Source organism: Cryptomeria japonica, chromosome 1 (genome assembly GCF_030272615.1).
Source record: "Cryptomeria japonica chromosome 1, Sugi_1.0, whole genome shotgun sequence".
NCBI classification, from domain to species: Eukaryota; Viridiplantae; Streptophyta; class Pinopsida; order Cupressales; family Cupressaceae; genus Cryptomeria; species Cryptomeria japonica.
In genome coordinates this window covers 279,217,521-279,289,609 of record NC_081405.1, presented here as the reverse complement: position 1 = coordinate 279,289,609, position 72,089 = coordinate 279,217,521, and positions in this window count along the sequence as shown.

Sequence of the window (72,089 nt, the reverse complement as noted above, 5' to 3'; positions counted from 1 at the left end):
TATATAATTAAATTATATATATTTTTCCTTAAACAAATATTGGTACAATTTACCCAATTCGCTCATATCATTTTAACTCACTCTATATCTATATTTATATTTTATATATGTATATATATGTATATATATATATATATATATATATGAATATATATACATATATATATATATATACATATGTATGTATGTATGTATGTATGTATGTATGTATATATATATATATATATATATATATATATATACATTTTAAGTATATTTTACATTATATAAAACAACCATGAAAACCCTAATTTTATTAATAGAAACATAGAGCCCCTTTTTATTTCATTCATTTTTCATTGTCCATAATACCCTAGCCATAACCGGCTAGGGTTTTATATTTTTTTTTGCAACTTGATTTGTGCAGGGGCTATGAGCGGCAACCTTGGCATTTAGGCGGGGTTTTATGGAGGGTGCGGGGAAGGCAAGCGGCAGTGACCTCAGGGCACTGCTCACTGTGGACTCCCACAGTGGCAGCGACCTTAGGGCACTACTCACTGTGGACTCCCACAGTGGCAGCGACCGCTGTGGACGCCCACAGTGGCGGCCCTTGGGCCATCCACTATGGGATGCCACTGTGGCACTGCCCACTGTGGTCGCCCATAGTGGCGGCTCCCGACCACGTCGTCCACTGTGCATAGCACAGTGGTTCGGCCCTCCCGCCAACCACTATGCTTAGCACAGTGGCTCAACCGAACCCTTACTTTTTTTTGTGTGTTTATTTAGTATAAAAGAAACTAAATATGTGTGTGTGTGTGTGTGTGTGTGTGTGTGTGTGTGTGTGTGTGTATTTACATATATATATGTGTTAGGGTTTATATATATATATATATATATATATATATATATATATATATATATATATTAACAAAATAGTTTTTTTTTTTGTTTATTTTATATATATATATTTTTTTTTTAAGAAATGATCTCCTTTACACATTAATGTAGGCATGCAAAATTTGTTTGTATATATTTATATATATAGATATATAAATATATACATAATTTTATATATATAGTTATATGTAAATATATGTTGTAACTAAGGTAAAAACTTTCTATGCAATATATATAAAGAAATTTTTATTCTGAAGCATATTTAATAGATTGGATGATTTCTTCAGATACAAGTCATTGTATTTATTTCCTCTTATCAAGGTCCTAGTTGCTAAAAGGAAATAGGTAGGTTATTTGGCTATTGATTTACTTTCAACAGAGCAAATAAAATTAAAGTAAAAAGTAGGTTTAAATCACTTAGAACAACAACTCTAGAATTTTATTCATTTCAGTAAATCTGTTTAACTATAGATTTTATTTTCTGTACATTAGACAAATGACCGTATATAATAATTCTAACAGCAACTATATAAATGACAAAATTTAATAAATTTAACAATAGCTAGATCAATCTAGATTTTATTAAAATAAATCTATAGAGATGTCTATAATATTTTCCACAAGTAATTAATAGAATAACATCAGACAACAACTATTTAAGTCTAAAAATTATTGAAATTAAACATTAGAAATAACTATAATAAATTTTGATTTTATTTTTTGCAATAAACAACATGACAGATTTAGATAAACTAATATTGCACTTTCATTTATAGATCTAATTCTTTTATTTTCAGCCTCCTAAATGCATGCTAACTATTTCATTATTTCTCTATTTAATTCCATAAGCATAAAGGGATAGAATAATTCTCTTGCCTTATAAAATGCTATATACTCAACAATAATTTATTTCAACTATAGGAACTAAATCCTGAAATAATCATTTCTTTTCAGCAGTATAACATAAATGAATATTACAATTCTTTAAATCATATCTCCGAGACACTCTTATCACTTTTACAAATAAAACTCTCATTTCTAATAATGTGGAAAATAAAAGCTACATTTCCAAAAGTTTTTTTTCTACAACAAATAACTCCAGCCACACCTACTTGTCCTATTCTTTTTCTACCAACAACCTGCAAATAAATCAAAGGGATGACCATGGAGTGCTCACCTCCCATCCTAGGATAAATGGTAGCCACCCCCGAGCTTGGAGAACCAAGCCGTAGACGAGTAACACACATGCAAACACAAAAGACAAGGAAACACAATCTCAACACAATCCCAACCTGGCTTCACTGCACCACACATTTGTGATGTCTTTTCAAGGGTGGTAGTGGACCAACTACCCTGAGGAGACTGCAAGTATGGTAAAACATATCGCCACCTCATAGAAAACCAAATACATCAAGTATAACAACCCCACATTCTTTATGCCCCCCCAAGGCATTCATGCCTTATTTCCCTCCTTATGACCCCAAAAGCATAAACAAGCCATGCAGCAAGGGTCACATGAAATCCATTGTGATCACTTTCATAATGAGAGCCTCTCACTTGAGGGTTGTTTCTTCTACCACCCATAAGAACATCCTCTCTCCCAAGAGTAGGAGGTCTTGATTACTCCCAAAACACATAATTTGCATAGTCACAAAACACCAAATAAATTTCCAAGGAATACATGCAAGGAAAACTAACCTTTAACACAAGCAATTCTTTTAATACAATATGCAATAAGAAAACATTACAAGATAGGTAGAACCAACCTTAAACTACCCAAAGGTATGCTAGTTTTGTTGAGAATGAGTAGCCCAATTCCACCAGTCCTTTCTTTCTACACTTAGCCCAATTCTTAATTTCCCAAGCTATCTTTTTTCTTTCAAAATTCTTTGTCTCCAAAAATGGAGAGTGGGTGATTACCCCCAAAATCTCTCTTTCTTACTTAAGAACACACTAGTGTGAGTTCTCTCAAGTTTTCAAAACTGAAAAGGAAAGTAAGGTAAAATGGGAAAGGGAACTCTCATTCCAAAAAGTAAGGTTAACAACTTAGTTCAAGCCTTCTAATTTCTATTTTTGCAAAACTTAGAAAAGTCATGTTTTAGGGTGTCTAAATGGTCACATGGGAGAAGAAACATGCCTAAAATTACTCCCAACTCTTAGGTATACCTTATGGGCTTTAGGAAACCCTAATAAACTACCCCTAGGAGTCCATTTAACCCTTTTTAAACCCCTCTGAAGTTTATTTTCGGGTCAAACCTAAGTTGACCATCCCAAAGATTCTTTACCTAAGGCAATTATGGAATCACATTAAATATAATTGAAAAAGCTATAGTTAAACAATTCCCTCCAAGAGACAAATTAAAAAAAACTCAAACATAAATCAACACATGTCAAGTGACACAAAGAAAATACTTTTACAAAATTGCACATGAAATATTGTCTCTTGTTGGATTTAAGTAAATCAAATAAATAACATTTAACACACATGCATCATTTACTATTACAAATAAAATATGACACAAACGGGGTGTTGTCTCTCCAACTAGACAAACCCTAGTTTTACGAACATACATAGGTCTAGGTTTGGTTCTCCGTAATATTTCCATGGTCACATTGGTATCTTTTCCTGCACCACTCAAATACACATTAGTAATTTCCAATAACCTCATATAATATTAAACACATGAATTAGAATACACATCAAACACTTCGCATACAATTTACATTTCAACAATTCAATATATCTCATATCCAAATGAATCCACATAAGCAATTATCATAATTCTCATAATTTTGGTCTACACATAAAACATACATCTTGATTCTGTCATCATAATAAAGTCCTGCAAATCCAATAATGACATACATCGTCTCCAATTTATCCTATTCTAGAATCATATAGAGTTCTATATTATAAAGCATATAAATGAAGTATCAACATTCATCAATGCTATCCCAAATCATGGAATCATAGAACTTGTAAATCTAGACATAGCTGACATATGTTAAATCAAGATTATCCAATCAATGGATCTTTTAGGATTTCAAATTCATAACACATCAAAATGTACACCACAAGGTGCAATAGCTCTATAACTTGGTTCAATTACTTTTCTCACCAATCTATCTGTCTAACACAGTCCATTCTATTGAATTATAAAGCATTTATTAGTAGGGTCAAACATGGTCAACTAAGTTAATCAAAGCTTGGTTTGGGGAAGGCCTTACATCCTCCTCCCCTAGAGTTCGACTTACTCCTAGAAGTTGCATGAGTAGAATTTCTAATTAGGGGCACAACATTTCCCACAATTTCAATAGGTTACTCAAAATTTTATCTTGCCTAATAGAAGTATGAAATACCAAAATCAACTTATTATTGTAATTAACTAACTATCTTCACAAGTTTAAATTCTTTGTATTTTTATTTCATTTCCCTTCGATCTTAGGGAGGTGTTTGCAAAGTTCTATCTTTCAATAATTTACTTTGATGCGCCATCCAAACACACATCAACTTCCACAATCAAGTTTACACATATTGAATTTCTAGGAGTTCTACCTTGTTAAGGATTTGCCTAAAAGCATGTTTATCCTACTATATTCCCGTCCATGCATGTTACTTAAGAAAATTGACATCACACTTAGCCACAATGAATCTACTTATTCTATATTTGAGGCACCTCATTAGGGTGTAATTACACTATTTGCTAACCATCCTGTGTGCATAATATTCTTCCAACTTTCTTAGGTGACAATGCAAAATCAAATTTGGGTTCTTCAAATCCGTCCTTATGTAGGGTAGTTTTCTACCACTAGGGATTAAAATGCTTTTTATATTTCTAGGCTCCAAGGTTTAAGTTTCATAGGGTACATTATTCACAATTTCCAAACATTAACGTACATAGCAATCCCATTCTAAAGGAGTGATGGATATTATTAATACTTATTTTAGATATCATCCATGCAATCATCTCCATACACCGGCTAAATTTACCAGTCGACAATCATTACTTTCGCAATACATTAGGTCTAGATCACACTATTGTTATAAATTTTTCCTCTTTCAGGTTCCTCTCAATTAATTTTATTTAGGAGGATCTTCCTTCCTTTATCTTGATTTGATAAAATATATCATTTGTTAATTCTTTGTGCCTAATTTCATTCCTTGCGGTATTCTCTCTTGACACACTATCAGTGGTTCAACGAACATGATAGATATTACACAATTCACATCACTAGGGCTAGTTATATTGAACAAAAAAATGACCACCTGACACTTTACCAAATCAAAATACAAGTTACTTCTACCAAGCCCAATAAAAAGAATAAAAATGCCAGCAATTGAAAGATATTAAAACTAGAAACGTGGCAAGTGCCATAGCTCAAATAAAAGAAACATAAATTTAGTGGTCCTTTCATCATAAGGAAATAAAATAAAAATAAATAGAAAGTACTAGACCCCAGATCATGAAATGCTATACAAAGAAAATAAAAAATAATGTCGAATCAAACTCGAATCAAGATGACCATTCTAGCCATGTTATAGGGAGTAACCGCAGCACACCACCCAAGATCTCATGCCCTGAGTGTGTTAGGAAGTGATTATTAGACTCTTACGGTTCTTAAATTCTTTATAATTCTTTATTGATTTATGAAATAAATTATTATACACAAGAGATCGCAATCACTTTTTATAGATCATGTTCCATTTTAACCTTCGCGTGCTTACTATTACAAGCAACACTTTCTGACATAAATCTACTTTCTATTTAGGGTTATTAACCTCCATAATTTATATCTAACAGGTGATTGCACTAACTCTACCATTCTCTATCCATTCTCCTTGGTAAACCTTGGTTCAACGTTACGTGGTAGCTCAAGTATCGACACTTTCATGTCTTACACACTTGGTTGATAGTTCGGTACAAAATTGGCACTTGTTTTCTTAGTACCACTTAAGGTTTGTATATATAATTTTCCTAGGGACATCATTTGTTTTCATAGCACCTAAAGCTAGCTCCTTATACTTTCACTTCTAACATTCACTTGCCTTCATTAGGTAGGAGCTTGTTGCTAAAATTACTAACACTTATGGTTAAGAGCCATTTGGGATGGAATTATTGTCAATCAAGGTCTATAATGGTTGACAACAATTTCTACCCCCGCATTTCATGACCTAATTGAAACAACTCAGAGAGTGGACTTATTCTCTCCTACTTCACTTATGCAACTTTTAAATCAAGGGGGTGTGCACTCGAAAAGTGGCCAACACCCATCCTTTTAATTAAAATTTAGTAAAAGGGAAGTTATCTCATTCCATATTACTTATTTATATTTACTTACTAGCCAAATTCTGGCATATCACAACCTTCGATCTCTCCAATCTAAATAAACCATCTTACCATCCTAATATCCAGTTACCCAATTACGATATAACATAAGGATGTCCATTAATTACCAATGTCTCAAGACTCCCATAATTTCCAAGTTCTCCCTTAGCTAACTACATAACTCAGCTCCTTATCAATGTTCTCAAAAATTATTTTATACTGCCAACTAATTCTCATTAAAACTTTAGAATTATATTATTGTTATACAATCCTTCCATAAGTATTTCCCATCCGCATGTTGCTTCATCCATACTTAATGTTTTTGCATACTTTCACACTTCAGTGCCAAAATTTATAAAGCTTCTTCGATAGTGCCTAGTAGTTAAATTATGTCACATATTGACTTGTACCTAGCGACTAGCCATGATTGGGTTGCCTCTTTCTCCTTAGGTTTTGAACGAAAACTAGTTACACATTCCTAGATTATGGGACCCTAATACTTTTACACTCCTTGCATTTCAATGGAGATTTTTGTACGATTCCCAATTCAACTCTACTCTTTCTTCCATTTTTTTTTTTTTTCAAGATTATCTTCCCATAAAGGAACTAGTTGAGGCTTTACTTGCTTGCTTCCCCCAATTATATAATCACGGATGAACTTAGGGATTATTGTAAATACGTGTTTTCACCCAAGAAGTTCATGCCTCCTTCCTCCTTATTTAACTCATCTATAGCATTACTAGGGTTTTCTGATCAAGGGAATTGCCATTCATCTTTTAATTTCCTATCTTCAGGGTTATCCAATTCTAGCTTCACTGCATTGCTACAAAAAAAATTGTCTAACAAATTATCCTAATAAAAAATCTAACATGACCACATTCTTAAGGTGCCTAGTCATTAGGATAGGTTAATGCATCTTTTCGGAGATTCACAAGAGTACCCTTTAACTCTTCTTCATTTATGTCTTCTATGTCGGCCTTGATCTTTTTAACCATTATAGTTTCACATAGCTTAAAGACTTAACTTGAACTGTCTCAATCTTATTTATCTTGTTTATGATGCTTACATCTAGGGTCTAACTATCTTGCTCGACTTGCCATGTCAAGAACATATCTCAATGGATGACATTCTTTTAGTTACCATCAGATGTATTTTATTGTAGTATTTAACTCCTTGTACTTTCGTTATTAAACACTGAAAATACTTCATATAAATAATAATTTAAAATTTCGCAGCCCTTGGGGTTTTTATTATGCCATAAACCTTATGACTGATAAGTTGAAATTTCAGGGCTTTTAGTGACCCTAGGAACCCCTTGAATTGATATATGTTGATTTATTGATTTACAAGATTTTTCACTTATGTTTCACTTTGTTATTTCACAAGTTTTCACCTAGATGTTATACTACGAGCCATAGTTCGGTTTCAACTAAGTTATGAATGTAGCCCATGTTAACCAGTGTATGAACCTAGGGCTCTGATACCAAAATATCATGCCCAAACTTTTGGGCAAAACACAACCAACAAATTTTTTTTTAAAAACACTAAATTACATGTAACCTTTGCTTAATGAGTTGATACATCTTTACAAGTTGTTCCAAACAAATTCTTAATTGATATTATATATTACAATAACTACTATTGTCAAGCGGGACGGATAAATCTATAAGGGTAATATTAAATTCGCTCAAGAGCCCCCTTTTTATTTTAGTTGCGCTTCTTAGTACTTAATTAGAACCATTTCTACTAAATAGACATTAATATAAATACTTGGTTCGATATCAATTATTTAATAATCATCCAGTCCCCATTGTCCTGTTAATACATCCTTTCTTAATAATTTAATTTAAATGTGGAATATTAAAATAATAATTATTATTATTAATATTTTATTTCCTCAATTTTAACGCATAACTTAATTCAAATAAACTCTCTAAACAAATTGATGAGGTACGATTTGTTTCCAATAATCATTGATTGCTTTAAGGAACTAATTAAATTTAGTCCTAGCTCTTAGATTATAAATGTCTATCATTATTTAAAATGTCATTAATTTTATCTGACTAAAGGGTTTGAATAAGTTCATAATGATATTCGACCGATAAGGTTTAATCTCATAAACCTATATTTAGTATAAATTTCCAAGTAGTAATAAGATCTAGAAACATCCTTTTGTTTCATACCCTTATGTTTAACAATAACCCCTAATAAAATATTAGATCTACCATTTGTTCTTAAACAAAATTATTATTAAATGTCTAAAGTAAAATAAACATTAATATATAATAAGTTGTAATAATTCTTTAATATATATAATTAAATTATATATATTTTTCCTTAAACAAATATTGGTACAATTTACCCAATTCGCTGATATCACTTTAACTCACTATATATATATATATATATATATATATATATATTTTAAATATATTTCACATTATATAAAACAACCATGGAAACCCTAATTTTATTAATAGAAACATAGAGCCCCTTTTTATTTCATTCATTTTTCATTGTTCATAATAACCTAGCCATAACCGGCTAGGGTTTTATTTTTTTTTTGCAACTTGATTTGTGCAAGGGCTACGAGCAGCAGCGTTGGCATTCAGGTGGGCTTTAATGGAGGGCGCAGGGAAGGCAAGCAGTGGCAACCCTGGGGCGCCGCTCACTGTGGACTCCCACAGTGGCAGCGACCACTGTGGACACCCACAGTGGCAGCCCTTGGGTCGTCCACTATGGGATGCCACAGTGGCAATGCCCACTATGGTAGCCCACAGTGTCAGCTCTCGGCTGCACCGTCCATTGTGCTATGCACAGTGGTTCGGCCCTCCCGCTGACCACTGTGCTTAGCACAGTGGCTCGACCGAACCCTTATTTATTTTTTTGTGTTTATTTAGTATAAAAGAAACTATATATATATGTATATATGTGTGTGTGTGTGTGTGTGTGTGCTAGGGTTTATCTTATATATATATATATATATATTAACAAAATAGTTTTTTTTTGTGTTTATTTAATATATTTTCTATTTTTTTTAAGAAATGACCTCCTTTACACATTAATGTAGGCATGCAAAATTTGTTTATATATATTTATATATATAAATATGTATATATATACATAATTTTATATATATAGTTATATGTAAATATATGTTGTAACTAAGGCAAAAACTCTCTATGCAATATATATACAGGAATTTTTATTCTAAAGCATATTTAACAGATTGGATGATTTCTTCAGATATAAATCATTGTATTTATTTCCCCTTATCAAGGTCCTAGTTGCTAAAAGGAAATAGGTAGTTTATTTGGCTATTGATTTACTTTCAGAACAACAAATAAAATTAAAATAAAAAGCAGGTTTAAATCACTTAGAACAACAACTCTAGAATTTTATTCATTTCAGTAAATCTGTTTAAATATAGATTTTATTTTCTATACATTAGACAAATGACCGTATATAATAATTCTAACAACAACTATATAAATGACGAAATTTAATAAATTTAACAGCCGCTAGATCAATCTAGATTTTATTAAAATAAATCTATAGAGATGTCTATAATATTTTCCGCAAGTAATTAACAGAATAAGATCGGACAACAACTATTTAAGTCTGGAAATTATTGAAATTAAACTTTAGAAATAACTATAATAAATTTTGATTTTATTTTCTACAATAAACAACATCATAGATTTAGATAAACTAATATTGCACTTTCATTTACAGATCTAATTGTTTTATTTTCAGCCTCCTAAGTGCATGCTATCTATTTCATTATTTCTCTATTTAATTTCATAAGCATAAATGGATAGAATAATTCTCTTGCCTTACAAAATACTATATACTCAACAATAATTTATTTCAACTATAGGAACTAAATCCTGAAATAATCATTTCTTTTCAGCAGTATAACATAAATGAATATTACAATTCTTTAAATCATATCTCTGAAACACTCTTATCACTTTTACAAATAAAACTCTCATTTCTAATAATGCAGAAAATAATAGCTACATTTCCAAAAGTTCTTTTTCTGTAACAAATAACTCCAGCCACACCTACTTGTCCTGTTCTTTTTCTTCCAACAACCTACAAATAAATCAAAGGGATGACCATGGAGTGCTCACCTCCCAGCCTAGGCTAACTGGTAGCCACCCCCGAGCTCAAAGAACCAAGCCCTAGATGGGTAACACATATGCAAACACAAAAGACAAGGAAACAAAATCTCAACACAATCCCAACTCGGCTTCACTGCACCACACATTTGTGATGTCCTTACAAGGGTGGTAGTGGACCAAGTACCCTGAGGAGACTACAAGTATGGTAAAACATATAGCCACCTCATGGCAAACCAAAACATATTGCCACCTCATAGAAAACCAAATACATCAAGTATAACAACCCCACATTCTTTATGCCCCCCCAAGGCATTCATGCCTTATTTCCCTCCTTATGACCCCAAAAGCATAAACAAGTCATGCAGCAAGGGTCACATGAAATCCATTGTGATCACTTTCATAATGAGAGCCTCTCACTTGAGGGTTGTTTCTTCTACCACCATAAGAACATCCTCTCTCCCAAGAGTAGGAGGTCTTGATTACTCCCAAAACACATAATTTGCATAGTCACAAAACACCAAATAAATTTCCAAGGAATACATGCAAGGAAAACTAACCTTTAACACAAGCAATTCTTTTAATACAATATGCAATAAGAAAACATTACAAGATAGGTAGAACCAACCTTAAACTACCCAAAGGTATGCTAGTTTTGTTGAGAATGAGTAGCCCAATTCCACCAGTCCTTTCTTTCTACACTTAGCCCAATTCTTAATTTCCCAAGATATCTTTTTTCTTTCAAAATTCTTTGTCTCCAAAAATGGAGAGTGGGTGATTACCCCCAAAATCTCTCTTTCTTGCTTAAGAAGGCACTAGTGTGAGTTCTCTCAAGTTTTCAAAACTGAAAAGGAAAGTAAGGTAAAATGGGAAAGGGAACTCTCATTCCAAAAAGGAAGGTTAACAACTTAGTTCAGGCCTTCTAATTTCTATTTTCGCACAACTTAGAAAAGTCACTTTTTAGGGTGTCTAAATGGTCACATGGGAGTAGAAACATGCCTAAAATTACTCCCAACCCTTAGGTATACCTTATGGGCTTTAGGAAACCCTTATAAACTACCACTAGGAGTCCATTTAACCCTTTTTAAACCCCTCTGAAGTTTATTTTCGGGTCAAACCTAAGTTGACCATCCCAAATATTCTTTACCTATGGCAATCATGGAATCACATTAAATTTAATTGAAAAAGCTATAGTTAAACAATTCCCTCCAAGAGACAAATTAAAAAAAACTCAAACATAAATCAACACATGTGTCAAGTGACACAAAGAAAATACTTTTGCAAAATTGCACATGAAATATTGTCTCTTGTTGGATTTAAGTAAATCAAATAAATAACATTTAACACACATGCATCATTTACTATTATGAATAAAATACGACACAAATGGGGTGTTGTCTCTCCAAATAAACAAACCCTGGTTTTACGAACATACATAGGTCTAGGTTTGGTTCTCCATAATATTTCCATGGTCGCATGGGTATCTTTTCCTGCTCCACTCAAATACACATTAGTAATTTCCAATAACCTCGTATAATATTAACACATGAATTAGAATACACATCAAACACTTCGCATACAATTTACACTTCAACAATTCAATATATCTCATATCCAAATAAATCCACATAAGCAATTATCATAATTCTCATAATTTTGGTCCACACATAAAACATACATCTTGATTCTATTATCATAATAAAGTCTTGCAAATCCAATAATGACATACATCATCTCCAATTTATCCTATTCTAGAATCATATAGAGTTCTATATCATAAAGCATATAAATGAAGTATCAACATTCATCAATGTTATCCCAAATCATGGAATCATATAAGTTCTAAATCCAAACATAGCCAACATACGTTAAATCAAGATTATCCAATCAATGGATCTTTTAGGCTTTCAAATTCATAACACATCAAAATGTACACCATAAGGTGCAATAACTCTATAACTTGGTTCAATTACTTTTCTCACCAATCTATCTGTCTAACACAGTCCATTCTATTGAATTACAAAGCATTTATTAGTAGGGTCAAACATGGTCAACTAAGTTAATCAAAGCTTGGTTTGGGGAAGGCCTTACAAGGTGTTTCGATATGTGACCAACTATCAAGGTAGGTATGATAGAGTTATATGACATGAAAAGATAATTCAAGTATTTGTAGATTTGTATGCATTTCAATCTTACTTTGGAGTGCAATGATGATGATTTTGATAAAACCAAGTCCAATAGGAATGATATATCTTATGATGTGGGACAAGGTTATCCTTATCAAATGTTGCAGTTTCATGATAGAGGATGATAGATCCTAATGAGAAACTATGCTTTGAGTGATCAGTTTATTGAAGAAGGTGTGATGTTGCACTTTGAGATGTTAGATCTTAAACTTGTTGAAGGCGAATACTTGAAAATCTTGAGGTGTCTATTTCTAGAATCTGATTTGACAGATGATAACTTGACCAAGAAAACCAAGGAGACAATCTAGGAATAGAATGACATATAATAGGTGTTTCTACTCACTGTAAACTGACGAAGAAAATATGATAGATCTTAAAAAGACATGCAGGAAGATAGTTCTGGACAGACAGAGAAATAAATTCATATGACACCTTGTACAAACCCAAACGATAATTTAGACAGGCTCATACAACAAACCTAAAATTTCACACGCCAAAAGACATAAAATCGTATGAGCTTTCTCACAAAACCAGATGACAAAAGATGACACAAAACTCTCTACTGAAATGACTCATATGACAATTCCTACTAGGCCAGACGATAAAAGATAACACAAAGTTTTCTGCTAAGATGACTCATACGATAATTCTCACTAGACCGGACAATAAACTACATGCTTCGTATGACAAACTGAAAAACTCATACAACAGAGGATAGAACAGAGACAAAAACTTTGTTTGGACAAATTTTTGATTAATGAAGTTTGATGTTTTGCTTCTGTTTTCTAGTTTTTTAGATCTCTATTTTTTTTGTTTTAGGGACGAAGACACAACAAACATGTGATATGATAAGTGACCTCAAGACAACATTCTAAAACCTAAGGAATTTGGATGAGAGAGAAAACCTTTTCTTGCAAAATTAGGTACACACCCAATAGCTAATCAGAATACGACCATTGAGTCTCACGCAATGGATTCTCAATATCGTATTATCTGACTCCAAATGCTAATGGCGGCATGATATGGCAAGTGTCTTGGGAGAGTTTCTATCTCTCTTGCACAAAGATTATCCCCCTTTTGGAGGTGAATCAGGTAGCTTCTAATTTTAATCGAAACTAGTAAGGGATCCATTCAGCGTGTCGGGGTATAAACTCAATTAAGAGGTCTCCCAGCCTTGAAAACTAAGGTTTGATGTACCTGAAGGTATGGAGGAGAGATATTCTCGAGCACTATCATTGACTTGATTTTCATAAAATCACATTTATTTTATAGTGGGTTGGAGTACTTGGCATTAGCCGTTCCCACTTCGGTCGTTCCCCTCTCACCGACCTTAATGGCTTTGGCCTTATAGGCTCCTTGGGAGGGTAAACCTGCTAAAGATATGCACTATTAAAAGAAATGGATGAGTCTAGGTTTATGATCACCTAAGAAAGGTGAGAGCATACTCACCTATCATAAAACACATAAGACATGTTTGTTCATTTCCATTAGCCAAAACAAGTGTGCCTAGAAAATGTAAAGAAGACATAAAGTTTGGTTGAGTCCTCTTAGGCAACTTGCAAAATAGATATGTTAGTAGTCATTATGATTGGAAGAAATGAAGCTTTGACAAGCATAATCTTTGATAATCATATGACAAAAACTAGTTAGGCTACCAAAAAACTCACAAACAAACTAGGGTTAGCATTAGTAATAATCAAATTGAAGCATAAAAACCCTAAAATGCAATCTGTTTTGAAAACATAGAAACAAAATTTTGTATGATAAATCTCACCTGATCGTACGACAATTCTCACCTACTCATACAGGGGCATAAAGGATCTCGTATGAGACAAAAAGGGAACTCGTATGAAATTTTGAATCAGATCCTACCAGAAACCTACTAGATTGAAAATTTGATGATGCTAAGAGGCCAAAAATGAGATATTCGGCCCTACGATGGGCGCCAAAATGTCATGCCTATAAAGTGTGATACATGCAGCTGCAACACAAACACTCAATAGATCATTACAATCATGGTTAGCAAATAAGAAGCAAATGAAATATGAACCATGATAAAGGGACCTATCACCTCCTAAGAGATGCGAGTATGGATTTACTCTCAGATCTAGATAAGCAATCCCAGTGAATTGACTACACCTAGATGGAGGATTTGAAATGACAATGATATGCAAAGATAAGATTGATTAAGCTAGATTGATCCAAGAGACTAATTAAGCTAAAGATATGCATGATTAAGATATCATGATGATGCAATTAAGCTAGAAAATAGATTGATTAAGCTACATGATTCAACAATAATGCTAGAAAATGATCAAATTAAGCTAAATATAAGATAAAATTGACCATAACAATAATGCTCAAATGATATGCCTATAGTAATAATGCCTAAATTGATAATGAGATGGGATCCTTTGTGATCCAAAATGGGGGATATTTATAGGATTTCCAAGGCCAAGGATGAGGTGGCATAAATCAACGGTCAAGATTGAGTCTGAAGATATCAAGTGTGAAATTGGAGGAGGTTGGAGAAGATTTTGAAGGAAGGGACACTTTTCATCTCTATGGTGACAAGTGTCAAGGAGCCTTTCTCATGAGAGGGCAAGTTTCCAAGGGAGGAGACATGTGGCCAAAGTGCCATGTGTCTCAAGGAAAGAATATCCACACCGTAAGAGGTGAGGATAAGGAGGTTAGAATATGCAAGATAGGATAGGGCTAGGTAAACCCAAGGTTAGGTGGAATGGGTTAGGTTAGAGGGATGGTTAGGTTAGGTGGCTAGAAGTTAGGAGGCATGTGGGTAATTTAAATTTAAAAATTCAAATAATATGAAGAGACTAATTAATTTTCAACAACTCATAAATTGATTTGTTTAAATTAACTAGAGCATTAGAAGAATTGATTGAAATGGGGGGAGGATTAATTAATTTAAATTAATTAATCAAAGGGGACCATGGAATGAACGTAATGAATAAATCCTTAGATTTGTTAATAAGTAGATGAAAAGAAGAATTTAATCAAATTGCTAATGAATTCAATTAAATTAGGGAGGGGGATTAATTAAATAATTGCTTATTTAATTAATTATCTTCAGACCATTTTTAGGTGTATACAAAATGTATGTATGATATCAGATAATTGTATATGCACTTTGATGTATTTATTTTGAGAGAAAATAAGAAGCAGAGCAAAGTGAAGACTATTTACCAGCAAGGTTTTGGCAGAGGTATCAGACAAAGCATAAACTAGTACTAAATATAGCATTCCAGATGCTATTTTGAAGCAGTACATTGTTATTAGATTTAACCATCCAATTGTGTAGTCAGTGGGACTCCATTTTGTGTTGAGCAGTGTGCTCTAGGCAGTTGGCCTTCTCGCATGTGCAGGCCCCTATTGTACTAAGTAATATTTATTCATATTGGCCAGTGAGTAAATATTGTGGGTCACAAATCCCACTAAGGTTTTTCCCTTACCGGGTTTCCTTGCCAAAATATTTGTGTTATGGTGTGTATTGATGCTGATTCTTTTGTTTCTCTTTACTGTATTATTATTTGCTTACTGATATATTAATTTTAGTTATAAAGTTGCAAATAAGTTTAAATCTTTCATCTACCAGTCAGACACTGATTTCCCCCGCCCCCCCTCTCAGTGTCTTTGGGGTTAACCAAGTATCTAACATGTCAAACCATCATTAATGCCTCTACTGTTTCCTTCTTGAGGTCTTCTAACAATTTGATCTTCTTGCTTTGATCCAGGCACCAACAACTCCCTAATTCTTCTTTGTTGTTCATTCTTCCTCGAGCCATACACTTTTGACCAGATCCACAAATCACAGGATCCATATTCAATGCACACCTATAGAGATACCTAACTCTACATGGCACTTCACCAACCTCTGTGAGCTTTCCACCTTGACTCCATGTGACATCCACATCAACCAACTGTTAACTTGGCTCTTCAAGTCAGTCTAGATAGGATCACTGATGAACCACTTCTACCGGTTACTCTTCTCTGTCTGTATACAAATCAAGTTGTTATGTCACATTCTACTGGTTAACTCATCATGTCTTCTCTCTGTTGAAGTGTTGGTGGAACACCTTGACCGATCATGAAACATGTGTCTCTTGAGCATGATCATTCCCACAAGGTGGGAAGAAATCTACATCTGCACCTTGCTCATATTACCAGTGGACTTACATACTAGTAAACCTTCTTGTTGACACTCTATCATCAACCTTCTCCAGAAATCTACCTTTGGTCAGGCCACTTTCTATTCTAACTACATCTTTTTAGCCATGCCTTCTTCCTGATCAGCTTGGACTTTTCTTAGCCAGTTTGTCTAAATGAAAAACACATCACTCTTCTTTTGTATCAACATCTCAACATGCCTTCTTTGTTGGTCCAGTGCATAAACCTAATCTCATGCACTTTAAGCATTCCTTCAAATTGCCTATTTTTGCCTCATCTACCTTATCTCAAGGGACTATGATGCACACAATGCATAATAGGAGATAAGATCCACTTATTGGTAGAGTGACACCATCTTCTTTCTGCAATGTACTCATGTGACTTCCTTGTTTGTGCAACATATCTTCAAATATGCACATGTGATCCGGTGTGGGCACATTCACTATTATTCATCTCTTCATATGGTGACCGCATCTTCATCTAGTGGGAGTTGTATTTTTCTACAAACTTACATCACACTTTTGCCCTATTTATTATTTTCCTCCAGTGTTGATGTGATTCAAATAACATTTTGCCTCTTCATCACAAACAACCTCTCAAACACCTTTCTATCTCATCACACAAATCAAGCACTAACTCATGTACTGAGGACTCCATGAAGTTATCTTCTTTAACTTACCGGTGTTCTGTAACACAAGGTGATATCCAAGATATCACATCTTGTACTCCTCCATAGAAGTGTTACACATACATCTATTCTACTGGTAGTCATCCCATACCAGTTGACATCAATGACAACACAATGCCAACAATACCTTATCCCTCAAAGGTTTAATATGAAAATTCACCAAACACTACTCTTTTACTTCTAACTTTTGATCATCTTGTAACCAACTTACTTTGTAAGGACAAGGGTGCTTAAGCCTCTTCAATCCAAGCTTCTCTACAATCTCCTCAAATACCAATTTATCAATACTTCCACTATCCACAATAACTTTACAATACTTACAACCAAATTTACACATAGTCCAGAAAAGATTCTTCCTCTAAGTAGGTCTGGTATCTTCACTACTCTCCTCCATCAAGACTCTTTTAAACATAAGGGATTCTTCATGCTCCGGTTCCAACACATTGTCATTGGTAACTCTAACTTCCCGATCCTCATTTGCCACACAATTTATTTCCATCCCTTGCTTGCACTCAAAAGATCTATGTCTAGTTTCTCCACACTTAAAACATTTGTCCAAAAATTCTTTGTCGCTCCCTTTTCTCTATCTTTGAATCTTGTTCTTTACACCACTTATGTTTTAATTCTTCTTCAACATTTTTCTTCTCTATACTGCCACTTATCTATCTTTTATACCTCTCCTTTCCTCTTGAGTTATTTTGTTGTCTTCTTTTCACTTTCTCCTCAAGCTTCAAAGAATATTGGTAAGCCTCTTCAACTATGGAAATATTCAACATACTCATCCCATCTTGAATTTTAAATGAAAGTCCATTTATGTTCCTAGCCACCTTCTCTCTATCCATCTCTCTATGTCCATATCTGATCATTGCCTTGTATAATTTCTTGGTATATTCTTTCACACTCATGCTTTTATGCTTCAAGTTCTGCAACTTCCTAAACAACTCCAACTCATAGTCTCCCAAAATGAATTTAGCCTTCAATCTCGCTACCATCTACCTCCATTGGGTGATCTTCATCTCACCATTCTCAACTCTACCTCTCTGTAACTTCTTCCACCATTAAGAAACATTCCATTTCAACTTAGTATGTGCCAACCGAACTCTCTGTGGGCCTTAATATCCTCAAATTCAAAGTAGTCATCCAACTCTCTAATCCAATCAATTAGGTCTTCCAAATTCAATGTCTCGGAAAACTTTGAAACCTCCACTTTATGAGCTTTACTCACTTGTGCCACCACTGTTAGAAATATTTCTTCTCTTTCATCTTCATGTCCTTTAACTTTAGCAACCTCAAGCTCTTCTCCATCCTCTTCATACTCATCCTTAGATTCTAGATTCCTTTGCAAACCAGCCAATGCATTTTGTATCTCATTCCTCATCTCATTCTTGAAATCCTCTATCATCTTCTCTACCCTTAGGGGGTCCATCCTTCTAGGAAGCATATCCTCCTTTGCTCTGGTGCAACTTCCTTAATTCAGTGATTTGATATGATTTTGATAGCCTCACACTCAGTGCTCTATTGAACACACTCACAACCTACCTCCACTTGACGATCTATTCACCCAAAGGAATGGCTCAAGGTTTGCAACCAACTTTGATACCACTTGGTGCAACCATAATCTAGTGGGTCCTCAAAGAGAATAAACCAAATCATGTAGCAAGAGTAACACAATGGAAGCAACAACAACACATAGATAAAATGCAAAATCAGATACCTGCATCACCATATTATCATCATAAAACATCTGATAATCATCTGGTTACATGCAAGCTAACATGCCATGTTTTAATTTATATGCTAGATTACAATCCATCCAAACCTCTAATAAGCATTTGAATTATAATTCCAAAAACTAGATACTCATAACCTTTGAACTGCATCCTAAGGATTACATATAACAATATATATACCCTTTGAAATAGATCTAGGTCTGTCACAATAGATTACATTTATCAAGAAAGGAAAATGAAACCTGCAAATAGTTCGGCCCCAAAAATGAAAGAAAAATCATTTGGAAAAGAACAACCAAGAAGCCTGAATCAAATGGAAGGTCATCCAAGCACTCAATAACATTGAGAAAGGCACCAAATAGATCCACAAGCCAAGAAATCACTTTGCATGAGAAGAAATCACAAAGTAGTCATTAAGCTCAAAAACTGCTCTGGGAACCAAGAATAGCCAATCCAAAAGCAATAACTCATTGAAAAATAATTCAAATGGATTGAAAATATAGAATGATGATCAAGAAAAGGCTTGGAAATCAAACAACTGATCCACAACAAAAAATAACCAGCTACTGGAACATACTGAAAGAACACAAAAACTGCAATACTAAACTAAACAAGAACAAAACTGAAAGGAAATATTTTTGGTTGATGCAAGATTGCTCATAGATTGAGGATGCTCCTACATCAACGTCAATTCTCAATTTTTGTAAAAAATGTTAGCAGGAAATTTTAAATTTAGACAGATCCATTGAAGTGGCACTGTGGAGATGCGGAAACAACACTGCAAAGACACCGAGGTGCAGTCTCAGATGTCGTTCTAAGAACCTATGAGTAAAAATGCTAAAACAAACCAAAAATGATTATTCTAGGGATGTGGGTCCCATCGAGTGTGCCAAAATAAAGAGGATCAAAACTCCAAGTGTAATGGTTAGTTAAATAAAGTATAAAAATATTCAAAACACTAAACAAACATAACCATTATACCTTGAACCCTTGTCTTCTCATTCGGATTGAGCCTTGGATGAATTTGAAGATGCACCCCTCTTCAACTTGTTTGGATTGGCTCCAAGATGGTTATGGATTGCTCTCCACACAACAACACAATAGTAGATGGATGGATGAATTGATAGTGGATGATGGCTAAGTGGCTATGGATGCCTAAAGTGCCTATAATGGTGGTGTTATGAGGATAATCCTAAGAACAAATGGACAACATATGATTACATGAAGTTAATCTAAAAATTAAGAGGAAGAGACCCGAATTTATAGATTTGAGAGGGGGAGAATGGATAGTCAAGATTGATTTGAAATGGATTGCCAAGATTGAAATAATTGGATGAAGTAGATTGAGAGGACATGGTATGGATACTAAGAGATTTTCCATTAAGGCATTTCTTGTCTCCACATTCCACAATGTGCATGGGGATGATATCCTCAAGTACATTACCAAGCAAGACAAAAAGGAATTAAAATTCCTTGGGAGAGGACAAGGGAATTAAAATCTCCCAAATAATGAAGATGTATTTGAAGACTGAATGTGAAAAGCAATTAAAAATTCCTTGCGAAGAGGATGCATGGGGAGATTCAAAGAATTTGAATTTCTTTGAAAGGATCAAAGTTGGTAGCATGATGAGATGGGAAAGCCATTTATGACAAAGAGTTGACCCATCCATAATCAAGGTGATTAAGGATGTGGAAATTATTAAGGAGAATGATTAGGTGAATTAATCAAGGATTAGAGTGAAAGTGGGAAAGTTAGGAGGATGTGACATGAGGAGAGAGAATGAGTGGAGGACTATAAAATTGGAGGATAATGATAAGCATGATTACGCTAGGGTTAATCAGGCTAGATGATAGGTGATTTTTAGGAATCATGGAATTATCTTAGCTAATTAAAATTAATTAACTAATCAGGGTTTATAAGAAATAATGAAGGTTGGGATGATTTTGAAAGACTGAGGGAATAATTAATTAAAATTGATTTAATTAATTATTGGACTATAGTGATAAAATTAATTAAAATTGATTTAATTAATTTCAAGAAGAAAGGGACCAACACAATTAAATTAATTAAGTATTTTGATAGGCTTAAATTAATTAAATATTGATTTAATTAATTTTAGATATCTACAGATTGCATAATCATATGCTATATTGGTATAATTTGTAGTGTTATTCTATGTCCATGAATTTGAAGCCTTTTTGTTGTCATGTCTAACAAATGAATCCTTGAATATGATATGATTCATGTTAGAAGATCTCTTGTTAGAATCCATAGTAATACCACCCTGATCTATGAGATCTTGTATCAAATTTTTGAACTTATAAAAACTTGGTGTTTTATGGCCTTTAGCACAATCATATTCACAAAAGTTGTTGTCATTCCAGAAAGTGGGTTTGAAAGGAACTATCTCATATGGCCTAAATTTTGGTAGAGTGACGACATTGGTTTGTATCATCTTTTTAAGAGAATACTCATTTGTTTCTCCAAGGGGTGTATAAGTCCTTCTAGCTGTATTGATTATTGGAGGTCTTTGATTACTAGACTGGACTGCATTTTCATTTGTTGATGTTGTATTGCTACCTCGAGACTAATTTTTATTAGAAACAAAAGAATCCACTGGTCCTTGAAGTGACACCATTGGTTGATCTCAGTTGACAACATGGGAATCTACAACCCCATCACTTGTCAAATTTTTATTTTTGGACCAAAATTTTGGGTTTTAATTGCTTGAATTATTGGCTGGTCCATTGTATTTGTGATGCTTTAATATCCCTTTCTCTACTAGGCCCTTTTCATACTTTAGACCCTTTTCTATAGTTTCCTTGAAGGTATTAAGACATTGCATTTTTTGTGGATATTTAACTTGAGGAATGAGGTTTTCAATGAAGGAATCCACTTGTTCGACCTTTAGAATGTAACTAAGACATTTGTAGTACAAGCCTCTCCATCATTGTAAGAATGAAATAAATGTTTCACCTTCTCTTTATTTGGCAACACTCAAATCCATTAGAGTAACTAGATTGTCTATATTACTTGAAAAGTTGGTTATAAACTACTCTTCCATCTCACCCCATGATGCAATTTTTGGTGGCAAGTGAGAGAACCACTCTAATGTTTTTCATCCTAGACTATTGGGAAATAGATGCATCAAATATGTGTCTTGATGATCCACTTCAATACATGTGTAAAACTCTCTGATACGATCTCGGGGGTCATTTTTTCCTCTATATTTTTTGAACTTTGGGGTCTCAAAATGTAGTGGAAAAGGTGGCATGTACAAAGTCCTATCAAAAGGATAAGGAAAAATATCTTTCATGGTGTAGTTCTTTTTTTCATTTCTTGTTTTCATATTAGTCATTTTCCTTTGGAGATTCTGCACTTGTTAAGCCAAGATTTATGTTTGGGTCAAAGCTGCACTAACCATATGGGTATTCCACACATAAGGACTGGTGTTTGACTATACTGGAGCTTGTTGGAACATTGACCGATTATGCAACTATGTGCCTTCATTTCCACTAGGTTCTTTGAAATATGCAAATTGGGTACTGACATTAGGCTAGCTTGATCTGTACATTCTAGCAGAGCCCTGATTCACATTATAATCACTATAAGTAGATCCAATTGAAGCTAATACTATGGGTTGAGGAGAACTTGTGGACACAATATTTTAAGATATTGTTGTTTCAATTTGTGTTAAGGTGTTTGGAACATCTGCCATTGTTTGTGAAGTAAGATTGGGAGTAGTTTGAGATGTGACATTCATATTTAAGGACATAGCTCCCTATTGAGGATTCTGAGTTGGAACCATTGTATTTTGGGTTGATGTGGCTTTTGTGCTTTGAAGCGGACTATGAGTTGAGCTTGGAGATGTCGCTTGTGTTTGTGTAATATTTTGGGGTAACGATGCCATTTTGAATTAAAAGGGAAATGTATCAATCCTTATTGTTATTGATAAGCACGTTTAACATCATAAAGACGTGTGGATCTTGTTCAATTGCCTCTATTTCTTCTTGTGTCAAGTTTTCTTTGATTTATTCTAATGAAGGCATGTTGTTTGTACTTTTAGGCATTGTTGCAAGTCATCTAGCTTGTGATTTTTTATAAGTTGATAGGTCCATGTTCCACATGGGGTTGAACAATGGGTCATTATTTGGATTCATTTTAGCTCTTTGCAATCTGGTTATTGGCATAATGACTTCTATGATAACTAGGAAATGCAAGACCTTGGATAACTTATGATGTACCTAAAATGAATGAGCTAGTCTTTTACACTCTATTGGGGATTAGGATGAGGAAGTTGTTGTAGTTGCAATCTAATTTTTTTAAGTCTTTGCTGAATTATTTCTCTTTCAATTTCTCTCTAGATTTAGAATTCTTTTTGTATTCCACCATCTATTAAAAATTTGAGTCCTTCATACTTGGGAACACTAGTTCTCAACTTCCATACAAGGTTATCTAGACTATCAATTATTTATCCCTGATCATTGTTTGGACTAATATTGGGTTTCTCAAATAGGAAGAAACCATCACCCCATTAAACCATAACAACAAATGCAATGGATACTCTCTAAAGATGATGCCAATGAAACTAAAAGAGACTTACTCTATTGACCAAGTGGTTGAAACTACTGAAAAATATTAGGAGTTGATGATGACCCAATTTGAATTTTTGGAAAGTAGTTCACTATGCTAGACTAATCAGAAAGGAGAAAAGTTGATATTGATTTAAATAGGGGGTCTCTCTTGAACTTAATTTTGTTGAGAAAGTGCTTGGACTTGGTGTACATCAAGACTATGCAAGGACTTACGTGCAGATGATGAACTTGGTTTTGATGCAAAATAAGGACTAGGAAAAGACATGCATATACTTTGATGACTTAGGCAAAGACCTTAGGTGGATTAAGGATGAAAACATGCAAGATGAAGACTAGGGATGAACTATGCAATCTATGAGACTTAGGATCACACAGAGTAAAATGTTTTTTCCATTTTTCATAAGTGTGAATCTTGTTTTGGTGACAAATATTCTGACTCTTGAGAACACTTGTTTGTGAATAAGTATGGCTAATGTATTTTTCTTTGAAAGACTCTAAAAATTAGAGTTATGAAAGGAAGGGCCTGAACTACCATATATAAGGAGTGACTCTATACTAGTCTAGAACATATAATACATAAACAATAACAGTAAATTGGAAACCATCCAATGAGGCCCTTACAAAATACCGAAACAAGATAGACAGTTAGAGAATCTAGCAGCACTGGATCCACTGCATGACACACACTCTCAGGCATGCCAATCTCTCTTACACCGAAGATTCAGAGATCTTATAACCAAGGGATTTTTGTCTCATCATGCAACGTACATGAAGGGTATCTATGGGGTATGATCTGCACTCTCAAAACCATTGAGCATGGTATTTGGGCTACTACTTTGGTTAGTGTAATTTTGAGGGGTCTCGATCTAATGATGGATTCTCGAAGAAAGCCACTTAAGGATTTAGTTAATCTTATTGGTGCAGGGAAGGCCTCCACATATGTTGAATTCACTCAACTTTATAGCTTCCTAACTAGTATATTTATATAGTGGCTCGAAAAACCTCCTCGTGAGTATGCTGGGAGACATGATATCCCTAACGCATCCCAATTTGGATTACCTCGGTTGGGCGATGAAATCCCTAGTCAAAGATACCCCTCACTATTGAAAAAAGAGATAGCTGTTGTTATCACTTTTCCTAATCTCCCAAGACCCTGAAGGCAGGTGGAAACATACTTCATGCAATGATAGGTCCACCCAAGACAGAGAGAAAGTGCTCTAGAGTTCATTTCCTTCTAGATTGTAGTATCTGAGCTATACTAAACATAAAACATGCACATGTCCATTTTAAATCCAAAATCAAAGTGTGATATCCATGTTAGGATTAATGATCATCCCAAAGATACTGAGAGGGGGGGTGAATCAGTATCTAACCAGTTGATAGAATATTTAACCTTATTAAGTATTTTGCATTCCAAAACAATGTACTGGTAAATAAGAATTAATGCGGTAAATAGGAAAAATAAAGACAACATAGAAAACACACCATAACACAAGATGTTTAAGGAGGAAACCCGGTGTGGGAAAAACCTCGGTGAGATTTGTGACCCATAATATTCACTCACTGGCCAATGAATAAATATTACTTACAATGAGGGGCCTATACATGCAGGAAGGCCAACAGCCTAGAGCTCACTACTCAATCTACAAAATAGAAGTCTCATTGACTTACAAAATGGATTATGAAAATCCAATACAATGTACTGCTTCAAATCAGCATCAAGTATGCTAGGTTTAGTACCGGTTTAAGCTCATACTATAACCATAAACCTTATATAAAATCTATCCTATGCATTTGCATATATTTTCCTTATTATTTGCTCATTCCTATCTCATCTCATCTCCTATCCTCTATATCAAAATGATTTACAAGACCTCATACATATATGAGTCTATTACAATATTCCATGTCAACTTTACAAAAGATAATTACAATTAAATACAATAAACAAAAGTTTATTCTTGTCGGATGGGGTGTCGGTATGTATTGTTGTCGTTGTCGATGAAGTGTCTACCGGTGTCAGTGCCTGTCGGTGGGTTACTAGATGAATGTTGGGTGGTTACCTGAAGGTTGCCAGTAGGTTTATAGTAGGTTGTCAGTAGGTTTCCATCAATGACAACACCATCATTTCTCACTAGAGTGTAGAATGCTAACAATCTTCCCCTTTGGCATTGATGGCAACACTCATGAGCAAAATCCAAAAACTATTTCCAAAAAAGAAGTCCAAAAATTTACCAAAAAGATGTGCTCCCCCTGAGCAGATGATCTCCTCTAAATAGCCATTTCTATCTATCCACTACTCCTCCTTTGACATCAATGACAAAGGTTGTCAAAAATTATCAAACGAGTGCAAAATTTCACCTTAAGGTTTGTAACCGATTGGTTACAATCTAAAATATATTAGCCAAAACCAAATTTAAACTCTACATGAATCTGTTGCTATCATTCATGGTTGCCTCAGTTCATTGGATTGTGCCAGTGAGATGATGCATATGCTCCTCCGATGATCTTTCCCCTTGAATTAATACCTTAGAGATCTCATTTCTCAGAGAGATAAGGTTATCCAATTTAGGACTAAGTTTATACTTTAGCTCTCTAGCATTTGCCTTGATCCTTGCTTTTTCCTTCTCAAATTTCTCCAACTTTTCTTCAAATCTTGCTATTTCTTTCTCATTAACTGATATAGGTTCGGATGAACCAATGATGTTATCAGCTATATCATCAATTTCCTTTTGCACTCTGTTTATTTCTTTTTCAATGTCCTGGGTCAACAGATGTGGCTTGCATGTTTCTCTGTATAGTTCCTTATACTCCAAAATTGTTCTATTTAGTGATAGTAAAACTATGTTAATATGTTCAATGCACTTCTTTATTGTCTCCTCAAAGAATTTTTCCTTTTCTTTTTCCATTTTCTCTTTGAATGTATCCTCATTTACTTTATCAACTGTTATTACATTTCCAGCAATAAATTTAGACAATGTGTCTAACTATCCTAAAGAATCCTTTACATTATCTATATTGCATTTTGGTGCAATCATCTTAAGAATAGGTATTGTATCATCAATTTCCTTGTAGGCCAATGCATTACAGTCGATTATCTTCTTAATTGAGTCCAAAAGTACCTCTATCACATTAGTAGGTCTGAATTTGGATGTCTGACCAACTGCCTTTATTATTTCAGTGCTTCTAGTGTTTGTTACCAATTTTCTTGTATCAACCTCCAGTGGATCAGTCTGAGTTTGTGTTTCAACCTATAGTGGTTTGGGTTTCTCAGTGATTATTGGTTTTAATATCTCAATGTATACTTGTGCCTCTGTCAGTTTCTTTGTTGGTTTCTCTATGTTATCAGCTGTCGATATCTCTATCTCTATTTGTTTCTTAGTGCCATCATCTACACTACTAGTATTCATTCCACTATCCAAAGGTTTCTATGTATGCTCTATTTTCTCTATTTTTATTTTAACCTCTACATTTTCTGTTGGTTGCTCAATAATGTTTCCACTACCAGCAATATCATCTTGTACCTCTGTTTTGTCCTTGTCTACAACAATGGTCACTTCCTGAGTATCAACATTCATGGTGAATAGAATTTCTGATTCAGGGTTACTATCATCATGTGTTATGTCCATATTTTTAGTAGTCGATGTATCATCAGTATGTATCGGTGTAGTATCCAAGGGTGGTGGTAAGTTGTCAGTTATTTTGATGTTTGGTATTCCACCAGCTTTACCTTTCCCTTTGTCCTTGTCCTTCTAATAGACTTTGAATGTTTTATTGGGTCGGTTTAATTGCAATTTCATTTACTCTACCAACCATTAAGCTCACTTGATGGTGACCACTACCAAAAATTGATCTATTAGCTTCACAAATTAATTCATCAATCTCCTCTTTCGAGTTAACTGGATGTACAACTAGAAGTTTTTCAACCTTAAGTTTCTTGTCCAACTCCATTACTACAATCCCTTTTGCATCTAACCTTCTATATAGATCATTTGGCAAGTCATCTACTACTTCAATTAGCACTTTCTTGTAAATGTCCAAATGTAGAATAATATTGTTTTCAACACTTTCCTTTTTAGAATCAATGAATGTGTTATACAACTTTCTCACATTTGCCAAGTTACCGTTATTAGTGATTTCATTCAATAAGTTATCCAAAGGTGGTATCACCTACTTCTATTTCTTCATGGGTGTCAAATTCTTTTTCAGTTGTCTTACCGCTTGTTGCTTCTTTCTCAGAGTTCTTTTTTTCTTGGGTGGAGGAGAGGGTACTAGTGAAGGTTTTCTCTTCCTATCAGCTCTCTTAAATTCAACAGGTATCTCACTGTCAGATGATGTGCCAACCAGTGAGATATGTGTCTCTAGTTGTAATCCTTCCAATTCACTTTCCTTTATTCCAGTAAGGTTCATAACATTTTCTTTTATTTCCTTTACCTTTTTTGATGCACTCCTTATGTACTTTTCTCTTTTCTTTCTTTGTTTCATTGTTTGTACATCACTCTCAATTGTTTTTGCACTACCAAAAACTTTTTTTGTTGGTTCTCTAGGTCCTTCTAGTAGGGCTTTATCATAAGTCTCAATAATATTCACATCAACCTCATACCCCATTTCAGTTACCCATACAGTTCTAGGAAGAACTGCTTCCATCCATATTTCATCTTTCTTAATCACAAAGGAGATTTCCTTATCATATTTATCTACTATACTTTGTGGTAATCTCTCTCTTGTTTTCATTTTGGCTTGGAAAGCTTTGAAATAATCAGTTATATTATTTTCCCTAGCAATACCCATGTCAGTGAAGGCTTCTTGCAATTGTTTGCCTACCACTATGTCATATCCAAAATCTTTCTGTCCAATACCGAGAATTTGTTTTGAAAAATACAACATAAGGCATACCAAAAGATTACCAAAACGGAATGTCCCTTTCTTGTCTCCTTTTATCTTTTTCAAATTATCTACTAGTTCATCCTTCAGCCATTCACACACATCTATTTTTTCATTGTTATTTACCATATCATAAGCACTTTTAATGCAAAGACTAGAAACTGAGTTAAGTCAGTTTGCATGTGTGGTCTTATAGCCTAAGATCATACTTATGAATCTCACATTGATATCCTTGATGTCATTTACTCTCAGAGATCTACTATCAGATGTTTCTCCTGTTAAGGTCATGACTGTGTTCTTAGGTACCTTCTTTGTCTTGTCTGGTCTACTGTCAGTTGAGGGTGATCCTATCACTACCCTAATTGCTTGCCAGGTGAATTTGCAGATTGAATCTAACCAAAGAAATTCTCCATGTGCCCTACTTAGGACAATTCTCACTACCTCTGAAAATTTAGGAATGTTCAAGATTTCTACAAAACCTAAAGTCTTTATAACCTTGTGCTCGGGTTTGACATTTCCATTTTCATCACAAATTATGGTTTTAAACATCTTTAATACTTCCATAGAACCTAATTCTTCAATATTGTAGTGAATATAAATTATAGGGTCTTTAGCATAAGCTACACCTTTAGGAATTTTTCAGAATGCGCTTATGGAATCATCTTGCTTAGCTATCTCAGGAATAATTTTAAAAACAAGCCTAGGGCATTTTAAAATTTCCACAATGGTAGGGTTTGCAATAAATTTGAGAGAAGAGGAAGCCATTTGAAAAATACCTTAAGCTACTTGAAAATGTTTGAGTGCTTGAAAGAAATCGCTTCACTTTTGTTATCACTGTTTAAGAAATGGGTTTTCATTTCCCATAATTGGTTAAGTTTTTGAAATTTTGAGTTAGACACACTATCAACCGCTTCAAGCCTATGTTAGGTCTTAAGGGTTTAGGGTTTCAATTTTAAAATCGCTCGATGTTTGATCAAGAACCCTCTGGTTTCTATTCCTATGTTACTTTATCCACTTAAGTAATGGGTCTTGGGGTCATCTGAAGTGTTCCCCCTTATCATTTACCTAGGCGATTGTTGATTAATCACAAAAATTTATGCCTTATGTCTTTTTCTTTCTAATGTTGTCGGGCTCAGTAAATGTCATGCACCTCTCAAATGGATCTATGACTTTCGCCATTTCGTTAGGTGAAGTCGCGAGTGTTTTAAGTCTTGCAAAATGGCGAAAGGAAAATCATGTTCAATGGTGCGCATTTGGTCGGGTTTAACAGAACTCCATCTTGATCAAGATCTAATGGCTGGCGTTGATTCATAGCCAAAAATAGCAAGCAAGTTACCTTTCATGAAATGGAAAAAAGGTTTGGCGGGACCCTCCAGTGAAGACTTTTCAAATGGCTAAAAGGTGATCAAGTTCAAGAGAGATTGATGGTTCACATTGTTTCATGGCCGGTAGATGCTCATGTGTTACGCCCTGCGAAGCAACGAAAAGGTTTCTGGCCTAGAAAAGGGGTTTTAATAGGAGCATAACAGATGTGCAAGTCTAATCTGATCCGATGGTTAGCACAGCTTCATAGGAGGAAGGTTCTCGATAGTTAGCTTTCGTGAAGTAGCGAAATGACATGGCACTCCAAGCAGGCAGTCCAGTTGGTCAAGATGGCAAATCAGATAAAGACATGTGGTAGAGAGTCAAAGTAGTCAGCAAGTCGGATCTAAGGCTTAAAAGGTGGGTCCAAGAGGATGAATCATGTCATGGCGTGTGAAAGTCACTTGGCAAATCTAGGTGGCAAGGATGAGGTGGAATCAGATGTTTCCTCTCAGCGAATAAAAGGTGGACATGTCAGTTCGGAAATGACTAGATGCCAGGAGGATAATACTGAATCAGAGGGCCCACGTCTACCAGATTCAATTAAGTTGTTAAGCATTGAGCAAGTCAAATATAATGTAACGGTCCACGTGTATTCGTGAAGTTAAAATGCTCGTGTTTTAAAACCAGCGAAATCGCAAAAGGTTTTTGGGCCTCAAAGAATAGATAAAGCATGAAGGTAAAAGGGGATCAACTCTGATTTGATCTGAGGGCTAGCATTGTTTCATGACTGTGAACCAACCGAGGGATATGCTTCATGAAATGGCGAAAAAGAAAAGAAGGTTCTTCCTAGTGTGATGCTAGATGGTGACGTGTCGATTGACATGTGGTTTCGAAAGAGATTGAGGGCCCACCAAGATGTAACCGGTGGTTATAAGGGAAATAGAACACGTGGCTGACTCTGAACTAAAATCGAAGAGTTTTGCAAGGCTAATGGTTGAGTGCCACGTGGTATTTGGTAACCAATGGGAGAGTGGGTAAGCGATGCAAGCGTAAAGGTCTTGCTTAAAGAATGGTCATCTTCGGATTGATCCAACACTTCGCGTTGTTTCCTGGCCCAAAGTTGAAAGTGGGTTAAGCTATATGAAATTGCAAAAAACCATTAGCCATCAAGATAAGGTGCGGTTAGTGAATAAGGATGACGGTCCTGGTAAGAGTTAAAGGCCAAGCGGTTAGAGTCCCATCTAACGCTTAGTGTAGCTTCACGAAAGAAAAGTTCTCTCATGTTAGAACCTATGAAGTGGTGAAAAGAGGTGGGGCCCAACGTGAGGGCAGAGATGTTAAGATAGTGTAAAGACTGATTAAGTTCCATTTGATCAGATGGCTGGAGTGATGTTGTTTGATGAAATTTCTCAAAGGTTATGCTCTACGAAAAGGTGAAAGAGCAGAAGGAAAAAATGTGCAGGTGTGTTGTGACCCGTTGGAGTGAAAATTTTGAATTCTTTCATGAATTCAATTCTGAAGGGACAGTCGAAGCATATGGTATCAATGTCGCAGTTAAGAACCTAAGTACCATATATGATCTTGTATCAATTGAATGAAGGTATCATTCTAAAGAATTGTTGCAGAGAAGCGGTTGCAGAGATATTTTCTTCAAATACAGAGAAAATTTATTCAGTTGAAGAGCAGATTCCTTCAAGCAAAAATAGGTTCTTTTATACTCTTGTTTGGCAATCACTTAGCAGTGTATTTTAATTAAGGTCTTGATTTGTCATAGAACAGTTGGGGAAATAGTCAAACCGCCTGCATAATTTTAAGATGGCACCTAAGAGAGAATTCTCAAGAAAAGTTAATTACCAGGAAAGGGATATTTGTGATGATTTCCTTGAATAGTTGACACTATCAACTAATCTGGCTGCAAAGATAAAAGAACTTGTGCCAAGAGCTCCTCGCCTAAAAATAGGGGAGGGATTGTATGATAAAGGTAATTGGCTGAGAGACTCACAGGTTGGGTTGTCTGGGTTGGGGTTATTCAAGGTTGGATTTGGCATGAAAAACTCCTCAACCCCATAGAATAGTATCTGGGAGTTAGATGTGGGAAAATTGGTAGTTCCAAGAGTATTCGTGGATGTGGATCTCCAACCTCAAATTGCACTCAATTATGATCCAATCACAAGAAGTATTAAGGATATAAATAGAAAAACCCTCATTGAAATAAATAATGAGGAGTTCAAAAGTTCAAAAATGCTTTTGAGCTTAGTGAGTTTACCAATTTTCTAGAACCTATTAATTTCAATTCACTAGCTCAAGTATACAGTGTGCATAGGAACCACCTTAGAAATGGTCCTCTTAAAGAATTCTTTGTGAAGATAGGTGGGTTGACCATTGTAGGACCCAACACTGAAGAGCCATTCTCATTAAACTTGATCACCCTTAGGGCTAAGGGATTATACTGGTCACTCTACCAAATTTTAGGAGAGGATGCTGAGGCAAATATGCCCACTCATTACATGTTAATGATTGCTCAAATCTTGAATCCTTCTCTTGCAGTGACTTTTGATTATGCTTCCTTTATCACTAATGCTATCCATGAAGGATTAATAGGAATAAAGAATGGGAAGGTAGATAGGCCTTTTGGATGGTATTCCCTCCTTATGCATTTATTATTCAAGGGTGGCGATTATTTTGCAAGTGGAATGGATCTTGTAAAAGAGAAAGATGGAGAAAAGATGCCATTGCAGTTATTGAGTACAGTGCTGTCATGGGACAGAGAAGACGCAAGCATCTTAAAGTTTGATAAGTATTTTGCATCTAAGATTAGGATTCTCCTCTATTTAGATAATCCAAGAGTCCCCAAGGTTATTTTGGAATTTATTAGGCCAAAAGAGTTTGCAGAAAATATAAAAATTGTTCACAATTGGGGTGATATTTACTTATAGCCTGTCTCCACAGTTTTCAAAGTATATGGTTTCACAGGCACTCCATTTTTGTTACCCTATTAGGTCCCTTTTAAAGTGGGAATTGCAGATATCCTCATGTAGATTGGTGGTGTTTAGGAGGTAGAGTTAATAGGCAGAGGTAAAGGGACCATTTTCCCTACAATTACCATAACACACCAATTTGTGATAGTTAAAGGAGGTTGGAAGTGTTTTGGAGATTTCCTTCAACCATATCATTTGTCAATTGCAGTCTCCCGGTGTGCTGACCCTGAAGACTTCTTCAATGGCATGTTTAGAAACAGGGCAATATGCAGAGGTAAACCCCACCAGTTCTAGTTTCCTGAAGACCTCATTAGGAATGAGTTTGATCTAGATGAGCAAGAGTTGAGGAAGGAAAAGTGGGTGGCTTATAAAAAGGCCTTAGATTTTGTACATCAATTTGATACCAGCTATGACCCATAGTCTACCTTCCACCCTTTTGAGGAGAAGATAAAGTTTCTAATTCTTTGTTTTGAGGATGTGATGCAAACTTTGAAAGAAAAGAGGAAGGTTGTAATTAAAAACAACCTTGAGAAAGCAATACTTGTTCTAAGTAGGTCTGCATCAAGCAAAGCAATCCCTCCTGCTAACTACATGTTGCATAAGAAGTCCAATTACAATGTGTTGATGCCTACAATAGGGGAGCCCTCTATTTCAAAGAGGAAGAGGAAGATATAGGATATCATTGACATTCAAGATAGCCCAAAGAAATAGAGAGTGGGAAAAGAAATACAATTTGATGAACACTTGTACTCTCCCTGTCAATCCCCTATCCGTATAGGAGATGAATAGGTAGTGGCTGAGCAACTGTTACAGTTAGGCAGCCTTGGAGAGATAGCATATACATATGATGAAGTGGCAGAGGGAATGCCAGAAGAGCCTCCTACTACTGAAATGAATATCACTGCTAATGAATTCAAGGGCCAAGACTGGGATCTTGAGATTAAGCAGGCCAGTGAAGATTTCTTGGCTGACAATAAATTTTTTACTTGAGGAGCATTCATGTAGTTTGTATAGAAGCAAAACATTGACAAGTATAATGCAAGGTGTGAAAAGAGGAAATGTGAGCAGCCTAATAAAGATCCAGCTCTGGTGGAGGAGGAAATAAAAAAAGAAATGATTGATGAGTTTAAGACCATCACTCTCGAGCAGGGAAGAGACATGGTGGCACATGCTGGGGTACTCATTCTCCCCGAGTGGGACATAGCAGATGCCTTGGTATTGGAGGTAGTAAGAAAAGAAACCAAACCTATGGAAGGGTCCACTTTCAGAAAAGAAAATGCTACACTGGTCATGTGGTCTCTTAAAAGAGACAAAAATAAGAGAAATAAGGACACCCCGGGGTCAAGTTACCTTGGTGGAATGATAGTAAAAAGAGTGCAGAGCACTGGGGTAGTGGAAGCTACTAGCACTATGCTAGAAACTGCAAAGTTTAGTGTTGCAGTGGTAGAAAGGGAGGCCAAGGAAAAGGCAAATCTCCAGGTTAAGCCAGAGACAGTTTTAAAAGCCTATAATAGTGCCAAGGAAGAGGTAAGGGGTAAAGACAACATCATTGCCAAGCTTCAAAGCCAATTGGCAAGATAGTACCATCAAGGTGAGTCTTCAACACTAATGATCTCCTCTTCTCCTACAAGACCTCCACCTACCAGCCCCATCATTGATTTCCCACCATCTCCAGCACCTTCTGGCTCTCAATTGGTTGAGATTACTCCTCAGGAGTTGGAGGATTTAAAACAGGCTCAGGCCCTGTATGCAAAGAAATATGAGGAGAGAGTAAGCACTACAATTTTAAGTTTTGTTGACACCATAGGGGCCTCATGATTGTATAATAAGATGAGAAAGATTCTAGATATGTGGAATGAGCTTAATGGAGATAAGGCCATTTTAATGCCTATTTTTCACAAGTGGAAGCCTAGAGGGCAGTATTTGGAGCTTATTTGTGTATCTTATGATGAAGCAGGGGCTGATCCTATCATCAAATCCACTTGTGACACCACAAAGGATCTAGTAAAATTAGCATAAGGAATTGATAATGCTGACAAGAAGATCAATTTGTACAAGAAGGAGTACACTGATCAGGTTTTTGAATTGCTCCCAAGAGGTTTTGTCAACCCTAACCAATTGAAGGACAAACAAGTATGGCTTAAGGAATTAGAAGCCAAATTGTTAGCTAGAATGAAAGGAATTATTAGCTTAGAAGATGCTTCCTTCTTTGTTGTAACAATTGAGGAGATACAGAGAATCAAATCTCATTATGGTTTTCTCAATTCAAAGGTTAACAAAATGAGGAATTACTGGAAAAGGTTAGCCAAGGCAAAAGGAAAAGTGATTAACTTCGCATGGCCAACTGATGATGTATACAATGAGTGGAAAAGAAAATATGCCATAAAGGATGTAGAACCATTAGAAGAGACTGCAACTAGACAACAAGTAGAAGAAGCTACAGAGGTTGAAAAGGACTTGTAACCGTATTTGTAAAAGATTTTGTAACTTCTTCTTGAGAAGAAATGATTGTAACAAATTCTCCTAGGAAAGTCCGAATCTATGTGCATCCATGTTGTTATAAATGGATACCAGGACTAGTAGAAAAATGATCACAAAGAATTGTAAGAAAACGCTGCAAAAATTTATCTGAGCTTTTCCAAGTTTTAATGGAGAATATTTGAAGGGTTCTTGTAATACTTTTTTGAAGAAAATATCAATATACAGACCATTGGTTTTGAGTTAAAACTTTGTGTTGTCTTCAAATGTGTTTGCAAGTGTTTACTATTTCATTCTAAATAATCCAAGGTTATTTCGTTTGAATAGTGGTTGTAAGGCAACTTTCAGTAGATATGTTTCTTATCTTTTCTCTTCAGGAGGGGAATTAAATATGTGGGAATCACTTCTACCAGTAAATTCCTTGTGAGATATTTTGAATCTTGATGAGCATAGTTTAATTTGGTATGAATAAATTCTTATGTGTGTTAGGCATATATAAGGATCTATAGAAGCCAAACTAATGGGACATGTATAGATATTTGATTGTGGGGGTATTGTTTGAACTTAGATGACTCTGTGACCTTGGATAAGGCACTGGTATAGATCAAGGTTGTCTATTACATGTTTTGTAGGTCAATACTAAATATGAGTACAATTTTCATTCCTTTGTTTCAGTTAGTTTTGAGGTGATTAGATCCACTAGTTTTCTGGACTGGTTTGTTGTGGATTTATCTTTTAAAAGTGTGAATTTAGTTCACAAAGCTATACCCGCTTGGACTTTGAGTAGGCCCAAAGTGTAGAAGGTTAAATCAAACCTTTTCATATGTTGTCCTAGAAGTTTCCTTCTCTTTAATATCTCTTCCGCACATAGAGTTATCATATCATTATAAGGATGTTGAAGTGAATCAGATTTTGAAGACAACAAAAGTGGCAACTCTACTGGGGAGAGTCACAATAAGGATCCAGATGCAGATTTGCGTTTAAATTTGTAAAGAAAATCATTGTTTGTTTGTGGATTAGATCAGTGCGTTGGTGAATATAGCAGTGGTGCTTAGAGGTCTCTATCTGGAAGTTCCCTCTATTTTCCTTTGATATATGATTTTGGTCTGAAGATTTCTGACATTTTTTCAAAGCTTGTTTTCATAATTCCCATAGTCTTGTGGGTGGCGACTCTGTTATCTTGGAACCAGTCCTTGTGAAGTACAAAAAGAAAGGAAGACAAGCATAATGCAAGGAGGAAAAAACACCAGATCATTCATGAAGAAGCACCCTCATGAAACTTTGTAAGAAGGTTTGCCAAAATAGTCACGAAGAGGTTAGAAGAGATCAATTCTTCATGAACCATCAAATGCTTCTTGGGTGCAAAAGAATAACAATACCGGTAAGATACCTGATCGACCTGTTTATGTAAAGTCTAATTCTTCTTCCAGAGAATCTAAACATGATATATTAGGTTTCCATTCTGGATTGTTTGGAAATATAGATAATGCTCATGCTATAAATCAAGATATATCTCTTGTTAGTGTGTCTGCAAGAGATAGGACTAGTTCAAATGCAATTAGACATTTTGTTCCTAGGACAATTGATGGAAACATCAACCTGATTGATATAGATCAAGTCAATTTATCTGACTCTGAGGAGAATTTCCCTGATGAAGATGAAGTGTCACAAGAAATTGAAAATTTAAATAGGAGATTTTCATCACTTAATCTCCTTAAGAGCCCAAAAGGAAACAAATAAGGAGAAGGAGGTTAAAGAAAAATTAATGGAAAGAGATAGGCTTCTTAGATAGATAGCTGATCTTGAAGTATTGGCCAAAGAAAAAGAAAAGAGTGACAAGGAAGGCCCTATAATTAGAGAAATTTTGATCCCCAAGGCTAAGCCAGCATATAGGTCAATAGTCCAGCCAAACAAGGAAATTCTCAGTGATTCATAGCCTCCTAGGAATCATGTTGATAAAGGAAAGCAGAAATGGGTGGATGATGGACTTGGATCTAAAAACACCGAAGAGATTTCTCATAGGCTATCAGCACATGAGAGAGAGATGGAAAGAATGAGGAAAGAAAAAGAGGATCTCCAAATGGAACTAGAGAAAGCTGAATTGGAAGCAGCAAATCAAGAAGTGAAGAGAAAAATTAGTTACCTAAAAGCTCCCCCTATCATTTTCCCATCAGAAGATCTTAGTAAGCCTGATCCTCAACAAATTTCTCTTCCCCCAATTAAGATTTAGCCTACTGTGCCTACTAATATAGCATCAGTGAGTCAAACCCCTGTGAACAATCAGCATGGTCAAGTATCTCAGTCCCTAATTCCAAAGGTCAGAATGAACATAGGAAATAATAATGTTGCTTCCCCTTTTCAAAGTAGACATATCAATTTAGAATAGTATAGGCAACTATTTTTTGACGGGATCTCAGGATATCCCAACCATGTTCCTACTGAGTTAAGAGACAGACTCCATAAATTTATTGGAAATAATGCAATTAGTGCTAAAGAATATTTAAAATATTTTGGGGACCTAAGAAATGACTATGAGATAGGGGATGAAGATGTTATAATGAAACTATTTATTCAGTCCCTGGTTGATGATGCAAGAGAAATGGTACAGAGGTCTTCCAGTTAATAGCATTAGGTCATGGGAAGATTTTAAAAATTGTTTTCAAGAACAATATGGTGACAAAACAAATGTGAGCTTCATGCTCAATGAATTTAATAACATCAAAAAGTCTAATAATGAAATGGTCACCGACTTCAATGCCGGATTTCAAAAGGCCATGCATAGATTATATCAAGTGATGAGGTTAGATGATAATATGTGTTTAAATACTTACTACAATGCATTTGATTCTAAGATGGCCTATATCCTAAGGGATAAGAATCCACATAACTTAAGAGATGCTTTTAGAATTGCCATTAATGTAGAAAGTAATAGAAAAGCATCCGGGAAGTTAGGAAGAAGAATAGATGGTAGGTTATGGCAAGAAACAAAACAACAACCTAGCAAAGCTGCTAAGGAGGAAGACAAGATAGAGAAGTTGGTCATTACTATGAAGGATCTGACTGCCAAGGTAAACAAAAATGATAAACCTCATTACAATTGGCAAGATAGACCCCCTAGATTGCATGGCATGCCTTATAATACCAATTGGAAAGATGGAAAACCCCAGAATGAGAAGCCTAAAATTGCCCAAAATCAAGACACTCCAGATCTCTTAAAAGGGAAAAATGTCCATAATATAGAAAATACTCCCTTGTGTATTGCTTGTGATGGACCACATTCTCCTCATCAGTGTGCAGTGGCTCAGGCTCTTGAAGAATCCATGAGACAAGAAGCTGAGCCTGACATTAACATGTTTAAGACTATTATAGAAAGTGATGAGGAATCTATACAAAGTGAATATAGTGATGTGTTGGATAATGAAAGGTTTGTTCAAGGACAACTAACCTTGGATTGGCATCCTACATTGAATGTGGTAACAATTGAGGATGAAGAAGTTCATCTTAGAAGGCCTAGTGAGGAAGAAGTTAAAAGCCTCACCAAAGCTGCCATTACCAAAGCAAAACACAATTATAACTTAAGGAGCACCAAGAAGGACACTGATTAGGGTGAACCTAGTTCCATGTTCATAAAAGAGATTACTCAAAAGGGGGCAACAAGTAGTGCTACTACTATCCCTAAAATTGGTCAGGAAAAGAAGGAATAGGTTAAATATGTACCCAAGAGTACAGATGATAAAAATACCAGTTATATACAAGGAGCTGCCACAACAAAAAGGGCAAGTCAGTTTAAGACAGAAAGAGTTAGAGATAGTACTGAATTAAGCAATAGTTCTATATTTGACATGGCTCAAGATCTTACTCAAATGAAGGTTACTGTCCCATTAGTAGAATTGCTGAAAATAAAAGAACATAGGGATGCAACTTTGTCTTTGTTTTCTAATATATCTAACAGTGACACAATCCTACCCACTGATTCAACTAAAAATGGAAAGGATTAGGAGCTCCAAACCCCAGAGGTTTATGTTGGAACCACTATCAATCAAGAGCCTTCATAGGTAGATCCTTTCTATGTCACTTTGTTAGTAAACAATCGGTTGATAAAAAACTGCATGATCAATTCAGGAACTGCTGCTAATGTGATGCCCTATGGTGTCATGAAAGAATTAGGACTATTAGTAACCACTGTATATGGAAAATGTTATGCTATGGATAATAGAGAAGTACCTATGATAGGTACAATGAGAGATGTTGAAGTAAAAATAGTAGCATTCCCTGAGGCAACTTATAAAATGGATGTTATTGTTACTGACACTAAACCCCATTATGGTATGTTGTTGTCTAGGTAGTGGGTAGCAGTAATAGGAGAAAATGTTCAACTAAATTTATCTTATGCCACCATTCCAATAAATGGGAATTAGGTCAAGTTGTATAGAGAACCACATGCTCCTAAGGTAATTGAAAATGTAGATCCTAGTATGCTCAATTGTATGATTGATGTGGATCTTGACAATTTCATACTACAACCAATTTTACCCCAGTTGAAGAATACTGACCCCATTGTGGTCGAATTAGAATCACAACAGTATGGTTTATGGCAGATGTATTTTGACGGAGCTTGTTCCAAAGAAGGATCTAGAGTAGGGGTTCTTTTTGTATCCCCATTAGGTATAACTTTTAAGTATTCTTTCATATTGGCTTTCCAATGCACAAATAATACTATAGAGTATGAAGCCCTATTATTGGGACTTGAAGTTGCCAAAAGGCATGGAATCTAGCTGTTGAAAGTGTTGGGGGATTCAGAATTGGTTGTATCTCAGGTAAGATCCAAATATGCATCCAAAAATGATAGATTAAAGAGATATAAACATGCAGTATGGGATGTCATTGAGCATTTTAGTGCATTTTCTATTAATTGGATAAAGCGATCAAAGAATATTATGGCAGATTTTCTAGCTAACGTTGCCTTAAAAAATGATGATGCAACACTAACCAGCATCTCCACTATAGAGATAAAATCTAGGCCTGCCATCCTTGATAATGTGTATAATTAGCAAGTTTTTGTTGATGATGAAGATATTCTTAGGTTCATCTAATGTGTTGATGATTATGATGGACAGAAGATTGATTGTAGCACTGGTGGAGGTGGTTGGCAACAAGGAAACAGTGTTTGGAAATGACTTGGTTTAGTTGGAAACAAATGAGATACCTAAAGGGTTAGTAGAGCTAGAGAGCATGTTTAGTTAGAATGACAGTCACTTACATCAACAGTCTACCACTAAGTTGGAAGAATTGGAGGAGATAAACCTGGGGACTGAGTCATCCCCTAAGTTAGTATACATTGGAAAGAAATTACCCCCTCATGTCAGGATTAATCTTATTAATTTATTAAAAAGATATAAGCATGTTTTTGCTTGGTCTTATGAAGACCTAAAGGCATAGAGACAAGATCTTTTTCAGCATGAAGTTCCTTTACTTCTAGATGCTAAGCCTTTCAGATAGAAGCAGAGACCTATTAATCCCATGTTAGAAACTAAGATGCTACAAGAGTTGAATAAGTTAAGAGAAGGGGGGATTATCAGACCTATAAGGCATTCTTCATGGGTCTCCAATCTGGTCCCAGTAAGAAAGAAAAATGGGGACATTAGATTATGTGTGGATTTCAGAAATTTGAATGTTGCTTCTTTGAAAGATAACTACTCTTCCCCAAATATGGAAGCCATGCTGCAAAGAGTAATAGGTTGTGATCTTTTATCCATGATGGATGGTTTTTTAGGATACAATCAAGTGTTAGTGAGGGAATCTAAATATTTTAAAACTACTTTCACTACTCCATGGGGAACATATGTCTATGTAAGAATGCCATTCGGATTGAAAAATGTTAGAGCTACATTCCAGAGAGCCATGGACATGGCTTTCAAAGAATTCATTAATATCATCATGGTAGTTTATCAAGATGATTTAACTTGCTTCTCTACAAGGGTTGATGATCATTATGGACATTTGGAAAAGGTGTTCAATAAAGCCTTGGAATTTGGTGTGTCATTAAATCCTAAGAAATGTCAATTTGAGGTCACTGAAGTAAAACTATTGAGATACATTGTTTCCAAGGAAGGGGTAAGGATAGACCTTGAAAGAATTGAAGCAATAAACAAAGTGTCTAAACCAAAGAATGTTAAAGGTATTCAATCCTTTCTAGGAAAAGAAAATTTTGTTAGGAGATTCAGGAGATTCATTGCAAACTTTGCAGAGATAGTGAAGCCCATTGTCAAGTTGCTCAAGAAGGATAGCAAATTTTGTTGGGATCAAGAAGCCTTAGAGGCTTTTGCTGAAATTAAAAAGGCCATTCAAGAAGTGCCAATGTTAAAATCTCCTGATTATAGTAAGCCCTTTTCTCTATTCTCTTTTGCTTCATATCATACAGTAGCTACAATGTTGTTACAAAAGGATAATGAGGGATATGAACATCCCATAGCTTTCTATAGCAAGTCTTTGCAAGCAGCAGAATTAAAATATGAAACCATGGAGAAACAAGCGTATGCTTAAGTTAAAGATGTCAAGGCTTTTAGGCCATACCTGGTAAATGCAAAAAATCATTGCATATGTCCCACATGCTCTAGTTAAGGATATTCTGTCCCAATCTGAGGTTATAGGGAAAAGATGTAGATGGATTAATAGAATCCAAGAATTTGACTTGGAAATAAAGATCACCAAATTGGTGAGAGGTTTAGGTCTGGCTAAGCTCATGACTAAGTCTAATCTTCTGAATGTTGAAATACATAATGTTGAAGTCAAAAGTGCTTCAGTCACTAGTATTGAAAGGCAACCTTGGTATTCAGAGATAGTCCAATTTTTAAGAGATGCTGCATTCTCAGAAGGAATGACACATAATCAGAGAAGAACTCTAAAACTCAAGTCACAAAAATATGTTATCATTCAAGGTGATCTATTTTGGAGAAAAAGAGATGGAGAATTGCTAATGTGTTTGGATGAATTCCAGGCTAAACGGGTATTGACTGAAATGCATGATGGAGTATGTGGGGGCCATTACTCTACTAAGACAACTGCTGGTAAGATAATCCAGGCTAGATATTATTGGCCTACCTTATTCAAAGATGATCATGTACATGTCCAGAAATGTGACCCATGTCAAAAATTTTCATCCAAGCTGAAGTATGAAGGAGCTTTACCCTTAAATCCAGTCACAGTGGAAGCCCCTTTTGTCTAGTGGGGCATTGATTTTATTGGAGAGATTGTTGAGAAATTAGGAAGAGGTCATAGATGGATCATAGTAGCCACTGACTATTTTACTAAATGGATTGAGGCTATTCCCACAAGGAGAGCTACAAGTAAGGCTGTCATTGATTTCCTAATGGATAATGTTATAACTAGATTTGGAATACTTGCAAAATTAGTAATGGATAATGCCATGAGTTTCAGGTCAGAAGAGTTTGTTGGGTTTTGTACCAGTCATGGAATAATCATGTCTTACTCTTCACCTTATCACCCTCAGGGCAATGGACAAGCAGAATCCAGCAATAAAAGTCTTTTGAACATCATCAAGAAAATCCTGGAAGAAAATAAGAGATCTTGGGATCAGAAATTGAAATTAGCTTTGTGGGCAAATAGAATAACAATCAAGAAGGCCATTGGAATGTCACCTTTTGAACTGGTTTATGGTAGACAAGTCAGATTGCTAGTGAATAATCTTCTTCCAGTTTATAAATTCTTGCAAGATGAGGACATGGAGCTATCTGAACCTATGGAAAACAAAATGATCCAAATTGTGGAGGTGGAAGAGCTCAAAACTTTAGCTCATAAGAGAAATCAGAAGATCCAATTGTAGTCCAAATACCTTTTTGATAAAAGGACATCATTAAGGAAGTTTCAAATTGATGATATTGTTCTTCAGTGGAATGCAAAAGGATAGGACAAGGGAAAAAATAAGAAATTTGAATCATTATGGGTTGGCCCTTTTGTGGTCTATGATTTAAATGGAAAGGATTCATATTTTGTGAAAAATCTGAATGATAAAGTACAGGAATTTCCAGTACATGGACAATTCCTGAAACATTATTTCTCTTGATGTCCATGCACAGTAGGTCCTTTGTTTGTATATATTTTGTTTGTTTCCTGTTGTTTTGTTTGGGTCTATGTTTTGATCTGTTTCTCTAGAGTTTCTGAGTTTCTTGTCTTGACCTTGCGATCAACCATCCCTAGTCAAAGCCGAAGTTATCACTATTTAAGAAATGGGTTTTCTTTTCCCATAATTGGTTAAGTTTTTGAATTTTGAGTTAGACACACTATCAACCACTTCAAGTCTGTGTTAGGTCTTAAGGGTTTAGGGCTTCAATTTTAAAATCACTCGATGTTTGATCAAGAACCCTCTGGTTTCTATTCCTATGTTACTTTATCCACTTAAGTAATGGGTCTTGGGGTCGTATGAAGTGTTCCCCCTTATCATTTACTTAGGTGGTTGTTGATTAATCACAAAAATTTATGCCTTATGTCTTTTTCTTTCTAATGTTGTCGGGCTCAGTAAATGTCATGCAGCTCTCAGATTGATCTACGGCTTTCCCCATTTCATTAGGCAAAGTCACGAGTGTTTTAAGTCTTGCGAAATGGCAAAAGGAAAAGCATGTTCAATGGTGTGCATTTGGTCAGGTTTAACAGGATTCCATCTCGCTCAAGATCTAACATCTGGCATTGATTCACAGTCAAAAATAGCAAGCAAGTTACCTTTCGTGAAATGGGAAAAAGGTTTGGTGGGACCCTATAGTGAAGACTTTTCAAATGGCTAAAAGGTGATCAAGTTCAAGAGAGATCGACGGTTTGCGCTGCTTCGTGGCTGGTAGATGCTCACGTGTTACGCCCTATGAAGTAGCGAAAAGGTTTTTGGCCCAAGAAAGGGGTTTTAATAGGAGCATAACAGATGCGCAAGTCTAATTTGATCCGACAGTTAGCACAGCATCACAAGAGGAAGGTGCTCAATAGTTAGCTTTTGCGAAGTAGCTAAATGACATGGTGCTCCAAGCAGGCAATCCAGTTGGTCAAGATGGAAAATCAGATAAAGACATGTGGCAGAGGGTCAAAGTAGTCAGCAAGTCAGATCTAAGGCTTAAAAGGTGGGTCCAAGAGGATGACTCATGTCATGGAATGTGAAAGTGACTTGGCAGATCTAGGTGGCAAGGATGAGGTGGAATCAGAGGTTTCCTCTCAGCAAATAAAAGGTGGACATGTTAGTTCAGAAATGACTAGATGCCAGGAGGATAATGCTGAATCAGAGGGCTCACATCTGCTAGATTCAGTTAAGTTGTTAAGCATCGAGCAAGTCAAATATAATGTAACGGTCCACATGTATTTGTGAAGTTAAAATGCTCGTGTTTTAAAACCAGTGAAACAGTGAAAGGTTTTTGGGCCCCAAAGAATAGATAAAGCATGAAGGTAAAAGGGGATCAACTCCGATTTGATTCAAGGGCTAGCGTTGTTTCATGACTGCGAACCAACCGAGGGATATGCTTCACGAAATGGTGAAAGAGAAAAGAAGATTCTTCCCAGCATGATGCTAGATGGTGACATGTCGATTGACATGTGGTTTTGAAAGAGATTGAGGGACTACCAAGGTGTAACTAGCGGTTATAAGGGAAATAGAACACGTGGCTGACTCTGAACTAAACTTGAAGAGTTTTCCAAGGCTATTGGCTGAGTGCCACATGGTATTTGGTAACCAATGGGAGAGCGGGTAAGCGATGCAAGCATAAAGGTCTTGCTTAAAGGATGGTCATCTCAGGATTGATCCAATGCTTCACATTGTTTCATGGCCCAAAGTTGAAAGTGGGTTAAGCTATGCGAAATAGCGAAAAATCGTTAGTCGTCAACATAAGGCACAGTTAGTGAAAAAGGTTGACGGTCTCGGTAAGAGTTAAAGGCTGAGCGGTTAGAGTCCCATTTGATGCCTGGCATAGCTTCATGAATGAAAAGTGCTCACGGGTTAAATACTGTGAAGTGGCGAAAAGAGGTGGGGCTCAATGTGAGGGCACAGATGTTAAGACAGTGTAAAGATCGATTAAGTTCCATTTGATCGGACAGCTGGCATGATTTTGTTTGACAAAATTGCTCGAAGGTTATGCTCTGCGAAATGGTGAAAGAGTGGAAGGAAAAAATGTGCAGGTGTGTTGTGACCCATTGGAGCGAAAATTTAGAATTCTTTCATGAATTCAATTCTAAAGGGATGGCCAAAGCATGCGGTATCAATGTCGTAGTTAAGAGCCTGAGTACCATATATGATCTCATATCAATTGAATGAAGGTATCATTCTATAGAATTGTTGCAAAGAGGCAGTTGCAGAGCTATTTTCTTCAAATATAGAGAAAATTTATTTAGTTGTAGAGTGGATTCCTTCAAGAAAAAATAGGTTCTCTTATACTCTTGTTTGCCAATCACTTAGCAGTGTTTTAATTAAGGTCTTGATTTGTCATAGAATAGTTGGGGAAATAGTTAAACCACCTGCATAATTTTAAGATGGTACCTAAGAGAGAATTCTCAGGAAAAGTTAATTACCAGGAAAGGGCTATTTGTGATGATTTCCTTGAACAGTTGACATTCTAAACTAATGTGGATACAAAGATAAAAGAACTTGTGCCAAGAGCTTCTCGCCTAAAAATAGAAGAGGGATTGTATGATAAAGGTAACTGGCTGATAGGCTCACAGGTTGGGTTGTCTGGGTTGGGGTTATTCAAGGTTGGATTTGGCATGAGAAACTCTTTAGCCCTGTAGAACAGTATCTGGGAGTTAGATGTGGGAAAATTGGTAGTTCCAGGAGTATTCATGGATGTGGATCTCCTAACTAAGATTGCACTCAATTATGATCCAGTCACAAGAAGTATTAGGGATACAAATGAAAAAACCCTCATTGAAATAAATAATGAGGAGTTCAAAAATGCTTTTGGGCTTAGTGATTTTACCAATTTTCTAGAACCTATTAATTTCAATTCACTAGCACAAGTATACGGTGTGCAAAGGAACCACCTTAGAAATGGTCCTCTTAAAAAACTCTTTGTGAAGATAGGTGGGTTGACCGTTGTAGGACCCAACACTGAAGAGCCCTTCTCATTAAACTTGTTCACCCTTAGGGCTAAGGGATTATACTGGTCACTCTACCAAATTTTAGGAGAGGATGCTGAGGCAAATATGCCCACTCATTACATGTTAATGATTGCTCAAATCTTGAATCCTTCTCTTGCAGTGATTTTTGATTATGCTTCATTTATCACTGATGCTATCCATGAAGGATTAATAGGAATAAAGAATGGGAAGGTAGATAGGCCTTTTGGATAGTATTCCCTCCTTATGCATTTATTTTTATTTAAGGGTGGTGATTATTTGGCAAGTGGAATGGATCTTGTAAAAGAGAAAGATGGAGAAAAGATGCCAATGTAGTTATGGAGTATAGTGCTATCATGGGACAGAGAAGATGCAAGCTTCTTAAAGTTTGATAAGTATTTTGAATCTAAGATTAGGATTCTCCTCTATTCAGAGAATCCAAGAGTCTCCAACGTTCTTTTGGAATTTATTAGGCCAAAAGAGTTTGCAGAAAATATAAAAATTGTTCACAATTGGGGTGATATTTACTTATAGCCTGTCTCCACAGTTTTCAGAGTATATGGTTTCATAGGCACTCCATTTTTGTTACCCTATCAGGTCCCTCTTAAAGTGGGAATTGCAGAGATCCTAAGGCAGATTGGTGGTGTGCTGGAGGCAGAGTTAACAGGCAGAGGTAAAGGGACCATTTTCCCTATAGTTACCATAGCACACCAATTTGTGATAGTTAAAGGAGGTTGGAAGTGTTTTGGAGATTTCCTTCAACCATATCATTTGTCAATAGTAGTCTCCTAGTGTGCTGACCCTAAAGACTTCTTCAATGGCATGTTTAGAAAAAGGGCAATATGCAGAGGTAAACCCCACCAGTTCTAGTTTCCTGAAGACCTCATTAGGAATGAGTTTGATCTAGATGAGCAAGTGTTGAGGAAGGAAAAGTGGGTGGCTTATCAAAAGGCCTTAGATTTTGTACATCAATTTGATACCAGCTATGACCCATTGTCTAGCTTCCACCCTTTTGAGGAGAAGATAAAGTTTCTAATTCTTTGTTTTGAGGATGTGATGCAGACTTTGAAAGAAAAGAGGGAGGTTGTAATTAAAAACAACCCTGAGAAAGCAAGACTTATTCTAAGTAGGTCTACATCAACCAGAGCAATCCCTCCTACTAACTACATGTTGCATAAGAAGACCAATTACAGTGTGTTGATGCCTACAATAGGGGAGCCCTCTACTTCAAAGGGGAAGAGGAAGATATAGGATGTCATTGACATTCAAGATAACCCAAAGAAATAGAGAGTGGGAAAAGAAATACATTATGATGAACCCTTGTACTCTCCCTCTCAATCCCCTATCCATATAGGAGATGAACAGGTAGTGGTTGAGCAACTGTTACAGTTAGGCAACCTTAGAGAGATATCAAATACATATGATGAAGTGGAAGTGGGAAAGCTAAAAGAGCCCCCTATTGCTAAAATGAATATCACTGCTAATGAATTCAAGGGCCAGGAGTGGGATCCTAAGATTAAGCAGGCCAATGAAGATTTATTGATTGACAATAACTTTGTTACTTCAAGAGCATTCATGTAGTTTCTATAGAAGAAAAACATTGACAAGTATAATGCAAGGTGTGAAAAGAGGAAAGGTGAGCAACCTCATAAAGATCTAGCTCTGGTGGAGGAGGAAATAAGGAAAGAAATGATTGATGAGTTTAAGACCTTCACTCCCGAGCAGGGAAGAGACATGGTGGCATAGACTGGGGTACTCATTCTCCCTAAGGTGGACATAGCAGATGCCTTGGTATTCAAGGCAGTAAGAAAAGAGACCAAACCTATGGAGGGTGTCACTTTTAGCAAAGAGAATGCTGCACTGGTCATGTGGTCTCTTAAAATAGATGAGAATAATAGAAATAAGGACACCCCAAGGTCAAGTTACCTTGGTGGAATGATAGTAAAAAGAGTGCAGAGCACTGGGGTAGTGGAGGCTGCTAGCATTGTGCTAGAAATTGCAAAGTTTAGTGTTGCAGTGGTAAAAGGGAGGCCAAGGAAAAGGCAAATCTCTAGGTTAAGCTGGAGATAGTTTTAAAATCCTATAATAGTGCCAAGGAAGAGGTAAGGGGTAAAGACAACATCATTTCCAAGCTACAAAGCCAATTGGCAAGACAGTACCATCAAGGTGAGTCTTCAACATTGATGATCTCCTCTTCTCCTGCAAGACCTCCACCTACCAACCCCATCATTGAGTTCCCACCATCTCCAGCATCTTCTGGCTCTCAATTGGTTGAGATTACTCCTTAGGAGTTGGAGGATTTAAAATAGGCTCAAGCCCTGTATGCAAAGAAATATGAGGAGAGAGTAAGGGCTACAATTTTAAGTTTTGCTGACACCATAGGGGCCTCATTATTGTATAATAACATGAGCAAGATTCTAGATATGTGGAATGAGCTTAATGGAGATAAGGCCATTTTAATGCCTATTTTTGACAAGTGGAAGCCCAGAGGGTAGGATTTGGAGCTTATTTGTGTATCTTATGATGAAGCAAGGGCTGATCCTATCATCAAATCCACTTGTGACACCACAAAGGATCTAGTAAAATTAGCAGAAGGAATTGATAATGCTGACAGGAAGATCAATTTGTACAAGAAGGAGTACACTGATCAAGTTTTTGAATTGCTCCTAGGAGGTTTTGTCAGCCTGAACCAATTGAAGGACAAACAAGTATGGCTTAAGGAATTAGAAGCCAAATTGTTAGCTAGAATAAAAGTAATTATTAGCTTAGAAGATGCTTGCTTCTTTGTTGTAACAATTGAGGAGATACAGAGAATCAAATCTCATTATGGTTTTCTCAATTCAGAGGTTAACAAAATGAGGAATTCTTGGAAAAGGTTAGCCAAGGAAAAAGCAAAAGTGATTAACTTCACATGGCCAGCTGATGATGTATACAATGAGTGGACAAGAAAATATGCCATAAAGGATGTAGAACCGTTAGAAGAGGTTGCAACTGGACAACAAGTAGAAGAAGCTGCAGAGGTTGAAAAGGAGTTGTAACCATATTTGTAAAAGATTTTGTAACTTCTTCTTGAGAAGAAATGATTGTAACAAATTCTCCTAGGAAAGTCCAAAGCTATGTGCATCCATGTTGTTATAGATGGATACCAGGACTAGTAGAAAAATGATCGCAAAGAATTGTAAGAAAATGCTACAGAAATTTATCTGAGCTTTTCCAAGTTTTAATGGAGAATATTTGAAGGTTTCTTGTAATACATTTTTGAAGAAAATATCAATATACAGACCATTGGTTTTGAGTTAAAACTTTGTGTTGTCTTCAAATGTGTTTGCAAGTGTTTACTGTTTCATTCTAAATAATCAAGGGTTATTTCATTTGAATAGGGGTTGTAAGGCAACTTTCAATAGATATGTTTCTTATCTTTTCTCTTCAGGAGGGGAATTAAATATGTGGGAATCACTTCTACCAGTAAATTCCTTGTGAGATATTTTGAATCTTGATGAGCATAGTTTAATTTGGTATGAATAAATTCTTATGTGTGTCAGGCACATATAAGGATCTACAGAAGCCAAACTAATGGGACATGTATAGATATTTTATTGTTGGGGTATTGTTTGAACTTAGATGACTCTGTGACCTTGGATAAGGCACTGGTATAGATCGAGGTTGTCTATCACATGTTTTGTAGGTCAATACTGAATATGAGTACAATTTTCATTCCTTTGTTTCAGTTAGTTTTGAGATGATTAGATCCATTGGTTTTCTGGACTCATTTGCTATGGATTTATCTTTTAAAAGTGTGAATTTAGTTCACAAATGTATACCCACCTGGACTTTGAGTAGCTCTGAAGTGTAGAAGGTTAAATCAAACCTTTTCATTTGTTGTCCTGGAAGTTTCCTTCTCTTTAATATCTCTTCTGCACATAGAATTGTCATATCATTATAAGGATGTTGAAGTGAATCAGATTTTGAAGCCAACAACTTCTTCACCCTGAATGTCTTTGCTCATATTTTCACGCTCTCTGCTAGTTTGAATTCTCAGTGCTTCAAAAATGAATGAAAACTGATGATTTATAATGAAATTTCATTCAGCAACCACAATAAATGCTCATTGGTTAAGTGAAAAATTAACACATCTACCGGCAAAGAAGAATTCTATCTTCTCACCTTCTACCGAGGGTAATTTGCATGATATTCAACTTGTTTCAATGCCCCTAAAGGGTTACTTCTCATTTGGATGAAGAATTTCCTTCCGGTGGAGTAATACTCTATTCAATCGGTGAAGGAATAGTCACATCAACATTCTGATCTATCTTTCTAATCCATTATCTTGAAAATTCTTACTTTACCTCATCAACTTTTTCTTTGCCTTTCAAACTAGGTTCTTTAATGTTTGTCATTGAAGTCTTGCTTCTACAAAATTTTGCAATATGTCCAATTTTGTTACAAGCATAACAAGTCACATTATTCTTCTGAATAGCCTTTCCATATCCTATGTCAGTTTGTGTTTTGCATTGATTAGATAAGTGCCCAAATCTTCCACAAACATAACATCTTACATTCATTCTGCAGTTTTCTGAATTATGACCAACTTTGTTGCATTTGGAACATTGACCAGTGGGTGCATTAATGTTCTGATTGTTTCTAGCTCTACACTAATTTTCTCTATGACCATACTGGTTACAGTTAAAGCATTTCCCATTAAATTTGTAAGTATTAGGTTGTCTTACCAGTTTACTATGATCATGATTGTTTGTAGTACCAGAACTTTCACCAATTTCAAATCCATGTCCATTAGTATCTCCATTAGGTTTCTGAATTTTCAGCATATCATCAAGTTCTTCTGAACTTTTCTTGAATTTTTGTTTATGTTGATTTGCAGTAGCCAACTCATTTTCCAAAATTTCCATTTGCCTCATAAGTTTAGTTTTATCATGTTACATGTGAATCAGATCTATCTTTAACATATCATTTTCATGATCGAGTCTTAGATTTTCATTACCAACATCATTGAGTCTCCTAGTCAAGTCATCTTCATTCTTCTTCATGTCTTCAATGTCTTTATAAAATCTCATAGTCATTTCTTGCATTTCATTCCTCATAGTCATATTTTCTTGCCTCAATTTATTCACAAGATCATTAAGAGTTTCATTTTCATCATTGTCATTTTGCATCTTCTCATCAAGTTCTTTTCTTTTATTTCTAGCAATAGTAAGATTCTCCTAAAGTCCTTGAATGATTTCCTATGCAGTCATCAGATCATCTTCAAGTTTGATATTCTTCAACTTCTCTGAATCATAGTCTACAAGAGCTCCTTCCAATTGCTTTCTTAAGTTCTCCATATGTATCGGTGTCAGAATCTTCCTCAAGTTGTTAGGGTTTTGAAAATAAAGGACCAGACTCTGATACCAATTGTTAGGATTAATGATAGTCCCAAAGATACTGAGGGGGGGGGGATGAATTAGTATCTAATTGGTTGATAGAATATTTAACCTTATTAAGTATTTTGCATTCCAAAACATTGTACCGATAAAAAAGAATTAATGCAGTAAATAGGAACAATAAAGGCAACATAGAAAATACACCATAACACAAGGTTTTTAATGAGGAAACCCGGTGTGGGAAAAACTTCGATGGGATTTGTGACCCACAATATTCACTCACTAGCCAATGAATAAATATTACTTACAATGAGCGGCCTACACATGTAGGAAGGCCAACTTCCTAGAGCTCACTACTCAATCTGCAAAATAGAAGTCTCATTGACTTACAAAATGGATTATGAAAATCTAATACAATGTACTGCTTCAAATCAGCATCAACTATGTCAAGTTCAGTACCGGTTTAAGCTCATACTATAACCATAAACCTTATACAAAATCTATCCTATGCATTCACATATATCTTCCTTATTATTCACTCATTCCTATCTCATCTCATCTCCTATCCTCTATATCAAAATGATTTACAAGATCTCATATATATGAGTCTATTACAATATGCCATGTCGGCTTTTGTTGTGCCCAAACTTTTGGGCAAAAAATGGAACAACAAATTTTTTTGAACAACATAAACTCATAACATATCCTACATTAAAATGATTTCAATAGAGTTTTGTCTTAACTAGGATGTAAATAAAATTATTTTCAAAGGTTGGATTAATTAACCAACTCAATTGAGCGACTTTATTTAATGGAGATTAATTAATGTCACAATTTAGTTAGTTAGTTAAATTATCTTAATTAAGTTGTCGCTAATTAAAAATGAGGGAAAACTAGTTATCTCAAATGCATTTAAATCATTCCCGACCAAATAATGATAATGCTATTTAAAAATTAATTGTTCGAAATTCTACAATGTCATTTGTGAACTAAATCCGATATTATGCTAAAGTCAATTTTAATTTCCCCTAAACCTCTAAATTTGACGATATATTTAATCTGGCCAACATTGGCCTCAAGGACTAAGAATTCCTAAAAAATAATTAATAATCTTCAATTATAAATTTTTCCCCAATTTTAACCTTAATGTTTATATATAATCGATTATATTAAAATAACTATATAATTTCCCTAGCTGAATAAGTTAAATCAACTATGTGATTAATGTAAATAACATTAATCCCCCCATTTTAGATTATATAAAATAGACTATTAAAATTTAATGCCCTTCCAAAACTAATTAATGAGTTTTAATTAAATAACACTTATGGCTAAAATTATATGGGGGAAATTCTTTTCAAATTTGAAAAGCATTCCCCCCCACTTTTCTTATTTTAACTTAAATTTTAAATCTTAAACCATAACTAGGGTTGAGTAAAAATTCCCTCTTTTTTTTTTATATACTTTATTTAAATTCTCTAAAAAAAATCTCTTATTCTTAAAATGCTAACCCTAACCCGAAATTGGGTTAGGGTTGCATTTTCTCCTTATTTAAAATCCTCTTTTTTTTTTCTATTAAATTATACCCTAACCCGAAATGGGTTAGGGTTTAATATATTATATTTTTTTTATTTAGTGGTGTGTGTGTTTGTGTGTGTGCAGGTACAGGGTCAAGGTAGGGCACAATGGCGGCCATGGAGAGGTGGGGGGTTTTGAGGAGGCGAAGGCAGTGGTGTAGGGCTCTCTCGGATGCCACTATGTGTACACATAGTGCCGGTGGTGCCGCCCATTGTGCGTACACATAGTGGCGGTCGTGGGCCGCCCACTATGTGCACACACAGTGGCAACGGTGCCAGTGCCGCCCACTGTGTGTTCACATAGTGGCGGCCACGGGCCGTCAACTATGTCTACACACAGTGGTTTGATATATATATATATATATACCACGATGAATGAAGAACACCCAACGCGACCAAAAGTAAGGACAGTTGCCATTGAACAATGAAGGGTAGTGCCGAAATGAACAATAGTAACCGGGGTAGAACAATCTTAAAACATCCATCGCGAGCGAGGGCAGCATAGAAAGATTAAAGGGGTGCAATGAAACGAGGGGTGAACAGAAAGAACAACGCGAGAAACTTATCTTGACACTCACAGTTCCAAAATATATATATATATCAAGTTTTTAGGGTTAGTAATCTCCCTTTTTTTTAAAAATAAATTAATACATAAGCATGCAGTTCTCTCTCTTTTTTTTAACAGCAATATGTATATCTTTTTTTTTTTGTTTTAAAGCTTGCAGGAGTGGATAAAATAATGGCAGCATTTCAATGATTTTATGTTTCATTTCCTAGGTATGATTTATTTTAATATGCAGCATTAGGAGTTTAAGATAGTATCTAAAATACACAGCATGCTAAATATTTCATATAGTTCATTTCAACTAAAAATTATTACATCTAGGTTCATTTTCTACAATACTAAGGAGGAAGAGAAATGAAAAAATTTAAAAGTTAAAACAACAACTCCATAAGCCTAGAAATTGTTTGTAATAACTTTAGAGATAAACTTTTAAATTTATCTAACCATATTCTATTTTAGGAATGAATAAATAATTGGAACTAAGTGATTAATCTTATTCTTCTACATCTCTTTTTTTTAATAAATAAATGACATAATTTAACAAATGCCAGTAGCATATTACATTCCAGAAAACACTTAGAAACTTACAAAAAGAATGCAGAAACTTTTATTCCTCTATCATACATCTATCCATGAGTTGCAATTTCAACTTAAAAGAAAAATTCATTGTTTATAAGAAAATCTGGGTACAATAAGTCACTTTTACAAATGGGTAAAATACCTAATTAGTCTTTCATCCCTAAAGGATGAGGACTTAACTAAAATAATACATTCCTTTATGCAGAATTAAAAAACAACATAAAGCTCTTTATTTACATTTCTCCTACAAAATGCAATATTGCTTTTCCTATTATGTTTGCCTGCAACTAAATAATTCTGCAACTCCTAGCTTTCCTTTCCAAGCAACCTGCATTTAAAATTTAGGTTTGTGATCAGGGGGTGCTCACCTCCTAGCCTAGGCAGACTAGAAGCCATCCCCGAGCTTGGAGAACCAAGTCCTAGACAGGATTACACTGAAGCAAACACATACAAGCAAAAGGGGAAAACATAACACAACAATCACATTCCCTTCCCAAGCTGAAACTTCATCACCAAATGTGATGTTTTACTAGGGTGGAAGTGGACCAAGTACCCTAGAGGAGATTCTACTAGATAGTAACTCACAGCCAACTCATGGCATCCAAGAAAACACAACCAAAACTCATTCTTAACCCCTACATCCTTATGACCCCCAAAAGACAAACATGTCATATTTGCTCCCCTTATGACCCCCAAATGAAATAACACAAAAATGCAGCAAGGGTCACATGGAGAAACCCTTGAGATCACTCTCATAATGAGAGCTTCTCACTCTAAGGTTGTCAAACTCCTTCCACCCCCAAGACCATTTTGCCCTCCCAAGGGAAGGATGGTCTTGGACACTCCCAAAACACAACAATGCATAAACAAAAAATAAGCAAGAAATCACATAAAGCTTTCACAAATACAATATAAATAAAATACAATATTTTTCATTCAAGCATTCTACAACAGATTTTCAAGTGCACAAGTAAGAAAAGAAAAACACCAACCTTGACTCTACCAAGGGTATTTTAGGGGAAAGATTGAAGAAGAGCAGCCCAATCCATAATCTTTTCTGCAACACTTAGCCAAATTTCCTATCCCAAACTGGTTTTCCTCCAAAAATTGTCCAAAATCTCCAAAGATGGAGAGTGGGTGATTAGCTCACTAAGCTTCAATCCCTAGCCTAAGAAGGCTTCTCTCACTCCTTCCAACCTCTTGGGTAGACTGAGGGACTCCCATTGGTTGGTCTTCCCTAGGTCTTACACACTCCCTAACTAAGGCACCTAGAGAAGGGGAATCAAATGGGGAAGAGGAATTACACCTATCAAGAAGGTTATTTTACCAAGGATGGCACTCCTATAGATGGAATTCATCTATCTTGGGAAAACCACTTTTTTTGGTGGTTAACCAAGCCCTAAGGGAAAGACACATGGCCAATTTTGGCCTTCACCCATAGGTATCGCATGAGGCGTAATAAAAATGCTCTAAAATTGACTCTAGGAGTTGATTTAACCCTTAGAAAGTCCACCTAAAGTTAACCTACGGGTCAAATCTGAGTTGACCCTCCTTGTGGCTCACTAACCTAGATTTCTTGGTTCCTTCAAGGATAATTAGGAGATATAACAATTAACAAAAATAAAACTCTCTAAAAAGGTGACATGACAATTGCCAACACAACATACAACATATGTGTCAAGTGACACTACAAAATAATTCCACATTACAATTACACACATGACAATTGTCCCTTGAATGATTTAAACAATTTAATAAATACAATTTACACTCATGCAACATTTTACATTTACGAATAAAATACAATACATACGGGGTGTTGTCTCTCCAAATAGGCAACCCTTGGTTTTACGAATGCACATAGGCCTAGGCTTGATTCTCCATAATATTTCCATTGTCACATGGATAATTTCCTGCGCATCTCAATTTAAACATTAGCACTTTCCAATAGCCTCATATAATATAAAACACATAATAAGAATAAAATACAATCATTCTGCATAGAATTGACATTATACAATACAATTGCCACATATCAAAGCAATCCACATAAGCAATTCATCATAATCCTTATAATTTGATCCATTTACAAGATATGCAAACATACTTCTAGCATCATAATAAAGTCCTGCAAATCAGATAATGACATACATCATCTCAATGTTACCCTATTCTAGGATCATATAAAATTCTATATCCACAAAGCATAGAAATGAAGCATCCATATGTCAATGTTATCAAATTCATGGGATCATATAAAGTTCTATATCCATAATGCATAAAAATAAAGCATCCATAATAGTTCCAACATGAAAATCACTGAAAAGATAGGATGGGTCAGGGTAGGGCCTCACACCCTCCCCCTCTAGGCATGAACATCCTCCTGGAGTTCGTCAAAAAGATGAGGATATTGTGATCTCATACGTGTTGTATCCTCCCATTAAGCTATAACCTCATCATAGCAATCCCATTGGACCCTAACCTAGTCCAGCTCTTGCCCTCGAAGGGCCAATGTCTGATGAGCCAAAATGCGAATGGTCTTCAAAGCTAGCTATTCATCCGACTCCACCTGCAAGGCATCCCAATCTAACATATGAGACTCATCATAAATATACTTCCTCAAAACTGATACATGAAACACATCGTGGATCGTGACAGGCTAGGTGGCAAAGCTAGGTGATAAGTAACTGGTCCTATCCTCTCAAAGATCTCAAAAGGTCCGACAAAGCAAGGTGTGAGCTTAGAACCCTTTCCATAATGGATTGGACTCTTATGCAGTCACACTCTCAGAAAAACTTTGTCCCCAACCATGTAACTCCGGTCTATCCTCTTTGCATCTACATATTTCTGCTATCTATCATGTGCCTCTCTAAGGCATTGTCTAATCAAAATTACCTACTGCTCCATATCATGAACCATCTTAGGGCCTATGTCCACTATATCCTCAATACAATCCCAACTCAAAGGTGTCCTGCAAGGTCTGTCATACAAAGCCTGAAAGGGTGGCATCCCCAAAGAAGTGTGATGCCCATTATTATAGGAAAATTCTACTAAATAAAGGTACTCCTCCCATCTAGTCTAATGATCCATGACATACATGCAGAGCATATCCTCTAACACCTGGTTAACCCACTCTATCTATCCATCCATTTCTGGATGATAGGCTGTACTGAAATTGAGCTTGGTGCCCATAGCTGCCTGTAATGCCTTCCAAAAGGAAGAAGTGAAGAGGGAATCCCTGTCAGAAATAATCTTCCATGGAACACCATGAAGCCTAACAATGTCTTGCAAGAACAATTGTACCACTACTGGAGCTGTGAAGGTAGTCCAGACTAGTGAGAAGTGGGCCACTTTGGTCAACTTGTCAATTGTCACCAAGATAGCATCATGGTGACAAGATGACATGGGAAGATCAATGATGAAATCCATGGATATAGTATCCCACTTCCACTTTGGTATAGCATGAGACTGGAGTAACTCACTAGGATGGCAGTGCTTTGCCTTGACTCTCTAACACTCAAGGCATCGGGCTACTAATTCAGTGATAAGTTGCTGCATACCTGGCCAATGATATAACTGCCTCAAGTCTGCATGCATCTTCTTAACCCCAGGATGCGTTGCATAAGGAGCTCTATGAGCCTCCATGATAATGAACTCTCACAATCCTTTAGGAGAAGGTACATAGATGTGCCCTCTATGGCATAATATTCCATCAGACTCTAAAGAGTAATCCAGATACTTCCCCTCCAAGATCTCCCAAGATCGGATCCTCTGACACACCTCTAGATACCATCCATCCTCTTGCAACTGCTGCAATATATGATCTCTCAAATTTGTTCTCATAGATATGGTGTATGCCTCATGTCGTCTCTTACTCAAGGCATCAACAACTACATTCTCCTTCCCTTTGATGTAGTGGACATCAAAATCATACCCACAAAGGAACTCCATCCATCTCCTCTGATGGGCATTAAGATTAGGTTGAGTGAAGATGTATTGCAAACTCTGATGGTCTGAATGAAGCTCGAAGTGATGACCCAAAAGGAAGTGTCTCCACCTCACAAGTGCATGTACTACTGCTACAAACTCTAGGTTGTGCGTAGGGTAGTTAAGCTCATGAGTGTTAAGTTTCCTAGACTCATATGCTATAACTCTAACCTCCTACATAAGGACTACTCCTAATCCATCCAAGGAAGCATCTATGCATACCATGAAATCAGCCATGGGGTCTGGCACAATAAGAATAGGTGCACTAGTGAGTGCCCTTTTCAGATCTTGAAAATCCCTCTCACACTTCTCTGTCCACTCGAATTTATTTCCCCTTCACTAGAGGGATGTGATGGGGTGTGCAACTCTGTAAAATCCCTCAACAAAGCATCTGTAGTATCCTGCTAAACCCATGAAGCTCCTGACCTCTGTCACACTGGTTGGTGCTAACCAATCCATGATAGCTCTGATCTTTGATGGGTCAACTTGTTATCACTATTTAAGAAATGGGTTTTCATTTCCCATGATTGGCTAGGTTTTTGAAATTTTGAGTCAGGTATGCTATTAACTACTTCAAGTCTATGTTAGGTCTATAAGGGTTAAGGGTTAAGGGTTTTTAGTTTTAAATCACTCAAATGTCTGATCAAAACCCTCTGGTTTCTATTCCTGCATTACTTTATTCACTTAAGTAATGAGTCTTGGGGTCGTGTGAAGTGTCCCCCCTTGTTATTTACCTAGGCGGTCGTTAAATAATTGTAAAAATATATGCCTTATGTCTTTTTCCTTCTAATGTTGTTGGGTCTAGTAAGTGTCGCGCAACTTTCAGATGAATCTATGAATTTTTCTATTTCATTAGGCAAAGTTGCAGGTGTGTTAAGCTACGCGAAATAGCAAAAGGAAAAAGCATGTTTGACTGTGTGCATTGGATCTAGTTTAATGAGACCCCATCTCACTCAAGATCTAATAGCTGGCATTGATTCATAGCTGAAACGAGCGAGTAAATTACCTTTCATGAAATGGCAAAAAGGTTTGGTGGGACCCAGTGGTGAAGACTTTTCCATGGCTAAAAGGCGATCAAGTTCAAAGGAAATCGATGGCTCGCGTTGTTTCATGGCTGATAGATGCTCACATGTTATGCTCTACGAAACAGTGAAAGGTTTTTTGGCCTAGGCAAAAGAGGTTTATAACAAGCATAACAAATGCGTTGGTTCTCAAAGATCTAACAGCTAGCACAGTTTCACAGGAGAAAGATGCTCGAAAGACAGCTTTGGCAAAGTAGCGAAATGGCATGGCATTCCAAGCAAGCAGTCCAACTGGTTGAGATGGCAAGTAAGATAATGACACGTGGCCAAAAGTCAAAGTGGTTAGTGAATTGGATTTAAGGACTAACAGGTGGGTCCAAGAAGATGAGTCATTTTGTGGGATAAGAAGTGACCTGGCAGATACAGGTGGTAAGGATGAGGTGGATCTCGATGTTTTCTCTTAGCGAATAAAAAGTTGACATGTTAGTTCAGGAATGACTAGACACTAGGTGGATAAAGCTAAGTAAGACAACCCATGTCTACCAGATTCAAGTAGCTTGTTAAGCATCAAGCAAGTTTGATATGATCTAACGGTTTGCATGAATTCGTGAAGGTAAGGTGCTAGTGTTTTAAGGTCCACGAAATGGTGAAAGAGCTAGTGGGCCTGAAGAATAGATAAAGCATAAAGGTAAAAGAGGATCAACTCTATTTTGATCAAAGGGTTCTCATTGCTTCGTGGCTACAAATCAACTGAGGATTAAGGCCTACAAAATGGCAAAAGAGAAAGAGAGGTTCTTCCCGGCATGACGTGGAGTGACAATTGTTACTTCTTGTAAAGCTTGATGGTGATGTGTCGATTGACACTTAGTTTCAAAAGGTGATTAAGGGCCCGCCAAGGTGTAACCGGTGGTTATGCAGGAAGTAAGACATGTGGTTGACTATGAATTAAACCCAAAGAGTTTTCCAAGGCTAATGGTTGAGTGCCATGTGGCATTTGTTAACCGATGAATAAGCAGGGTAAGCAATGTCAAGATAAAGGTCTCACTTAAAAGATGGTCATCTCAAGATTGATCCAACGCTTCTCATTGTTTTGTGGCCCAAAGATGTAAGCGAATTAACCTTTGTGAAATAGCGAAAAACTATTAGCCATCAAGATGAGGTGCGGTTAGTCAAAAAGTTGATGGTCCCGGTAGGAGTTAAAGGCCGGGTGGTTAGAGTTCCATCTAACGCTTGGCATAGCTTTGCGAAAGGAAAGTGCTCATGGGACAAAGCTTGCGAAATGGCAAAAAGGAGGTAGGGCCCAATGCAAAGGCAAAGAGGTTAAAATAGTGTAAAGACCGATCAAGTCTCATCTGATCAGATGGCTAGCATGATTTCATTTGGCAAAATTGCTAGGAAGTTATGCTCTACGAAATGGCTAAAGAGCGAAAAGAAAATATGTAGGCATGTTATGACCCGTTGGAGCGAAATTTTTGAATTCTTCTATGAATTCAATTCTGAAAGGACTGTCGAAGCATGCGGTATTAATGTCGCAGTTAAGAGCCCGACTACCATATATGATCTTGGATCAATTGAATGAAGGCATCATTTTGAAAAGTTGTTGTAGAGAAGCAGTTGCAGAGCAAATTTCTTCATTTGCAGAGTAAATTTCTTCATTTGCAGAGCAAATTTCTTCAGTTGCAGAGCGGAGTTCTTCAAGCAAAAAAATGGTTCTCTTGTACTCTTGCTTGGCAATTACTTGACAATGTGTTTTAATTGAGGTTTTGATTTATTACAGAATAGTTGGGGCTAGTAATTAAATTGCTTGCATAGTGAAATTTCTTCATTTGCAGAGAAAATTTCTTCACTTGCAAAGAAAATTTCTTCAGTTGCAGAGCGGAGTTCTTCAAGCAAAAAAATGGTTCTCTTGTACTCTTGCTTGGCAATTACTTGACAATGTGTTTTAATTGAGGTTTTGATTTATTACAGAACAGTTGGGACTAGTAATTAAATTGCTTGCATAGTGTTTTAAGATGGCACCTAAGAGAGAATTCTCAAGAAAGGTTAATTACCTAGAGAGGGCTATCTGTGATGATTTCCTAGAACAGTTGACAATGTCAACTAATGTGGCAGCAAAGGTAAAGGAATTAGTACCAAGAGCTCCTCATCTAAAAAATAGGAGAAGAATTGTATGATAATGGCAACTAGCTAAGAGACCCTTAAATTGGGTTGTCTAGGTTGGGATTATTTAAAGTTGGATTTGGTATGAGAAACTCCCTAGCCCCAATGAACAGTATATGGGAGTTGGATGTAGGAAAATTGGTGGTCCCTAGACTATTCATGGATGTGGATCTCCTAACTTAGGTTTCACACAACTATGACCTAATCGCAAGAAGTGTTAATGATATAAGTGGGAAAACCCTCATTGAAATAAATAAGGAGTTCATAAATGCTTTTGAGCTTAGTGAGTTTACCAATTTTTTAGAGCCTATTAATTTTAAATCACTAGTTCAGGTTTACAGTGTGCAGAGGAACCACCTTAGAAATGGGCCTCTTAAAGAATTCTTTGTGAAGATAGGCAGATTAACAGTTGTAGGACCCAACACTGAGGAGCCCTTCTCTCTAAATCTGTTCATGCGTAGGGCCAAAGGATTATATTGGTCACTCTGCCAAATTTTAGGGGAAGATGTCGAGGCAAATATGCCAACTCATTACATGTTATTGATTTCTCAAATTTTGATTCCTTCTTTGGCAGTGACCTTTGATTATGCTTCATATATCACTGATGCCATCCATGAAGGCTTGATAGGAATAAAGAATGGGAAAGTGGATAGGCCTTTTGGATGGTACTCCCTCCTCATGCATTTATTTTTATTCAAGGGTGGTGACTATTTTGCAAGTGGAATAGATATTGTGAAAGAGAAAGATGGAGAGAAGATGCCAGTATAGTTATGGAGTACAGTGTTGTCGTGGGACAAAGAAGATACAAGCTTCTTGATGTTTAATAAATGTTTTGCATCTAAGATTAGGACTCTTATCTATTCAGAGAATCCAAGAGTCCCTAAGGCTCTTTTGGAATTCATTAGGCCAAAAGAGTTCGCTGAGAATATTAAAATTGTCCACAATTGGGGTGATATTTACTTATACCATGTCTCCATAGTTTTCAGAGTATATGGTTTCAAAGGCACTCCATTTTTGTTACCCTATCAGGTCCCTCTTAAATTGGGAATTGTAGAGATCCTTAGGCAAATTGGTAGTGTGCAAGAGGTAGAGTTAACAGGCAGAGATAAAGGGACCATTTTCCCTACAATTACCATAGCACATCAATTTGTGATAATTAAAGGAGGTTGGAAGTATTTTGAAGATTTCCTTCAACCGTACCATTTGTCAACTGTAATATCCCGATGTTTTAACCCTGAAGATTTCTTCAACAACATGTTCAGAAAGAGGGCAATATGCAGAGGTAGACCCCATTAATTCCAATTTCCTGAAGACCTCATTAGGAATGAGTTTGATTTAGATGAGCAAGAGATGAGGAAGGAAAAGTGGGTGGCCTACAAAAAGGCTTTAGACTTTGTGCACCAATTTGACACTAGCTATGACCCTTTGTCTAGCTTTCACCCCTTTGAAGAGAAGATAAAGTTCTTAATTCTTTGTTTTGAGGATGTGATGGAAACATTGAAAGAAAAGAGGGAGGTTGTAATTAAGAACAACCCTGAGAAAGCAAGACTAGTTCTAAATAGGTTTGCATCTACCAGAGCAATCCCTCTTGGTGATTACATGTTTCATAAGAAGTCCAACTACAGTGTGTTGATGCCAAAAATAGGGGAGCCTTCTACCTCAAAAGGGAAGAGGAAGATACAGGATGTCATTGACATTCAAGATAGCCTAAAGAAACAAAGAGTGGGAAAGGAAGTACAATCTGATGAACCCTTGTATTCCCATCTCAATCCCCTATTCATATAGGAGATGAACAAGCAGCAGCCAAGCAACTGTTACAGTTAGGCAGTCTTGGAGAGATAGCATACACATATGATGAAGTGGAAGAGGGAATGCCAGAAGAGCCCCTTACTGCTGAGATAAACATTACTACTAATGAGTTCAAAGGCCAGGAGTGGGATCTTGAGATCAAACAAGCCAGTGAGGATTTATTGGCTGATAATAACTTTGTCACATTAGGAGCTTTCATGCAATCTGTGTGGAAGTAGAACATTGATAAATTTAATGCTAGGTGTGAAAAGAGGAAAGGCGAGCAGCCCCACAAGGATCCAGCTATGGTGGAGGAAGAGATAAAGCAAGAAATGGTTGATGAGTTTAAGACCATCACTCCTGAGCAGGGAAGAGACATGGTAGCACAGGCTAGGGTACTCATTCTCCCTGAATGGGACATAGCAAATGCCTTGGTTTTAGAGGCAGTAAGAAAAGAGACCAAACCTATGGAGGGAGTCACTTTCCACAAAGATAATGTTGCACTGGTCATGTGGTCTCTTAAAAGAGATGAAAATAAGAGGAATAAGGACACCCCAGGGTCAAGTTACCTTGGAGGAATGATAGTGAAAAGAGTGCAGAGCACTGGGGTGGTGGAAGCTGCTAGCACTGTGCTAGAGACTGCAAAGTTTAGTGTTGCAGTAGCAGAAAGAGAGGTTAAGGAAAAGGCAGATCTCCAAGTTAAGTTGGAGACAATTATGAAAGCTTACAACAGTGCCAAGGAAGAGTTAAGGGGTAAAGATAGCATCATCACCAAGCTACAAAGCCAGTTGGCAAGACAATACCATCAAGGTGAGTCCTCAACATTGATGATCTCCTCTTCTCTTGCAAGACCTCCACCTACCAGCCCCATTATTGAGTTCCCACCATCTCCAACACCTTCTAGTTCTTAGTTGATTGAGATCACTCCCCATGAGTTGGAGAATTTAAAACAGGCTCAAGCCTTATATGCAAAGAAATATGAAGAGAGAGTAAAGGCTACAATTTTAAGTTTTGCTTACACTATAGGGTCTTCACTAATGTATAACAACATGAGTAAGATTTTGGAAATGTGGAATGAGTTAAATGGGGACAAGGCTATTTTAATGCCTATTTTTGATAAATGGAGACCCAGAGAGCAGGATATAGAACTGATTTGTGTATCCTATGATGAGGCAGGGGCTAACCCTATTAATAAATCTACAAATGATATGACAAAGGATTTAGTAAAGTTGGGAGGAGTAGATAATGCAGATAGAAAGATCAACTTGTACAAGAAAGAGTACACTGATCAAGTTTTTGAATTACTCCCAGGAGGTTTTGTTAGTCCAACCCAATTAAAGGACAAACAAATATGGCTTAAGGAATTGGAAGCCAAATTATCACTGAGAATCAAAGGAATTGTTAAATCAGAGGATGCCTCCATATTTGTCAAAACAATTGAGGAGATTGAGAAAATCAAATCTCATTATGGTTTCATGAATTTAGAGGTCAATAAAATGAGGAATTCTTGGAAAAGATTAGCCAAGAAAAAAGCAAAAGTAATTAACTTCTCATGGTCTACTGATGAGGTGTATCAGGAATGGACAAGAAAGTATGCAGTGCTTGATTTGGAGCAATTAGAAAATGTTGCAATAGAACAACAAGAGGAACAAGCTGCGGATGTTGAAAGAGACTTGTAACCACATTTGTAAAAGGTTTTGTAACTTCTTCTTAAGAAGTAATTATTGTAACAAACTCTCCTAGGAAAGTCCGAAGCTATGTGTGCATCCATATTGTTATAAATGGATATCGGGACTAGTAAAAAAAGGATCATAAGGAATTGTAAGAAAACACTGCACAAATTTATCTGAGCTATTTTCAAGTTTTGATGGAGAATATTCGAATGTTTTTGTAATACTTTCAGAAGAAATATTAATACACAGACCATTGGTTTTGAGTTAAAACTTTGTGTTGTCTTCAAGTATGTTTGCAAATGTTTACTGTTTCATTCTGAGTAATCTAGGGTTATTCTTTTTGAATATGGGTTGCAAGGCAATTTTTAGTAAAAATGTTTCTTAGCTTTTCTCTTCAGGAGGGGAATTAAATACGCAGGAATCATTTCTACTAGTAAATTCTTTGTGGGATACTTTGAATTTTGATGAACATAGTTTAGTCTGGTATGAATAAATTCTTATGTGTGTCAGGCATATATAGGGATCTGCAGAAGCCAAACTGATGGAATATTTAGAGATGTTTGATTGTGGAAGTATTGTTTGAACTTAGATGACTCTGTGACCTTGGATAAGGCACTGATATCTATTAAGGTTATCTTCTATACATCTTGTAGATCAATACTGAACATGAGTATAAGTTTCATTCCTTTGTTTCACTTAGTTTTAAGGTGATAAGATCCACTGGTTTTAGACTATTTTACTGTGGATTTATCTTTTAAAAGTGTGAATTCAGTTCACAAAGGTATACCCGCCTGAACTTTGGATAAGTTTGAAGTGTAGAAGGTTAATCAAACCTTGTCATATGTTGTCCTAAAAGTTTCTTTCTCTTTAATCTCTCTTCTGCATACAGAGTTATCATATCATTATAAGGACTTTAAAGTGAATCAGATTTTGAGAATAACAAAAGTAGTGACTCTGTTGGGGAGAGTCACAATAAGGATCCAGATGCAGATTTGTGCTTAGATTTATAAGGAAAAATCAGTGTGTGTTTGTGGAATCAATTGGTTCTTTAGTGAATATAGTAGTGGTGTCTCAAGGTCTCTTTTTGGAAGTTCCCTCTATTTTCTTTCGATATTTGATTTGGTCTAAAGTTTTGCAACATTTTATACAAAGCTTATTTTCATAATTCCCATAGTCTTGTGGGTGGTGACTCTATTATCTTAGAACTAGTCCTTGTGAAATACATAAAATTCTAAAAGGGAAGACAAGCATAATGCAAGGAGGAAAAAACACCATATCATTCATGAAGAAGCATCCTCATGAAACTTTGCAAGAAGGTTTGCCAGAACAGTCACGAAGAGGTCAGAAGAGGTCAGTGCTTCATGAACCATCAATAGCTACTTGGGTGCAAAAGAATAATAATACCGGTAAGATACTTGATCGACCTATCTATGCAAAGTCTAATTCTTCTTCCAAAGAATCTGAACAGGATATATTAGGTTTCCATTCTAGATTGTTTGGAAATATAGATAATGCTCATGCTTTAAATCAAGATGTATCTCATGTTAGTGTGTCTGCGAGAGATAGGACTAGTTCAAATGCAATCAGACATTCTGTTCCTAGAATAGTTGATGGAAATATCCGCTTGATTGATATAGATCAAGTCAATATATCTGACTTTGAGGAGAATTTCCCTAATGAAGATAAAGTGTCACAAGAAATAGAAGATTTAAATAGGAGGGTTCACCACTTAATATCCTTAAGAGCCCAAAAGGAAGCAAATAAGGAAAAGGAAGTCAAAGCAAAACTAATGGAGAGAGATAGGCTTCTTAGATAGATAGCTGATCTTGAAGTGTTGGCTAAGGAAAAAGAAAAGAGTGATGAGGAAGGCCCTGTGAACAAAGAAATTTTAATCCCTAAGGCTAAGCCAACATATAGGTCAGTAGTCCAACCAAACAGGGAAGTACTTAGTGATTCACAGCCTCCTAGGAATAATGTTGATAAAGGGAAGTAGAAATGGGTGGATGATGGAACTGGATCTAGAAATACAGAGGAGATTTCTCATAGGCTATCAGTACATGAGAGAGAGATGGAAAGAATGAGGAAGGAAAAGGAGGATCTACAAATGGAGCTAGAGAAAGCTGAGTTGGAAGCAGCTAATCAGAAAGTTAAAAGAAAAATTAGTTACCTAAAAGCTCCCCCTATCATTTTTCCATCAAAAGATCTTAGTAAGCTTGATCCTCAGCAAATTTCACTTCCCTCAGTTAAGATTCAGCCTACTGTGCCTACTAATACAACAACAGCTAGTCAAATGCCTGTGAACAATCAACATAGCCAAATATCTCAATCCCCAATTCCAAAAGTCAAAATGAACATGGGAAACAATAATGTTGCTAACCCTTTTCAAAGGAGACTTATCAATTTAGAACAGTATAGACAATTGTTTTTTGATGGGATCCTAGGATATCACAACCATGTTCCTACTGAGTTAAGAGACAGACTCCATAAGTTTGCTGGAAATAATGCAATTAGTGTTGAGGAGCATTTAAAATCTTTTGGTGACTTAATAAATGATTATGAGATAGTGGATGAAGATGTTATAATGAAATTGTTTGTTCAGTCCCTAGTTGATGATGCAAGAGATTGGTACAGAGGTCTTCTAGTTAATAGGATTGGGTCATGGGAGGACTTTAAGAATTGTTTTCAAGAACAATACAGTGACAAAACAAATGTGAGCTTCATACTAAATGAATTTAATAACATTAGAAAATCTGATAATGAAATGGTCACTGATTTTAATGCTAGATTTCAAAATGTCATGCATATATTATATCAGGTGATGAGGTTAGATGATAACATGTGTCTGAACACCTATTATAATGCATTTGATTCTAAAATGGCCTATATCTTAAGGGATAAAAATCCACATAACCTGAGGGATGCATTTAGAATTGCCATTAATGTGGAAAGCAATAGAAAGGCATCTAGGAAGTTAGGAAGGAGAATAGATGGTAGGTTATGGCAAGAAACAAAACAACAACCTAACAAAGTTGCTAAGGAGGAAGACAAGATAGAAAAGTTGGTCATTGCTATGAAGGATCTGACTGTCAAGGTAAATAAAAATGATAAGTCTCATTATAATTGGCAAGATAGACCCCCTAGGTTGCATGACATACCTTATAATACCAACTGGAAAGATGGCAAACCCCAGAATGAGAAGACTAAAATTGCTCAGAGTCAAGATACCCCAGATCCCTTAAAAGGGAAAAATGTCCATAATATAGAAAACACTCCTTGGTGTATTGCTTGTGATGGGCCACATTCTCCTCATTAGTGTGCAGTAGCTCAAGCCCTTGAAGAGTCCTTGAGACAAGAAGCTGAGCCTAACATTAACATGTTTGAGACTATTATAGAGAGTGATGAGGAATCTATACAAAGTGAATATAGTGATGTGTTGGATAATGAAAGGTTTGTTCAAGGACAACTAACACTAGACTAGCATCCTACCTTGAATGTGGTAACAATTGAAGATGAAGAAGTTCATCTTAGAAGGCCTAGTAAGGAAGAAGTTAAAAGTCTCAGCAAAGCTGCTATTGCTAAAGCAAAACACAATTACAACTTAAGGAGCACAAAGAAGGACACGGATTAGGGTGAACTTGGTTCTATGTTCATAAAAGAGGTTACACAAAAGGGGGCAACAAGTAGTGCTACTACTTTCCCTGAAATTGGTCAAGAAAAGAAGGAATAGGTTAAAGATGTACCCAAGAGTACATATGATAAAAGTACCAGTGATATACAAGGAGCTACCACAACAAAAAAGGTAAGTCAGCTTAAGGCAGAAAGGTTTAGAGATAATACTGAATTAAATAGTAATTCCATATTTGACATGGCTCAAGCTCTTACACAAATGAAAGTTACTATCCTATTAACAGAATTATTAAAAAAAAAAGAACATAGGGATGCAACTTTGTCTTTGTTTTCTAATATATCTGACAGTGACATAGTCCTACCCACCAGTTCAGCTAAAAATGGAAAGGATCACGAACTCCAAACCCTAGAGGTTTATGTTGGAACCACTATTACTCAAGAGCCTTCACAGGTAGATCCTTTTTATGTTACTTTGTTAATAAATAACCGGCTGATAAAAAACTACATGATAGATTCAGGAGATGCTACTAATGTAATGCCCTATGGTGTTATGAAAGAATTAGGACTGTCAATAACCACTATATATGGAAAATGCTATGTTATGGATAATAGGGAAGTGCCTGTGATAGGTACAATGAGAGATGTTGAAGAAAAAATAGCAGCATTCCCTAACGCAACTTACAAAATGGATGTCATTGTTACTGACACTAAACCCCATTATGGTATGTTGTTGTCCAGGAATTGGGCAGCAGCAGTAGGAGGAAATGTCCAACTGGATTTATCTTATGCTACCATCCCAATCAATGGGAATCAAGTCAAGTTGTACAAAGAACCATGTGCTCCTAAGGTAATTGAAAATGTAGATCCTAGTATGCTCAATTGTATGATTGATGTGGATCTTGATAATTTTAGACTACAACCAATTTTATCCCAGTTGAAGAATACTGACCCCATTGTGGTCGAACTAGAATCACAACAGCATGGTTTATGGCAGATGTATTTTGATGGAGCTTGCTCCAAAGAAGGACCTGGAGTAGGGGTTCTTTTTGTATCTCAGTCAGGTATAACTTTTAAGTATTCTTTCTTACTGGCTTTCCAGTGCACAAATAATACTGCAGAGTATGAAGCCCTATTATTGGGGGTTGAAGTTGCAAAAAGGCATGGAATCCAACTATTGAAAGTTTTAGGGGACTCAGAATTGGTTGTCTCTCAAGTAAGATCCAAATATGCATCCAAAAATGATAGATTAAAGAGGTATAAATGTGCAGTTTGGGATGTCATTGAGCATTTTAGTGCATTTTCTATTAATTGGATAGAGAGATCAAAGAATATTATGGCAGACTTTCTAGCTAATGTTGCATTGAAAAATAATGATGCAACACTAACTGGCATCTCCACTGTGGAAATAAAATCTAGGCTTGCCATCCCTGATAATGTGTATAATTGGCAAGTTTTTGCTGATGATGAAGATATTCTTAGGTTCATTCAATGTATTGATGATTATGATGGACAAAAGATTGATTGCAATGCGTTGGTGGAGGTGGTTGACAATAAGGAAATAGTGTTTAGAAATGACTTGGTCCAATTGGAAACAAATGAGATACCTAAAGGGTTGGTAGAGCTAGAGAGCATGTTCAGTTACAATAACAAACACTTACATCAGCAGTCTACCACCAAGTTAGAAGAGTTGGAGGAGGTAAACCTGGGGACTGAATCATCCCCTAAGTTAGTATACATTGGGAAGAAATTACCCCCTCATGTCAAAACTAATCTTATAAATTTATTGAAAAGATATAAACATGTTTTTGCTTGGTCTTATGAAGACCTAAAGGCGTATAGATAAGACCTTTTTCAGCATGAAGTTCCTTTACTTCTAGATGTTAAGCCTTTCAAACAGAAGCAGAGACCTACCTATTGGAAACTAAGATGCAGCAAGAATTGACTAAGTTAAGAGAAGGGGGGATTATCAAACCTATAAGACATTTTTCATGGGTCTCCAATTTGGTCCCAGTAAGAAAGAAAAATGGGGACATTAGATTGTGTGTGGATTTTAGAAATTTGAATGTTGCTTCTTTAAAAGACAACTACTCTTCCCCCAATATGGAAGCTATGCTGCAGAGAGTAACAGGTTGTGATCTTTTGTCCATGATGGATGGTTTTTCAGGATACAATCAAGTGTTAGTGAGAGAATCTGAACAGTTCAAAACTGCTTTCACTACTCCATGGGGAACATATGTCTATGTAAGAATGCCATTTGGATTGAAAAATGTTGGAGCCACATTTCAGAGAGCAATGCATGTAGCCTTCAAAGAATTCATCAATATCATCATGGTGGTTTAGTAAGATGATCTAACTTGCTTCTCTAAAAGGGCTGATGACCATTGTGGACATTTGGAAAAGGTGTTCAATAAGGCTTTGGAATTTGGTGTGTCATTGAGTCCCAAGAAGTGTCATTTGGTCACCAAAGGAAAATTATTGGGGTATATTGTTTCCAAGGAAGGGGTAAGAATAGACCCTAAAAGAATTGAAGCAATAAACAAAGTGCCTAAACTGAAGAATGTTAAAGGTATTCAATCTTTTTTGGGTAAGGTCAACTTTGTCAGAAGATTCATTGCAAACTTTGCAAAGATAGTGAAACCCATTGTCAAGTTGCTCAAGAAGGATACCAAGTTTTGTTGGGATCAAGAAGCCTCAAAAGATTTTGCTGAAATTAAAAAAGCCATTCAGGAAGCACTAGTGCTGAAATCTCCTGATTACAGTAAGCCCTTTTCTCTGTTCTCTTTTGCTTCATATCATATAGTAGTTGTAGTGTTGTTACAAAAAGATAATGAGGGATATGAACATCCCCTAGCTTTCTAGAGCAAGTCTTTGCAAGCAGCAGAATTAAAGTATGAAACCATGGAGAAATAGGCTTATGCTTTAGTTAAATCTATCAAAGCTTTCAGGCCATACCTTGTGAATGCAAAAATCACTACTTATGTCCCACATGCTACAATTAAGGATATTTTGTCCCAATCTGAGGTTATAGGAAAAAGGTGCAAATGGATCAATAGAATCCAAGAATTTGACTTGGAAATAAAGATCACCAAATTGGTGAGAGGCTTAGGTCTGCCCAAGCTCATGACTGAATCTAATCTTCTAAATGTTGAGATACATAATGTTGAAATCAAAAGTACTTCAATCACTAGCATTGAAAGGCAACCTTGGTACTCAGAGATAGTCCAATTTTTAAGGGATGCTACATTTTTAGAAGGAATGACACATAATTAGAGAAGA